At 33.3% G+C, this 72089-nt stretch overlaps 2 protein-coding genes and 2 long non-coding RNA genes across 4 annotated transcripts; 1 reads left to right on the forward strand and 3 right to left on the reverse strand.

Annotated features, from left to right (window-relative positions):
* Window positions 1-8881: 8881 nt before the first annotated feature.
* On the reverse strand, window positions 8882-9232 carry LOC128558246 (uncharacterized). Its single transcript, XM_053547139.1, has one exon. It carries the CDS (start codon window positions 9230-9232, stop codon window positions 8882-8884), a length of 351 nt encoding a protein of 116 aa, XP_053403114.1.
* A 2848-nt stretch (window positions 9233-12080) lies between these two features.
* On the reverse strand, window positions 12081-16265 carry LOC128558566 (uncharacterized). Its single transcript, XR_008371721.1, has 2 exons — window positions 15966-16265; window positions 12081-12770 (listed from the first exon to the last, which is right to left on the reverse strand). It is a non-coding gene; the product is annotated as an uncharacterized LOC128558566 (long non-coding RNA).
* A 9756-nt stretch (window positions 16266-26021) lies between these two features.
* LOC123554324 (uncharacterized) lies at window positions 26022-48457 on the forward strand. The gene is made up of 3 exons (XM_053548232.1): window positions 26022-26167; window positions 28747-28965; window positions 46768-48457. The coding sequence occupies exons 1-3, from the start codon at window positions 26141-26143 to the stop codon at window positions 47458-47460; spliced, it is 939 nt and encodes a 312-aa protein (XP_053404207.1). The 5' UTR covers window positions 26022-26140; the 3' UTR covers window positions 47461-48457.
* On the reverse strand, window positions 30323-33454 carry LOC128558567 (uncharacterized). Its single transcript, XR_008371723.1, has 3 exons — window positions 33367-33454; window positions 32040-32120; window positions 30323-30512 (listed from the first exon to the last, which is right to left on the reverse strand). It is a non-coding gene; the product is annotated as an uncharacterized LOC128558567 (long non-coding RNA).
* Window positions 48458-72089: the final 23632 nt, after the last annotated feature.

Genomic DNA, 72089 nt, shown 5'->3' on the forward strand with positions numbered 1-72089 from the left:
GTTTTCGTCTTTCTAACTGTTGCAGTGTGACGTTTGCACACATTAAAATTGATATGCAAATCACTCGTGTTTAGTGTAACATCTTAAGCCTTATATTAATAATGCTCGCCAGTATAATATCATATTATGTGAATATGTTCCGGCGTCTTGTCCGGGATAGCTTTGCAAATGTGACATCGTGGTTTGTGTTTCTTTTCTCTGATATCTAACTGTTAACTTTTATATATTATATATAAAGACTTTTTTGAAGGATCGAAGGAAGCGAAACAACAACATTAGCCATTTTAGTGTACATTTAGATATTTGTACAGGGTAAATATTATCAAAAACACTATCCAAACTGACAAAAGTTTATACATACACAAACCGATATAGAAGTGCAAAATCATATCCATGGATTTAAAGAACACAATAAACAGATCAAAAGCAAAATAACAGAAGCCACTTCCGAACTTATACAGAGTAAATGCATTAAAAGGATGGCATAACAGAATGCTTAAATACTTTTTTAAAAATATCTTCTTATGATACGGCCAAATTAAGCGGTTTGTAGTTTGGTGTTTCATCATTCAAGAATATCACTAACAACAGATAAGTCCAGCATACCAGTACTGATAAAAACGAAAGTTTGGTAAAGTATTTAATCTGATTTTCGAAATTTCAGACAGTGTTCTTATTTAATTGATTAATAAGTTTCAATCTAACGGCATTAATTAAAATATATCGACCTTATACACTCAGCTAATGTTGTCTGAACTCTTCCTTGAGATTTCACATGCTAGTACATCCTATCACTGACAAACATATACCTGTATGGCAAAAAAAAAAATGCAGTATATTATCGGTTTGGCATATAAGGTTATATATATTGTTAATTATATTTATCAACTGTTTTATTTATTTTATTTAAAAACAAATATTGTTTAATCATCAGCAAATGGAACCTACCGTCTTCAGAAATCCATGTCATCCTCGCAGTGAAACAAAAAGTAATATATATTGCGAGAATAATAATCAAGCTAATTTTTGCCCAATTTTCCATCAGCAACAAAGGAAACAACTGGTTTAAAATAACATGTTGGATCTGTCGCTGTTTATAGAATATCATATTAATATTACATTACACTACTGATTATCTGCACGATTAAGTGTGGGTTTAACGCCGTTCAGTTATGTAGGGCCGGCAGTTAACCTAACCAGTGTTCCTGGATTCTGTACCAGTACAAACCTGTTCTCCGCAAGTAACTGCCAACTTCCCCACATGACTCAGAGGTGGAGGACGAATGATTTCAGACACATTGTCTTTTATCAAATCGTCACGGAGAACATACGCCTCGCCCAGGGCTCGAACTCACGACTCCGAGATCCATAGATCTGCGCTCTCTCCCTATTGAGCTAAGCGGGTGGGCTTGCACGATTAAGTCGTCAGTGTGTCCTGGATTCCAATATATACCCTAACATTTGTCATTTAACTGCACAAGATATTCTAATCAAAGTAACTCTAATAATATTATTTACAGTTTCATTAAATGCAAATAGATCAGTATATGTTTAGAAACATCCACACTACTTACTGCAGGTCGAGACAAATATCTTTATAACAATGCAAATCCAATATAAATTATGTTTGATCCCAATTGAATCCTATGTTATCGCACTGGGATGCTAGACTCCCGCAAGGACAGGACTGTTTTGCAAGATCCGGAATACAAGTGGGAATTCCGTCTAGCTTATGAAGATCCAGATATGTAGCGGAATTACCGGTACCTTAACGGAATAATCTGAAAATAAATACCAAAACAGAGATTGTTATTAAGAAGCCAGAATATGCGAAGTCTAAAATTTCCATTTTTGAGCGTTGCATTTTGCAAAGTCGGGTTATGCTGGCTCGATATATTTGATAACAAAAGCCATGGTGCTTTGTGTAAAGTACAATTAGAGTTTAAATAAGAAAACATATTTCAGACATAATTATAGCAATGAATTTGAAGAGTAGAATTCAGAAACACTTGATATGAAATAACAAGCAAATCTCGTTTAAAGAGATATTTGATACTGATTTAAATGGTAAGTGTAAAATGTAAATTAAACACCAAATTAAATTTAGAGTAATAAAAAACTTAAACACTTGAAAGAAAAAAGGATAAACGGATGAACAATAACTTAAGGATAAAGTGTGAAGTAAATAGCTGAATCAATCAAATAATCAACATGTTTAGATAATGATAATGTTTAGATATGACGTGTATACATATATAGATGCAATTGTATTTTATGCAACATTACATCTTAACTAGTTGTTGCTAAAATCGTTTTGTTTCTCTGATGTATTTTTGAACGGCATTAAAAATTGTTATATTGGAATCGAGAGATAATGAAATATCACCGTTTAAGATAACATTAATAGAGGGGTTACAATGTTGGGAGATCGTAGTAAGTAGTTCAGGTCGGAGATCTTTGTATTTTGGATAAATTAGGAAACGGTGGTAAGAATTTTCTATTTCCCCGCAGTCACACAAAGGAGAGTCGATAATATTTTTCTCAAATAAATCAGAGGAAAGAGAGCTGCAGTGAGTGCGTAATCTTGTGTGAAGGATCTGCAGTTTACGGTCACCAGAAAAGAAGAAGCTGGGGACATTTGGTAGGTCGTTATTTAGCATTCGCTTGAATGATGCAACCGTTGGAGCATTTTGTGTCTGAAGTGGGAGCGCATTGAAATCTCTGATAACAGAAGGCAAAAATGATTTGTAATAAAAGTCAGTATGTCTGTGGATGTTTTGCGTGTCGTTTGCATTCCTGAGTGGATAGCGATGCTCACTGCCAAGATTGTTTTTCATTTTAAAGAAAAGAATAAGTCTGTGTTTGTATCGCCGTTTCTCCAAGGATTCTAAACCAACCTCTGTCATGAGTTTATCAATGGATACAAGTTTTGTTGTTCCAGTAATTATTCTTGCCGCTTCCTGTTGAGTTTCCTCAAGCTCTCGATTTTCATTTTGTGTACAGTTATCAAATAATACATCTCCATACTCTAGAATTGGTCTTATAAAAGATATATATATGACTTCAAGTGATTTTCTATCAAGCTGAAATTTTAGTTTTTTCATAATATTTATTCTTTTCCAAGCCTTACTTTTAATGTATTCTATGTGTGTGGACCACCGCAGATCATGCGAGAGATTGATACCCAAGTGTTTATGATTACAGACTTCGTTTATTGTATGCCTTGCATTCTGCTTGGCTGATGATTAATATTTCTGTGAGCTTTACGTGCTATCAGTAAGGATTCAGTTTTCGAAGGATTGAATTTTACCAACCATTTTTCTGCCCATGAAGTTATATTCTGCAGGTCCGAGTTTAAAATAGTTGAAGCAGTGATAGGATCTTCTACTACAATAAAAAGGTTAGTATCATCAGCGTAGAGCCTAATATTCGCTTGGATATCTAGTACTATATCGTTTATATATATAAGAAAAAGTAACGGCCCGAGAATTAACCCTTGTAGAACATCAGCTGTAATGAACTTTTCAGACGATTTACAACCAGGAAGAACAACTCTTTGTTTTCTATTATTAAGGTAAGAAGAGAACCAAGAAGAAACACGTCCGGAAATACCTACAGAATTCAGTTTGAAAATAAGTCCTTTGTGCCAGACACGATCGAAGGCCTTACTTAGGCTGTCACAAAATACAGCTCTGACCTCTTTACCGGAGTCAATAGCCTGCGCAAATAAGTTATAGATATATGTTAGTTGGTTGACAGTAGAGTCACCAGGAACAAAACCGGATTGCAAAGTTGTAAGAATATCATGTTCTCGAAGAAAATTGAAAGTCTGTTTGAATACAATTCTTTCCAATACTTTATTGACAGTACTGATAAGGGATATAGGGCGATAGTTACTAACTAATGAAGGGTCGCCAGATTTGAAAAGAGGAGAAACATTTGCTTCCTTCCATGTGTCCGGAACCTGAGAGATCTGAATTGAATAGTTGAGGAGAGAGCTGAGAGGACTACTCAGTTCATGTGAAAGTTCACGAAGTATACGATTGTTAATTCCGTCTGGACCAGCTGCTTTCCCTAAAGGAAGTGATTTTAGTACCAATTCCACCTCGCTGGGAGTAATAATAATGTCATCCAGAGTTTGGTCAGAAATATCAGGCAAATCAGGGAGAATGGGGGCTCGTCTTTCATCAGTTCGAGTCTGGGCAACGAAAAAGTTATTTAAGAGATTTCCCTTATCAGTGTCATTGAATATAATGTTATCGCCAGAGGAAAGTGGGTGTATAGAGACTGATGAAGGAGGTTTAATGAAGGATTTAAGACAGGTCGACCAACTCTTAGTGTTCCGATTTTCTTGTTTTAACTTTGCGACTAGGTTGAGTCTGGGCAACGGAAAAGTCATTTAAGAGATTTGCCTTATCAGTGTCATTGAATATAACGTTATCGCCAGAGGAAAGTGGGTGTATAGAGACTGATGAAGGAGGTTTAATGATCGATTTAAGACAGGTCGACCAACTCTTAGTGTTCCGATTTTCTTGTTTTAACTTTGCGGCTAGGTTGTCGTCAATGCGCTGTTTTTTTGCCTTGCGAATTTTAGAGGTAATTTGGTTTCTCAAATTTCGAAATTTTTCCCAGTGAAATGGTGAATTGGTGTGCTTTGCTTTTCGATAAAGACGTTTTCTTTTTCTAATAAGCAATCGCAATTCATTTTTAAACCAAGGTGGTTCATTTTCTCGTATTAGAACTTTTCTATTTGGAATACATTGTTTTGCTATGTTTGTAATTTCACTCGTTATATTGTTAGCATAAACATTAATATCATCATCTTTTTTAGATTCCCAGTCAGTTTCTGAGGCTAATTGTCTGAGAAGACCATAATTCCCCTTTTCAAAAATCCAAACGTGACGATAAAAACATAACCTCTTTGGCTTGTTTAAGTTGAATAAGCAATAGATAGGACAATGGTAACGTACATCTTGAGGAAGAAAAGGATCGCCAACACCACTAGAATGGATAAGGCGTTTGCTTGAGGTGAAAATGAGGTCGATTATCGAGGTAGATGACTCAGTAAAATGCGTAGGCGAACCTATAACCTGATGCAGAGACAGTTGAGAACATATATCATGAACTTTTCTCAAGGCAGCAGTATTCATTACGTTCAAGTTAAAGTCGCCCATAATTAAGATATTTTCAATCCCCGTATCAATAGCTAGAATCAACAATCAAGGCGTGATGAACAGGGTCAGTATTAGGTGGTCTGTAAAAAGTCCAAATAGAATATGTTTGTTGGAAAGTACAGTTTCACTCCAGATACATTCAGTACCATTAATTTCAAGATCATGACGCCTTTTATAATGAATATATTCTTTACATAAAGTATTACTCCACCGTAGTTGTCTGTGCGATCTTTTCTTTCGGGATTTGCAAACGAGTGAAGAATTAGATCAGAAGTTGGAATATGTGGGCCAAGCCATGTTTCCGAGAAAGAGAGGATGTTAAAATCCCTAGAGTTCGGTGTAGAGCGTGTCGAGTTTTGGAAACAAACTCTGAACGTTGTAGTGAACAAAAGAAAGGTTCCTAGAAAGATCAATATATTCACTATCAGATGAGACAGATGATGTAGGTGACGTACTACAGTTACTGGATACAGGTCCTGGGTTCTTGTGGACATCCCCTGACAGAAGGATGATAGCAGAAATGTTCCAGAATTGAACAAAGGCAAAAAGCAGTATGATTGAACAGACAAGACAGAGCGAAAAGATAACATTTAAATGTTGATTCTTACTAGGTGGATGTAAACGGCGGTGAACAGGTAAAGATATTGTTTTGAAAGTCAAGTCGTTGTCATAAATACACAGTCTAATGCAAACAGGGACATAGGTGATGTAGGTGGATATGAATAATAACATTTGTAAAATAAGAAATCTAAACATGAAGTGAATACGAAAAACTCTCATGTTGGCTGAGGAAGACTGCTTAATCAATCTCATGTTATAGTTGACAGTAGGCACAGGAATATGAAAATAACCAATATGAGAGAACATAATAGTTGCAAGTTACATGAAGAGATCCAGCAATGAATATGAAAATTGTGCGTGTTCATCCGTGAGAAAAAGCATAAAAGAGAAGAAATGAGTAGGATTAAATTGAGAAACATTGTTTCTTGCGAAGATTTGGAGGTGAAATAGGTGCCATCAAATTGGTGATGAACGAATAGTGATGATAAAGTAAATGAGATGTTTTGTGAGAACAAAAGGTTTTTTAGATGTGTTGCACATAGACTGATCAAATAAATACTCTGTTATATCTTTTATAGTTTACATAATTTATATTCTTGATGTGCGTTTAAATAATTTGTTTGGATCGCGCCATAAATCAGATATTTTAATGTTCTAGTAATATCATGAACATGTACAACAGCAAAATAATATGAGTTTCATTAAGTAGTATGTATGATTTTTAAATGCGTAGTATTTCAACATTTTACCAACGCAAATGTACGCTAATTAACTGTGCTGTGTATAACTTGAACGACGACTAAACAGGGTATTACACAACTATAGACTTATGCCTTTTAAATTAACCATATCATGCGTAAATCATACATTACTTCATTTTACAGTTAAAGGTGTTAATTTTAATTTGTACATTACTTATTGTAATTGTATGTGTTGTAAATGTATGGAATTAAGGTCAGACAGGCTATCAGAAATAACTTTGAATATTCAATGAGCATCACGTGCTTAGCACTTATGTACAGTATATATGATACGCGAACTAGATAATCTATAAAAGTGTGTATATCGGAAGTCTACTCACAATACTGCATGAAGATGATAGATAAGTAATAAACGCAATAAACATTTATGCATATCACTCATTCAATAGTGTTAAGTTTCTACTTTATATAAAAGTAAAATATGTACTGAAACAGTCAACAATAACAGTTAACAATTACGCGTATTTTGATCGACTTTTGAAAATAGACAAACAATTAATAGTGATATAATTATAAGAAACTTGATCAACATATAAATAAAAGTGTCTACAATACTGCCAAAAATGCAATTAAAGTTTCGATATCGCACAGACATCTTATTGTGATTGCAAATTCTGTAATAAGAACTATTTACAGCGAGCAAACAAAACTTTTCATACAAAACTGTACACAAGTAGTATATACATATTGAACACCATGCGTAAATTATTTTTAAGGTTTAGCAGTATATCACAAAACAACAGATTTTTTTTAGCAAATGAACAGCATCTTGACACACAACTTATCTGACCAGTACATGTTTTACTGTTCTGTCCCAAGGAGTTGGATACCTAAAATATTCTACATGAGTTGTCCCCCTTCAAATAAGAATGCCATTTGTAAAGAAATAAATGTAAACAATTGTCAAAACGATGTTTTACCTAGTTATGCAAAATTTAAACACTCGCACGATGTTGCAAATGCTTCAAAACGAAGACATGTAACAGCTTTTTAAAAATGGTGAGTTTTTAAAGGCGCTGGTCTGTCCAGAAGTGTGACCCTTTCATGTAGTCCCTTTCCGGAATTCAATACATATATGAATAAATTGACAATGGTTTTGTACAATTATATAAATGTTTTATATGCTGTTATATTTTCATGTAAAACAAAGCTTTCTTTTTATGATTTGATGACGTTTGAACTTTTTTCTCCGAAACATGGACCTATACCTTAAATGGCAAAGGCTTCATAAACCGATAAAAGTTTCGAAACGGATCAAAATATTGTGAATATTATTGTGAATTGAGGCTCAGTTGTACTAGACAGAATATCAGTATATACAAATATACCTAGCGCGATCTTTGTTTAAAAACGATCAGATTTATATTTTATAGTTTTATATGTCAGCTAAACATTTCAATGATATGACTAACTAGATATTGTAATTTATAAAACTATAGACAGGCGTCACTTAATATTAGATGTAGATGACTGACCGAAAGGTTCAAAGCCAAATAACGTTTATGCATAGCACTCATGCACTAGTGCTGTATTTCTACTGATTATAAAACAACAAAGCAGTAAACAGTCAGCATTTACAATTAAGCAAGAAATGGCCAATACTTCAAAATGGACAAACATGTGAAAACGATCGTATAAAGAACTCCATCAACAAATAGACGCATTGACTTCGAGACAATACTGTCAAAGGTATAATTTTTTTTTTTAAATATTCTAGAAAAGTAAAGTCTTGATGAGAACTAGTTACGAGTACGTTACTCTGCCTGAACACCTAAAATAAAAAATATTTTACGACGTGCAAACAAAATGAGTCATGATATCACTTAGACTTAAATGTGTGCATACTTTTATGATATGCAGTACTTTACAACGTATAGCGAAAACACAGGTAAATATGCGTCTACACCTTAAATGAAAATATTTTACAACATACAAACAAAACGAGTCTTGATATCACTCAGACTCAAATATGATACACTATGTGCATACTTTCTGCATACTGTTTATAATATGCAGTATTTTCGAACGTATAGCAAAAACACTGGTAGTTATGCGTATACACCTAAAATGAAAATATTTTACTACGTACAAACAAAACTAGTCTTGATATCACTCAGACTCAAATATGTTACACTATGTGCATACTTTTTATAATAAGCACTAATTTACAACGTGCAAGCAAAAACACAGGTTAATATCTATCAATCAAGACCATTATGCAAAACTTTACACAGGTAGATTATATATATATATATATATATATATCAAATAAAGCTCTAAGCGTATCAATCAATTATAACGGTCATGGTTTTGACCCAAAATTTAATGTTCCATTACACATTGTGACTACGGTATGTACTTAAAAAGTTTCAACAACACTAACTTTTAGCAATGTTCAAAATTTGCAAGATCATCACTGCTTGTTACACGGTGAATGTTTTCATAATTGTCCTTCACTAGCACTACACCATCTGATGTCCAGCAACTGTTGAGTTTCTTACGTTTGACCAAAACTCGTGCAGTGTAAAAGGCGAAGCTGCGCTGTCTCGTAAGATCCTCGTTTATATAGGTTCCAGTTATACCATTGGTTTTTAGTGAAGCCCTTGCCGAGTACATATGCAGCCTGGCTCGGTACGAGATAAATTTAACGATAATAGGTCTTGGACCTCCAGTTTGATTGGGTTTGCCCACACGGTGACTCCGGTCAATTTCAGACAGGTCCATAGTAACATTCATTTTTTACAGGTGTCCAGGATTATTTTATCAGTATTTTCGTTTTTTGTTATCCCTCTATTTGATAGCATGTCCTGGAATTGGGTAGTATTGTTCGTGTATGCATAATTAATCATTGACTGTATAGTACTTAATAGATGATCAGAGATTTATAAATAACTTGCAATTAGCCGCCTTAGATTAGTTGAATTGAAATCTGATTTATAACGGACTTTATTTGGGCTTAAACAATTTTAAAAACTGATATTTCAGAAAATAATCATCAGAATAAAATCATAAAGATCTACATTATTAATTTATTATTTTTCGTGTATAGCCCTATATGTCACAATTCTGCTTAAATGTTGAACAATTGAAGCCATTGTAAGCGACACTATTAATGATTAGAAATTTTTATTAATTTTGATCCTTTTGAGGTATCCGATCCACAAAAAGAAGTAACACTTCGATGCTTGGTGACCCCATAGTTTTTTATTGGGATCATTTGAAACAGCTGTGTCTGCTGAACACGAAATAATAAATAAGATTACAATAAATAATATCTAAGAATAATTGTAGTCATGTTTTTGACTGCGAAATGATAATGCTTGCATACCTAGCGGAGATAGTATGCATTTGTCCGAACAATCACCATGGATAGATATCCGGTCTTTTCATACGGAAAAAAACATTGTCTAAAATAGCATGAAGTTTTGTGACGTCACAGTACTGGCATTATTATGACGTAATCATGTTAAAACTGTATAAATACTATTTTTCAGCGCGATTTATTTTGAACGTGTTTGGTTAGAAAAATGATTGAACATGTCTGTCTGTATCTTAGACAGCTGTTTTCCCAACCTTGTGACAGTTTGTATATAAAATTAAAATAAACTCTCGGTGTTTTTTAAATCCACACACTTTCCCTCGGGTAGGAACCTGTACGAAATTTTACGCACGTCAGTGGCACGGATTAGAGACGGAAAATGCTCAATTTTTCCAGGCGGAATCCAGACGGAATTCAGTTTTTAAGGTAACCAAATAAAACAGAGATTCCTCACGTCATTGGTCAGGAAAATTGGCACGGAATATTTAAATTAGCAGGAAAAAATTCCTTGCGGATTCCGTGCGGAGCAGCTTTACGTACGTCATTGGGCAGGAAAATGGGCACGGAATATTTAAATTAGCAGGAAAAAAATTACGTGCGGAGCAGCTTTACGCACGTCATTGGGCAGGAAAATAGGCACGGAATATGTAAATGAGACGGAAATCAAAACAAAATTCCGTTTGGATTCCGTGCGGAAGTATTTTACACACGTCATTTTTCTAGACAATTGGCATGGCCCATATGCTTATTGGACCGACAGTAGGGCCTGACCGTGGCCAAGTAGTTAGGTTGCTGGCTTCAAATCACTTGCCTCTCATCGATGTAGGTTCCAGCCTCACTCAGGGCGTATAATTCTTTATATAATATGCTGTTTATAATATATTCTAACAGGGCCAGCGAATAACCTACATAAAGGTAGAGCAAAATCTATCTCGAGTTATTTAAAAAATAATTTATAGCAAAGCAGTGCTTTATCACTATTTGTACACGATGGGTGGTTATACGTCGGGCGCAATAATTTCACGAGGGCGTAACTATAAATTATTTCGATTCTTAGATATGTTCTTTATAATTGTAAAATTTATATCAAATATGATGGAACTGTTTCATCGCACAAGCATGGCGCCAATAGTAGGTATTTGTTAAAATACGCCAGGACCGGAAACGGTAATACTTCTTGCGGCAGAATTCAGTTCGAGCAAAAATTATTGTGAACTATTCAGCAAAGCGAATAATTAATTCAGTATGTGTATAAATTAAAACATTTGTGCAATATGACATTTCGTTTAAAACATGTTATTAAGTAAAATATTTCATGAAATTTGAAAGCGCTATTTCTTGATGCTTACATGGCGCTAAATATCACGTTGACGTGACGTCAGCATAACATTGTTGTGATGATTAAAGCATTGTTAGCCATATTAGAATCTGCAATAAACCACTCGCGTACAATGACGTCTTCCGATCCAGGTGTGTAGCACGGTCGAAAAAAATAGTTACCTTTTTTTCTAGGACTGTTGATACTAGAATATCGTGTTAGAATTGAAATAACAAGTTCCCAAGTGTGATTTATCTTACAACAACCCTAGTTTTTTGTCCTTATGCGAAACAATATATCACTCAGGCCTACGGCCTTCCTGATATATTTTTATGCATAAGAACTCAAAACACCTGTTATTCTACGATAAAACACACTTGAGAACTTATTATTTCTTAATTAAACATTGCTTTTATAATATTATACATTAATTAGCTCAGATCTCGGATCATCTCCGCAAATGATGCGGAATATTGAGGATTATTGAGTCAAGGAAATCCGTAACAAAATCCAGAATGTGGAAAAAAACTGCGGATATTGGGAGAAAAGCAGGTATTCGAAAAGTTCCCCAATCAATGTGGAATGCAGAGTATTGAACCACCGAATGCGGAAATAATGCGGAAACTGGGAGAAGATCAGAACTGGAAAAGTTACGCAATTAAATGCAGAGTATTGAGCCACCGAATGCGGGGAAAATGCGGAAATTGAGAGAAAATCGTGTATCAGAAAAGTTCTGCAATCAATGGCGAATGCTGAGTATTGAGCTGAGGAAATCTGCAGCAATTAATCAGAATGTGAAGAAACTGCGGGAAATTAAGAGAATTTTCATTTCCAAATACGACAAGCTTTAATTAGAATGAAAGTTTGATGACGGACATTGGGTGGTCACAATAGCTTGCCAAAAACATTTCGCACTAATATGAGCTTATACAATATCATATTCAGAATCTTTAAAATTATGTTTTTTATTCAATTTTAGTTAAATATATTTTCACGCACAAGCTCATACAGTGACGCATATTAATGCCTGAAATTTAGTTATTTAAAATATTTAAAACATTTAATGAATTAAAAATAGGCACAGTTATGCAAGTGGAAATTAATCTGATGATAAATACAGTAGTCTAAATTTAATTTATCTGAAACACAAGATTATTCTAAGCAAAAGTTCCAGCTGTATACACTATCAAACTCGGCAAATGCATTCATGCTGCTTTGTAGAACAAAATTCACATCCTTTTAATGTCAGAACAATGTGAATGCCTCCAATAATTAAGTTGTTGTTATTCGTAAAAATGGTTGAATAACTGTTAACATAATTAATAGATGATCGACAAATTGAACTGAAGTACTAAAAGGTTCAATTTATTTTCACTTTTTAATTATGATGAAGATGATACCGGTACTTCCGATGATTCACAGTGACCGTTAATTGTCAGATTTATCTTCTTGCATCATGGCAATAGGTTGCATTTCCACTACTGTCCATGAACAGGCTCAATCAAACCGTACAATTTCGATTTTGTCCTGTGGATTTTCCATTTTTCTATTTAAAAATGTCATTGACAACAAGTTTTCTATTGATCTTTGCTGGATTTATGTCGATATGTGGGAATATATCCAGCACTGTGAGTTATCTGAAAAACAAATAAAATTTACAAAATCAAAAGTGTAAAATATTCCTTAAAAAGCATTTTAACAAACAGAATAAGCCTGAAATTGCAGTTACAGATAAGATCATGTTCAAGGTAAATTTAAACTAAATTTCAGTTCAAGACTGGGGAAAATACTTGTAGGGGCTAAAGCCTGTATTCAGATTTCAGAGGCAAATTCATCAGTAAACAAGTAAACAGGAAATTAACAAATAAAAAAGACTTAATTTATCATATTTTGATTTTTTTTTTCAAAAAATACGTTTGAAAATGGGGGACGAAATGACCAGTTTGAAATCACCAAGCGGGACGAAATGACCAAATCGGGGACGAGTTGACTGTAAATCGTTTGTTGTGGGCCTACTTTGCAAATGCGTGGCTCTGGGGCTCTGTTTTTTTTTCCAAGAAGTCTACCCTTACTTATATTCTTTTGCTTCCGGAATTAAGTCGCAGGATTTCTCAACGATTGAATTGTTTGGTCAGCGTGGTATGCTACTACAGAACCACAATTTGGCACAACATAGTCACAGAAAAACATCTCACAAATTTTAAAGATGGCGCAAAAACTGCAACAGCTTTGAAAACCAATAGAAATACTCGAATCATTTGACCCTCGGTCTTACAATAACCAATCAAATATGCCAATACAAAATGGTCTCCTGCGATGGCCAACTTTTGAATAATGCGACAGGTAACCAGCAACTTCCCGTAAAAGCTGATTGGCTGAGGTATCTTCGGTAAACAAACATGGCGGCGCATGAGATCTAATAGCAATCGGGAGACTGTACTTTCTCAATATTTAGGCGTTTTCAATTAAAACTGGCAGTAACATATATGAAGTTTCATTTTAAATGGTATAGTTTTACTGGTCTTGATTGTATTTATATGTGAAGTTGACGCAAGTCCGAAAAAAATACACGTAAATGTTGTCTTACGATTCATTCGTCCCCATTCAGCTCGTTCCCAATTTTACAATTGGTCCGACTCTCCATGTAGAAATTTACACATACTGCCTTTTAAACATTGTATTTTATACAATGTGTACATTAGTTAAAAACAAATACATTGGCCATTTTATTGACTATCCTAGCTTTTCTACATGATCATTGTTTGTAATTCAATGGTCATTTATATTCTATTTCATTTTTAGCATTAAAGCTAAGTCATACTCACCAAAGCATTGGCATATCACACGTACGTCTGCTTTTTGAAAAAAAAAAAGAACTTATGAGATTTATAATTAGATGTGCCCCAACATTTACTCCAAATGTGTTTGATATATCTTGTAATATCTAATTGATTTACAAAAAAAAAATGATCTGAAGAAATGTCAGATTGTATGCTTTATTAGATTTTTTTAAGCGAAAACAAATCCTAAGTCAGACTTTTTTTAGGGGCCTCCGTGGCCGAGTGGTTACGATCGCTGACTTCAAATCACTTGACCCTCATCGATGTGGGTTCGAGCCACACTCGCGGCGTTGAATTCTTCATATGAGGAAGCCATAGCTGGCTTACGGAAGGTCGGTGGTTCTACCCAGGTGCCCGCTCGTGATGAAATAATGCACGGAGGGGCACCAGGGGTCTTTCTCCGCCATTAAAGCTGGAAGGTCACCATATGACCTATCATGATGTGTCGGTCCGACGTTAAATCCAATAAAAAAAATTCTGTAAGTTAGAAAATTTCAAAGTCGAACTTTCGCCTTTTACAGCTCTGTTTGTCTTACATTAATTTGTTGCGCCTGATATTTTAAAGATTATGCCTGGTTTTCTTGCGATTTACGCCCGTAAGTAAAATAGAATTACCAGTCCTGCACCTTTACGCCTGGTTCTTGTCAAATAACAACCCATTACCGTCACGGCCTGGTTTATGCTTCAAAACCAAGTGTAGTACGTCTCATTATTTCATAAGGGCACTGGGACTGGTTTAAAACATGATTAGTTGGAGAAAAAAATGTATCTTGGAGTAAAATCAATAGAAATATGCCTCTTCTTTGGAGCCTTTCACACAGCACCCATTTGATAAAAAAAGTACAATTGCAACAACATCTACACCACACATCAACAGAAAGAATACGCATTAGAAAAAAACTAGCCTTAAATTACAAGGTATATCTAAATTTGTAGAGATATCTGTGATATCTAAACAAAGAAAAATACTCAAGTGACTATTTTTTAAATCTTGCTAGCCAGACTTTACAATAATTTTACACAAATGGTCCATGTGTGACTTTCTACCAAGATTGTTCAAAACATTTTCATTAGTTAGCAAACAACATTTTTTTTTTAATTTCTGAAAGAAAACTAATGAAACTCTTTTCATTCCTAATTAAAGAGGTCCGCCAACATTTACTCCAAAAATATCTTGTAATATTTAATTTATCTAAAAGAAAAACCAGAAAAAGTCAAATTTACCAAGTTTTTTCAAAGTATAATGTCCCTATCTTATGAAATAGTCAAGGTCAGAATTTCCGCAACTGAGAAATGTAGTGTCATTATTCTGCATGTTTTCCGTAAAAACAAAAATCTTTTTCTGCAGAATGAAGATTTCAGCAATTTTTCCGCATTTTCTCCATTTGAAATGCAGTGCGGAAATCTGAGCTAAGTGCGATCAAATATAGGCTAAAACTTTACTAGATTTCAAAGTAATGTTTTTCATTATTCCTTTGTATCCATACTTCGTTTTACTCTTGTTTTGGGGCTTGTAGGAGTGTAAAAATTTCTAAGTGGAAAAAGTCCGTGTTGTAAAAATTACTAAGTGCCAAAATTCCGTCTACAAAATTTGACTAAATCGAAAAAGTCCGTGTCTTCCAAAATGACGTGTGGGTTGCAGCAGGAAAATAATGAGAGTTCACACGGAAAACTAAATTTATCCGCACGGAAAAATGAAAGTCTCCGTACGGACTCCAGAAAAAATCCGTGTCCGTGTCAATTTCACACGGACTATTGCAATTCCTACTCAATTCCTGCCCAATGACGTGCCTTTTCCAGGCGGATTCATTTAGGTAAACGTATAGTATTGGAAACATTGGCTTTTGGTGGATAAAGTTGTTACGTCAAAGGGTAACAATTGCTTGTTACTTATAATACTTAAGGTAACAGAAAAACAAACCAGCAGCTATAAACAATAACAGAATTTCATTTATAAAAGTAACAATTCAGATACCTTAAAATGTAACTTACTGCAAAGGCCAATATAAATATGCAAAAAAAGTCCAATTCCTGTCCTGGTCAAACTTAAATCCTAAGAGCTATAACTCCAAATTATTCACAAATCCAAAGTGAATTCAGTATGTCCAAATGATATAAATCCTCTTCAAACAATATTTTAAATCCACAATGTTAATGTAAATCCTTCAAATGTTAAATGTCCGAACTGGTAATATTTTGAAAATAAGAAATACAGGTAAATTTTTAATAACATCTTTAACTGTAGATTCTACCCTGTCCTCAGACAGCTTGCTATTTAAAGTATCATGGAAGATTCCAGAACTTTCAAGTTTCACCAACAATAAAAAGAATATTCTGGATAAAACCAAGAACAATCCAGACTTTAAAAATAATTGTAACTCCCTGTTTATCAGTATTGTGGAAGAACATTCTAGAACACCATAGAATATAAACAACTTAGTTTATACATAATTTATTTTAGGTCGATTGTGAAGCAAGTTCTACAACTTATATTAGTCACTCTCGACACCTCATTCCTGATAGAATTCATCACCACGAGGGTATGAGAGAAGAGAAGCCAGTTTCCCTTTTAATGCTGACCGTCTTGAGCAAGGGAGCTATTGGTACCACATTTTTTACGTCTTTGGTATGACGCGGCCGGGGATCGAACCCACGACCTCCCGCACTCGAAGCTGATGCTCTATCACTAGGATACCGAGGCGGTTAAACAACTTATTGACATGTCTCAAAACTATGTCTGTATTGTGGAAAAACATTCTGAAATACCATAGAGTATAAACAAGTGATTGATATGTTGTCTCAAAACTAGGTCAGTAAACAAAAAGTAAAGCCGAAAGGGGATAATATAAATATAACAAAGTAAAAAAAAAACAGAAATATGATCAAATATACATTTCGTTGAGTGTAGCTTTTTTATTGTCACCTTTGAAATTACACATAGCGAACAATGAATGTTTGGATACGGTTATTACATCACGAGATATGATATTCAATAGTTTCAATGGGAAAATTCTATTTAAAAAAATATTTGGTGGCCTTCATCACATTGTGTATTAGCATATTGCTGGGCATATCAATAGTATCGTTTAGTTCATCAGAGATAAAATCGTCATGATTATGTTGCAAATTCGTTTTGCATTTAGCCTCGGATTTTCTGTAGCTGTCCTTGCCTTGCACTTTGCATTCTTCTTGCATTGTCTAGTGCATGTATTCTTATCACGATAGGTTCGGAATCACAGCGTTGTCTATTTTGTTTTCTATGCCTTTTAGCTAGAAACTGTCATGCTACATTTCATGATACTTATAATTCGTACAATATGTCTTGATTTTTTATCAATTTTCCGTAATTATATTACATTGATAAAGTCATGGCCTTATGGACTATGCTATTTCGACAATGCAAAATTCGTATGTAAAACTGAGATTGTCGTAACAACGCGAGAAATGCACGGGGATCAAAAAGAAACTAATAATTATAAGAAAATGTATCTCCGAATAAATTATAAAGTATCAATGACACTCAAAAACATGTCCCAACAGTGCACTAGAAGAAAATGCATAGAAATTTTCGGGGTAAGTATTTGGTACCGTAAGTCTCTCATATATATACAATATATATATTCTTCAATCAAGGATATGTCTGCGTAAATGAGCTGAGCGTTAGCTTTCTAAGAAAACGCCGTTAAACTATGTTACACGAATCACACGTGCACCGCTCTTTTACAAAACTGTGTCCGCCATGTTTTCTTCAGTGAACGAAATAAAAGGAGTATTTTACCTTATATTTCCTTATTGTAGAGTACGATTGACTTTCTAATCTAAATAAAACATCACTTTTTTATAACATCCCACTGTCCGATCTTTCTGATCACTTAACGATCACTCACAATTACAAAATAAAACCAACGTGTCATCAAAATTATCACTTTACACGGCTTCATGGACATCACGGCCTACTAACATTAAATTTGTAATCATGCGCCAACCAAACAAATGATGAAAGATCGGTACTTTTTCAAAGACATGTTTTATTTCCTGTAATTTTCTGATATTCTAACCTTCAAACAACCGAATTGTATGCACAGAAATAACGAAACATTTATGCAATATAGCTTTTAGTATAAAGTTTGGATCTATCTTTTTCCAGCCCAACAACAGACATGTGTATGTCACAAACCCGGTCTGTCCTCGAAATCAGTGTCAAAGGTTACTAGAACATAAATACAATAAATAAACAACCGCTTACTATGTTCTTGTAAGTCCTGTAAGATGAAACGGCTCGTGTTTATACATTCATATATTCCGTATCGGGAACATTGACAATCACAAGTCGATCCTTACCACGAACATGAAAACAGTTACTTTTATGCCTTTGTTTACATTTCAAAAGTAACTATTCACATATACGTTCAAGAACGTAAATTTCGTGCTTTCCGACCCACATGGTGTGTAAACTTCTGTATTTAAAAGTATGGTGTATTCGGCAAACCATTTGTAACTTCCGACGTGGTAAATGTCATTGTCAGTTATGTTTACGAAATTTAATTGAATATTTATGTTTTATACTTGCAAAAGAAAAACTTGATGGTCATGGCCGCTGGCTTCGAATTCCTCGCCCATCACCGACGTGGGATCAAAAACCCACTTGAGGTGTGAAACTTTTCACGTAAGGAAGCCATCCAACTGAAGTTAGTGTCTCGATCTAGGTACTAGTCTGAGCCTCAAAAAATGTCTGGAGGGACCCCTGGAGCCTTTCACCACCAACAAAACCTGGGAAAAGTTCATTGTGTCGTTTCGGTGTTACTCACAATCAAACAAAATAAACATTGTTCCCGTTTTTGTTTGTTTGTTTTATATAAATGAATATGCAAAAAGGGTTTGTTTGTTTCAGTGTAACGTCAAAATATAATATTACAATTATATATCAACAGTGAACGCCACATGCATTATTTGTTCACGAGGGGTTATGCTTTAATCTTACAGGTAAAACAAATATATTCCTATTGTATAAAGGGTAAAGGTAAATATATATGTATATGTGTGTGTACTCGTGGAATTAAATGTTAAGTGTAAAAAGTATTTATTCACAGTTCAAATCATCCATGCTAAATAATACGTACGATATGTTTGCTTTCTCACTGTCTAACATGTTCGAAATGATTTATTCGATTTTTATCATAGAGTTCTAGTTTATTTTTCACCTTAAATTAAAGCAAACGTGTTCAATATAATTTTAAACAAACTCTGAAGTTTAGTAGGTTGTAGCATTCTCTAGGTCAATGGTATTTTTATTACCTTCTGTAGTCAGTCATTATCTATTGTAAAAAAACTCTTTTTAACCAAAGTGGAAAAATTCAGGTACTTGAAAATGCAGCTTTCTAAAGTTAGAATTCTCGATGTCATTTGTCAGACATACCTTGTAAATAAATAATATTATTACAAAATTAATACTGCTATTTCTTTTGATGCACTTTGCGGACTTATGATAAAGTTATTTATGTGTATCTGTTCACAACGAAGCACTGACCCTGAGGACTATGTATGGGAAAATATAAGAGTGAACTAAGTGTTGACTGAAAAAGGGCAATATTTATTTTGCCGAACAATACCTTAACAAATCTATATTTTCACATATCTGGGCGAAAAATACCGCTTAACAAATATATATTTTCACATATCTGGGCGAAAAATACCGCTTAACAAATATATATTTTCACATATCTGGGCGAAAAATACCGCCATTGCAAAACAATACATTAAAAAAATATATATATTTTCACATGTCTGGGCAGAAAATACCGCCGAAAAATACCTTAACGAATTTATATTTTCACATATCTGGGCGAAACATACCGTCCTTAACAAATAGATATGTTCTCATATCTGAATGGAGTTACAGTCCAATACCATAACAAATATATATATTCACATATTAGGGCGGATATAACCGCCGAAAGCATATCAAGAAATGTAGATGAATTTGCATATTAAGAGAAATCTTTCAAAATTAGAAAATTGTCACTTGAAAGAGGAGGCGGAATGGCATGTGGTGGTAAGATAACCAGAAATTAGCCAAAATAAAATTAAAGAAAGAAGCGTGCTATTCACTCTTGAATGCTGACGAAGAAGGAAGATGCCGTTTCCGATTGGTTCAACGGTATAAAAGGAATTCATTGATTGCCTTTTACCGTAGTATATAAATTAACATATTTCAGAATAGGACCGATTTGCTCCAAATGTACAACAATGACATAAATAATTTTATCTACCTATAAAATTCATATATATACGAGCAGTACAATTCCTGTAAATGAGCACTACGTAAGCGCTCAGGCCCCTCTCGCACATCATACCTATAGTTCGGACTTCTTTAATGTGTAAAGGCAAGTGCACAAAAATGACAAATTTTGCCAACACCTGGTAAATTGTAATGTGTTTTTTAGAAAAGTAATAAACGGAAATAGAAAAATAGCTCTCAGCTCATTTACACGGATAGTTTAGCTTTATTATGTATGTTATAGTTTTTCGCAGTTATGCACGATGACATAGAATACTTACCCTGAAAATTGTGACACGAACATACTGATAACTTTTCCCACTTTACTTTTTAAATTAAAGTAAGAGTTCAGCACTTCATGGTTTTGATGTATTGTCACATTGGAATAACGTTTGTTTTACAGTAACTTCGAAATTAATCAGAAATAATATCATGTATCCCACCCACCTAATTCATAATTTCAAAATAGCATAGGCCTTATATCTTATTCAATCAGCATTTGTCATTTCTTGTCAATAGTCAGAAGCGACAGAATACTCTTACTGACATTTGGTTTAAATCTAAGATACTTCTCATCATGGCAAAAAAAACGACCCTAAAGAGTGAGAGTGGATCTGTCGCTTGTTATATATTCGTGTCCTACTGGTAAAATAAACTGTTTTGGCCGCCCTTTGGCCAAATCAATAAGGTATGCATTTCATCTCGCCTTACATCGATCATTTTGGATTAAATTTATCATTTAGGCGGAAGTAGTTTTTAAACGACGAAACGATGAGTTAACAGCACTGTTATCAAACGTTTGCTCTCATTTTAAACGACAGAACTAGCAGGTTTCAGCTAGGACGGCCATTCATTAAAACTTGCTATAAGTTTACGTTAACATATACCACATGATCATGAAAGCTCAAGTAACAAAAAATCAGGTGTACGACATAGTTCTATCACGATCCGCTTACTGTTCTTAATATTTCACATTTTACAATTTTTACAATTAAGAAAATGAATTTTCATTCAATATAAATTCATTTAACATAACTATATAAGATTATTGAGAACCAAAACCATGTCTTGCATAGTTAAATAATCAATGTACGTGTTTTACGTGATTTTAGGAAATGCTTGCGACTCCATCTTCTTAATTTTATGCAATTAAGGGTATTTATTATACTGAAAATAGAAAAAAAGTTCTGAGAATTGAGAAAATGATGGTATAATATCGCTTTTTCAGCTAGCATTTTTAGACCTTTTTAAATTCTATGACAGTATGTCTTCCAAGAGGGAATTAAATTACTTATAAAAATAGATGGGAAAACAAGAGCCAAAACTTTATATTGAATAAATACAAATATCTCTCACTTTGTGTACTGATTTTTTATACGCCCGTTTTGGAAAAAATGACGTATTATGTGATTGTGTGTGCATCTGTCTGTCTGTCTGTCTTTCTGTCCGTCCGTGCCCGCGAAATGATGGTTAAGTGACTGCATAACGGTACTTTCTCTTTGATGTCATTCATTCCGTTCTGTTTATGGGACTATTTTTCTTTTTATGTGACTGTTAGAACAAAAGAGAGAACAATGGGGGAGTCACATAAAGACCGTTTCGTTAGAACGTCCGTCCATCTGTCCGTCATAATTCGTGTCAGGAGCATACATTTATAACCATTAAAGATATTGACATCAAACTTGGCATATTAGTAGATTATCAATGAAGTGATGTGTGCAGAGAGTTTGAAACGGCTCTGTAGATCAATGGTCAAGTTCACAAATAGAGCTAAAAGGTAAAAAATGCCCATCATATTATGTGTCCGGAGCATAACTAAATAACGATGCAAGGTATTGACTTCAAACTTGGTTTGTATGTATGTGGCGATAAAACAATGTGCAGAGCATGAAAACGGACCTTTAGATCAAAGTTCAAGGTCACAAATTGAGCTCAAATGTCAAATTTGTCTGTCATATTTCGTATCCAGAGCATAACTTAACTTTTCAAGGTATTGACTTCAAACTTGACATGTAGGTAGGTGGTGATGTAACAATGTGCAGAGTGCATGAACCAGGGTAGTAGGTATAAGGTCAAAGTCACAGCAAGATCAAATCTGCCCATCATATTTCATGTCCAGGGCATAACTTAAAATATATTATTTATTAGGCAGATCCCTTTTTTGTTCACTTACATCTTCTTCTATTGAATTGCTTCCCTTTTATGTTACTTTAAATGACTTATTTTGTAACTGTTATTGGCCGTAGGGAAAAAACCGGGACAACTTGGATGTTACCTCCAATTTTTAGGTGTATTTTGACATATCTGTACCTGGTAAGGGTTTTGTTGTGGACATAGAAATTCAACAATCAAGTTCTTTAAATTTTGCTCCCAGTCTCTGATATAATCCTTCGGGCGTATATTGCCTCGCCTCGCTTGGTGGAGTTCTTGTTTCATTTGATGCACAGACAAATATATTTTCAGCTACTTGTGAAATAATATGAAACAAGTTGCTCAGAGAGAAAGTGAAGATATCCTTTTAAACAATATTTAGCGGGATATGCATCAAACTAAATTAATTGCTTTCTGTAATTACACACTAGTAACATGTTTTAAAATAACTGAAAAGGGCAGACATTTTCGAATAGTTGCAGTTTTCCGACAGGAAGTATTTAAAAAAATTACGTGATGTTTGTCGTGCATTCTGCACGCTCAAGAAACAAAAACAAGTTTGTACCTGGATATTTATAAGGTAACTGCCTATCAATGTAGTTACGCAATTCAATAAAATTGAATGCTAAATTGTTAACCTAGTCAACCTTGTCAATCTTTTTACCTATCGACCTGTCAATCCTGTCGACCCTGTCAATTAGTCTGTTGACCGTGTCGACCAATCAACCCATTGGTAACCCAGAAGCCATGTTGGATTATAGATAGAATCTCAAATTATCAATGACAGAAGCACATAAAATAATATTTGAAAACTGATTTCTAATGTCCTTCAACTAACCAAAAAATAATTAAAAAGTTTTATTTATATCAATAATTTGAGTTCTGACGTTTGCTTTATATTTGTGTTCTCAAAGAATGACTACTGTTGTCTTAGGCAAGTACTACCATTACAGACAGAAGCACACTAAATGCTGCTTTTCTTTATTCTATACAAAACTAAGAAACTTCCAATATGCAGCACGCACCAGGAAAAATTTATAATGTTTGTAACTTACATTTTTGTGACGAATATTATCAGTGCTGAATAGAAGTCAGAGTAAAAGTGTAAAGCATGTTTGCTACAAGAAAAGTATCTTTAGTTAAATAAACATGGTACTACGTCAGCTATACCATGTGACCAAAAATTGTGATTGTGGGGTACATATGACCTTATCGTCCATGACACATTCTGAAATGCTATTATTTCATGACGCATTTTCTACCCTGATACATAGATGCGTCATGTATAATTTCAACAAAGTTGCAATGAATGCATGGGAAAGTAGCTCTATCGAGGTAAAACGGAATAAATGAGAACTACCTGAATCCACCATTATGCGACGACTATTGCGATCACCCGTCTTTCCCAGCTTCAGGTGGTGGGTAGAATTCGGGTGACACAACTACTATCGCCCGGGTTATATGAGTTATACTCGAGTAATACCCGGGGTGACACGGGTTAGCTCGAGTATGTATGCCGAACGCGCCCAATATAAAGTAGCCCTCCCAGATCTTTTGTCACAGCTTAACGCACGCAAGCACATGGATATATATAGAATAGACACAAACACTTTACACATATACCTTTACAAAACGTAAAAAAACGATCTAGACTGATAAGAAGCATCTGCAAATTGCATAAGTACATCTGACATTAGACAAACGATTATTTCATTACGTGATTATTTATCAGCAATCTATTTTTAGATCATGCACATTGATTTTATCAATCTCTAATCTACATTATCAATTATTCAATGCACGAGTTAATACCGTATATAGTAGTCGCAACTTGACCTCGATGGTTGACATTTGGCTGATTATTTAGGGTAGCCGTTTATATTTATATTGAATTAGTTTGTATACATTGCAGTATCAAAGTATATATACTTACATTTGTCTGTAATAGTTTTGTTTAAACCAATTTTCGTACGCATAAAATATGTATAAAAATAATTATATAAGAAAGAGTAGTGGCGAGGTATAGTTACAGGGAAAATACAAATAATATAAAAAAAAAACTATTGCACACCTTAAGAATTTTAATCTCAAGGCAAAGTATTATAAACAGAGAAACTGAACAGAACAGAGATATGCTATTGTGAGTGTTGCAGTTTGAGACTTGAATGACAATAGACAGGTCTTACAAATACGATCACCGAGCATTGAATATCCGATTATGAGGAGCCGTAAATATTCAATGAATAGAAATTTCTCGTCTATTAAACATTATGGGCTGAACATTTTCCAAGTGTTACTTGATCCCAGAATCTGAAAAGTCGATTAATATTAATCCAGTCTGATTTTTCACTCTGAAAGAAGTCGTACCAGTTCATCTCTAACAACAATACCAGACTGTCTGTTCTCATTATATTTCAAAAGTAGCAACCATTCTTTATTATTGTTTCGGCTCGGAAGCTTTAGAACTGTTAGCTTATAGGTAACGTTCTCCATCATTTTCAGTTACCCGATAAAGCGTTCGGACTACAATTGTTGCTTGTGTCACTTATATTATTAGGTGAACTCGGGTGATCTAGTCAGAGTTACACGGGTTTGTATGCCGAATGCGCCCATTGCGGTCTAAACAATAACCGGTCTAAACATCTGCCACATGATGTTAAAGTCAGGTTTTTTTTAAGACAGAATATTGCATATGCGTTAAAAGGAACTTTTGTTATGCTAAATCTTGTTTTAGTTCAAGTCGAAGTTTTAATTATCCTAAGAGTTTTAATGCTTGAGTCTAACAAGACTGTCGCGTTATCATTATCTAACCATCGCCTTCCGGTGCACATATCCATTTTCAATAAAACAAGTATTTCGTTGTAGGCATAGCCTCTATTAAAATGAGATTGTATAAACTCGTCCATTTGTACTGCTGTACTGGAAGATCTTCTAATTTTGAGCATGCGCATGTGCACCTGAAGGCGATGGTGCGATAATGATAACGCGACAGCATGATGGTGATAACGCAATAGTGCGATGGTGATAACGCGACAGTACGATGATGATAACGCGACAATACGATGGTGATAGCGCGAAAGTACGATGGTGATAACGCGATAGTACGATACTACGATAACGTGATATTACGATGGTGATAACGCGACAGTACGATGGTGAAAACGCGATAGTATATCGCATTATCATCATCGTACTATCGTATTATCGCGTTTTCGTTATCGTAGTATCGCGTTATCATCATCGTGTTGTCGCATTTTCGTTATCGTAGTTTCGTGATTTCGCGTTTTCACCGTCGTACTATCGAGTATCACGTTTCAGATCAACACATTCAAAGGCGATGGCCCTAACGGAATTCCGTAGAAACATGTGTGAAGGTTTGTAGAGGCATGATGTCTAAAAAGTATCATTCGACTGTTCAACGGATTTCAGCAAACTATTTATTGTCCCGGTTCCAGTGATATATAGGTAACCTAGTATTGAAATCACTGAAAAGAACATACTTTTTTGATTGTTTTGAATATAATGAATATAATACATGTAGTATTTCACATTCCCACGTGATATTTGTTTTATTATTGCACAATATTTTGCAAGCTTATCATACATTATGTGCGATAAAACCAAGGTAAACATTGTACCTGATATTTATACGATCTGACTGTCACGTATACCGCAAGGGAAAAATAAATACTGATATTTCGTTTTAATATCCTTATTCATATTCTTCCGTTTTTAAGCAATGGATACTACAATGGACACCGCAATGGTAAGAATATAATTTTTCTCTCTTTTTTTGTTTGTTTTATTATAGAAAAAAATCTTTTACAATCCAGCCGAATTCAACTTTTTTATGCAAGATTAATAGTCTAGCCATGAACCCAACCTATATTTGTGTTGTCGTTTATGCATCATCAGGATAGAGTTAAAGTATCGCCATTTACAATGCAAACCCCCTTCGCACTTTTCCGTCCATCTAGTATTTGAGGTCACTGACTTTAAATTACTTGCTCCTCATTTCTGTTGGTTCGAACCTTAACCTGGTCACATGTGATGAAGTCATCCAACTAGGTGCTTCTACATAAGAGCCCGCCCATGCCGGAAAAATTCAGGGGTGGCAATTGGGTTATCCTTCCAGGCGAAAAGTTTTATCTAAGTGGTTTCGTTACGACTTTGTACATAACTGCTTTGGGTCTTAATATCAGAGGTTTTTTTTGTTAAAGATATATCATGCCGAAATTTAATATTTGAGAATATGAGAAATTACCATACGGTATTAAAATAAACATGTTTGTGTGTACGAATGGTAATTGGTGTCAGGTCTAATGCTACACTTCATGTTTTCCGGATATTAAAACCGTAGTACCCACCTATATCAACTTGTAGAATGATGCGTACTTCAAAGAAGAAAACAAGTAGCAATTTTTTTCAAAGTTTTAAAATCCGTTGAATTATCCGAAAGTGCGGTCACGTTATGCAGTCTTTTTCAAGAATTCAAGGCATTTACTAATACCAGTAAATCGCTTTATAGAGAAATATACATGTTTTATATTATGTTCAGCTTCCAAGTAAAAAAACTCGTTCTTTCTATGATTAGGTGGTGTTTAGATTTTGTTTTAAACATGGCCCTAATTAATTACACTTGTCCTAGTTCAAAGAATTAAACAAGCTTTTTACAACAATGTTGAATTTCTATTTCAGTTATCATTATAGTAAAGGCACGGTGGTATCTTTAGGACATGCCATTATTTTTTTTCTAGATTAAATTATCTCGTGCGCACGACATCTTATTCGTGCGCATGAATTTTATCTCGAGCGCACGACACCTTATCTGGTGCGCACAAAATTATAACGAGATAAGATGTCGTGCGCTCGGGATATGATGTCATGCGCACGAGATAAGATGTCGAGCGCTCGAGATAAGCTGTCATGCGCACGAGATAAGATGTCAAGCGCTAGATATAAGATGTCGAGCTCACTAGATAAGATGTTGTGCGCTGGAGATAAGATGTAGTGCGCACGAGAAAAGATGTCTTGCGCACGGGATAAGATGTCGAGCGCCCGAGATATGGTGTCGTACGTTCGAGATAAGATGTCGCGCGCTCGGGATAAGATGTCTTTTTCTCGAGATAAGATGTCGTGCGCACGACATCATTTATTTAAAAAAAGATTGGCATGTCATAAACATACCATCATAGTTTATTCTGATTTTACTTAAGTTTTCTCGTAGCCAGATGATTGCAAACAAGTGTGTGTAGTTCATGTTTTATAATTTTATTCCAAGTGATTTTGTGCGCTAGAACACGCATATATTTGTACAATTTATAACTGTATATTTTTTAATGTTCAAATATTTTCTTAAAAGCTGACTCATTGGCTCTAGCAGCCAAAGCACCTAATCCACGGAATCTACTGATATATTGGGTGTTATTGTGTATTTACGTTATTAGATCATAACAAACTTATCTACTGATTAACAAGCTTATCTAGCAGGTCAGTCTTTGTTATTATATTAAGTATTCGTTGTTTGGCAGTGGATATTTATCAGAAATCTGTCAGAGGAATTTTTGTCAGAAGTTTTAAGAAACGATGAGGCCCATCTCAAAGGGGTCAACAAAAGCTGTATAACTATATCCGAGCTGCGGTGCAGTAACGCCATATAATGGTGTACGACCGTTGGCTTGTCTCATAGGGTAGTGCAATTGTTCACGCAAATTTCACAGACTTTTGTTTGAGACTTTTTCAAGTTTTGGTTTTTTTCCAAATCTATTCTACAGCTTTTTAGGATTTTTATTTCTGACGATGCTTCCTACCCAGGTATACACAGCAGTCAAAATAGGTATTATGGTAGCAATTGAGCCCATACCAACCACATCTTAATTTGTCAGGGAGAAATGTACTTCTTTCGTGCTGTCTACGAGGACAGTTTCTATTCGACAGAACAGAATTATTATTATGTTGCAATAGTTGACTTTAATTAATATTTAAATGGCTACTCCAGGTAATACTTTGAAGCGACGCTGAAATAAGTAATTGGAATGTTTCTAATTGGCCCCAAAATTTGATTTAATCAAGTATTTTAGTTTTGGTACTATGTTAATGCAGTTTTACAGTACTTATTACAGTATTTGATTGGAATAATTCGCAGGCAATGTCTGTTAGAGAGTTTAAGTACATCGACTCAAAACAATTGTTAGAGCGTTTTATTACATTGCATACAACCAATGGGGCTAAAGGTTGATTTTAGTACTACTTTTGGTAAGTTGAATGAGGCATGGACATTTTTAAGTGTCCAATATATATGTGAAATTTATCATACCTATATAATAAGGAAAATCAATTTTTCAGAGTACTAAAAGGAAAGCAACGGCCATCACATCAACAAGAAAACCTGAACGGAACGCAAAAGCTAAGAAACAGAAAAGCGATACTACAAAATATCAGGAAACACACAAGTCAAATAACTCTGGACACAAACATGTAGTTGTGTCAAATGATCAAGATGTACAACATCAGCAAATAAACTTAGTGGATCCTCAACAAAATGACTCCGATACAAAATGCTCGGTACGTGCTTTCTATACAAAAAGGCCTAAAAATAGTCAAAATAAAGAATAACACTAATTTAGCGTATCTAGAAATATGTTTTGAACGTCGTGGTGAGAAGAACGCTAGCAAATTTTCAGATCACTGATGACGTCATATATCTGAGAAATACTGTCTACAGTTAGAAACAAGTAATTGTTGTTATAAAATCAATAAATAAACAATATCCACAATGGATATTTTTTTTAAATTTTCATGGACATATATAATTTTTAGAGAGAATACCCTCTATTATATAATCCATTTTGTAACATTTACTTCGTGCTGATGGTGTTTTGCAAACATTTGACGTCATGCCAGTGTTGCTTAAACAGTTTTAAAAATAAGCTAAAGACCTTAGTCAAGTGGTTTCCATACAGTCTTGCGTTATCTTAACAACATCACTTTGAAGTACTATCATTGAATGATAAGAAACCAGTGTTTTATCCGATTTGCCTTGACCCTACGGATTTGTAAAATGACTAGCTCTGTACTGATCGGTGTTCAGACGTATTTTCGAAAGATGAAATTTAATTCAACATTTCAAAAATGATTTAATCAAAAGATAAAGTACATTTTAAGTATTGATAAATTAATAAACTGTAATGTTGTACCGCTTTCAGAACTACTTTGATGCGTTGGACCCCGTAGTTTGTTAAAACTGTTTCGAGCATAGGCTGACATGCATATCAGTCGTTTGTAAAATGGACATTCTTGAAGTATTGTTAACCTTTAATACCCATCGATTAATAATGTTGTTAGCCATTAAGGTAGTTCTGAACGTTTGGTCGATTATTTTTCTACAATGTAGAATTTGATTAAACTCTGATTTTTCAAAACTTCAGAATATACCTAGAAAATTCAGGGTTGTCTGTTTGATTTTTTGTTAGACTAATTTGACAAATTAGGACCTCATGCAATTTTTTACAGTCGGGCCTATGGGAAAATCATAACTTTCTAAACATTTTCGCAAATAGAAATATTTCTACAATGTAGATTTTGATGAAATTTATGAGCTTTAATATGGTGAGATAGAATGTATATGTCCGTGTGATAATTTTTGAGATATTTGACCATGATTAAAGTAAACCAAATATCTAACAGATCTTTTAAAATTATTTCACATATCATATGTTTGAATATCATATTTTGACTTTAGAAATATATTCACAGTGCTATTTTAATGAACTAACTCGCAAATTGTCATTAATTCATAAAATGATTTTCATTTCCGTACGCCGAATCCAGGCTTTATTCTACGTTTTCTGGATAAATGACGTTACGCCATCACATCAATTAATCTAACTTTAAACTGAAAACCTCCTAGAAAATGTGATTCTATAAAGTGCACACTTGAAGATAATCTGCTGAATATAATCATCATATATGAAAGTCCTCTTTAATCAAATTTCACACACTGAATAACAAATTCATCTTCTTTGGCCATGTATAAAGGCCTGGCATATGGTATGAACTCCACTGGACAGCATGATGTGCCAAAAAAGCAACTTCAAAAGCTGATGTCTGACCTAAAATAGATAGAAAAATATTTTATCATGATGTCACTTAATTGCAGTATCAAATGACAAATATATTGCATACTGAAATAGCTAAATTTGGTTTTTTCATAAACATTTTCCTTTTAAAATCATTCTTTTTAACAAGTCTGCTTTTTGCTTAATATTATGCTACTTTATATGAAGGTCACACTGACATTCAACATTTTAATGTAGCCAAAAAAAAACAACCAAGAAAACAAAAAAACAGAACAAAAACAAGAAAACAAAAACAAACAAAAAAAAACAAGAAAACACATGATATAACTCATGGTAGTGTTAGTTCTTGTGCTCAATTCTTTTAAATAAAAAAAAGGACCATAATTCAAGATAATTTCAACTAAGAATTACCTAATTTGGTTTTTGGTAGGTTTGATGACAAGATCTTATATAAATGCTCATTTTCTACCAAAATCTGATCAAACTAGCTTATTTTTATCAATATCTGGACAATTTTAGCCTACATTTTCTTATAGGTCAACTAGCATAAATCTATTCCCTATATATTTATAATATTTATAATCCCAACTAAACAGGATCCTGTCCAAACCAATTTGATAAGGATCCATAAAACACCTGTGGACTTGACATGTAGTCCATGCCAGAGGATCATAAATTTTAGAGATATGTACATATATAATTGGTTATTTCCTGTGTTTTGCATTTTATTGATTGAATTTCAGAATATACACATTTTTTAGTTGATGATATACTAATTGTAATTTCTCAGTCAGGTTGAGTAATGTCCAAACCAATTAAAATTTAACTCTTACAGAAAAACTTTACCTGTATCTAATAAAAATAATTAAAATGTATTTAAAACAGAATAAGAGAAGTGGCAAGTACTTTTTATTCAATTATTATGATTAATCTAAGTAACAAAATAAAACCAGAAAAAAATTATCACTGCTGGATTTTATTAGAAATTAATGAAGCGCTCCATTGCGTTTTAATTAAATATGATTGTCATAAAACTTGATTCATCATAAAATGAAAGTACTATTGTATCTTATCACTATTAAGCCCTAATTTAATAATGTTTTCTAAACTTGTTGTAAAGGTAAGAAATGGTTTGCTGTAAAGATGAAAATTATCACATGCAATCTGTGTACTGCACAGTAGCTTAATAGTAGCTTATTATGATAAAACAGAAGTTAGTATATCAATAGTCCAGCCTTGTATATTGGCCCTTACTGCAATGCATTGCAGAGATAATTATCATTATGGATAATGTTAATCAAATTTCTAAATAAAAACAGGGCATCACTCTGAAAATATTGCTGACAGTGTCCCTTGTCAAACATGTGCATACAGTATCTTTAAAAGCTAAAAGATATTTAACTTAAGAAATAAACCTGAACCAATGCTTATGCCAGGTTGAGTAGTCGAGCTAAACATTGTGTATGATGGATAATCCACCTATACAGCTCACAGCTCCATTAGGATGAGAAAAAAAGGCAAAACAAAATATTGATATAAAACATTACAAATAACACTGACCTTGAAAAGTTCTCTATCCAATAAGAAGTACTTCCACTGATGCAAGTGTTAGCATGAAGTTCTTCTATTTCATTGTCTTAACTGGAAGTATATTTTTAGATTACTTTTAAGAAAAAATCTATAGTGCAAAGATGATATAAATCACAGAGGTGAAAAAAAATCAATAACATGTTATAAAAGCAAATAAAGGACTCAGTTTCTACATACACTGTACCTACATTTTGGTAAGTATTCCAAGTTCAAAGACAAAGGTTTCAATATTCATAAAAGTTCTCCAGATTTCCTTACAAGAGAAATTTTGCAGTATCAAAAATATTTTATGTCAATCTTGAAGCATACATAATATAATGAAAACACTTTAACTGCTTTTACAAACATTAAGTATTTTACTCTCTAAATTTTAACATTAGAATGATTTTAAAGTCTAAGAACTTTGATGAATATGGGCAAAGTTTTTTTTTTCCAAATCCTACTGTCACAATTTTCCTTTTAACATATCTGTAATACTTACACTACAAATTATCATGTCTATATAATGCACTAATGGCATGTTTGACAGTAAACACACTGATATCTGTAGACTAGCTCCTAGATTATGATATATTTAAAAAAAATATATATATTTCTAAAATTGTGAATATAGCTAGTCTACATCCTGTGATTAAATTAAAGTAATTTCTCTAAAATAAAATCACTAAATTAAACTGGCATCTGTCACTATTACATTAAAGTAAGACACAATGACAAAGGTTGACTTTTTTTTGACTAATTCTTAATGATCAGTCTAGTGGCTAGTCTATGGGATTTCAGCGCTTTTCATCCTTATATAACAGAGGCCTATAAAAGGCCTCTAACCAATCCAAAAATATGCTATTTTTCCCCAACTGTGGCAGAAACATTTCCCAAAATGCAAGGTAAGATTTCCCTAAATCATGCAACAGATGGTTAAGATTTTGTTTACATTTTAGTATTTCCAGAGGAAATATTTGTCTGGTATTAATTTTTTGTCACATTATAGCTTAACAGCACACAGAACCACATGTGACACATTACCAGTCTAATATGCTATGGTACATGACCTGGATTTTAGTCTGTGTTTCAGGGGAGATAAATTTAATTCGTCTTTCAGTGTTTACTCTCGGTTGATTGTTTTTCCCAAAGTGGACAATTATCGCGCATAAATTTCCCAGTTTGAAAGGCCAAGGCCTCTTCCCAATTTCTTGATGAAAAGTCCTGGATTTGTAACTTATATAGTATACATTACAAATACTTTTATAAAGAACCATTCACCATGTCCATATAGATCTGTAAGAATGTCCATCCTTACCTAAATCATTGAACTGTGGTGATAGCCTGTCCTGCTGCAAATATTGGTTTCTTTCTCCATTAAATAAAAGATGATCATCATGATCAAGTTCATCAACCATTGACTTTCAAGTACCAATCTGAAATATGCATTTATATGTGTTGATAATATAGGTTTGTTACAGTGGAGGGATCAACTATGAGAAAATATCTGAAATGCAGACAACAATTTTATTTTATGAAAAAAAAATCACTACTTGGAATATACTATTTCTAGTTAATATTAATTTAACTCAGTATCAATAAATGGGAAAGTATAAATGGTCATTTTCTTAGTTATATAAAGTTCCACTGTAGATAACATAATGTATAATGAAGAAACATTTTTTTTAGTTAGCATCAATTTTGTAGTAACTGTATATACATTTAAACTCCTGAGTAAAATGATCTGGAACACATGCTTTATTTAATAAAAATGTATTAGTAATACATGAGAGCCCTTCTGAAAAAAAAATGTTAACATAGAAAATGTAATACTTTGGACTGGTGAATATTAAGTTATGACACCCCCCCCCCCCCCCAATGATTTCTGAACAAAAAGGAATAAGCTGAACAATAATGGTAGACAGTTAAACCGTTATATATCACAGGCAAAATACACATAGGAAAATGTGTGTAAAATTGTTTTAAAACTGGCCCTGCTGTTTCTGACCAGAACATTTTTAAAGTTTTCAATATTACAAATATGGATAAAGTGACAATTACCCCTGACACCCATGATTATAACAAAAAAAAAATAATGTGTACGGTCTTTATAGAAGGTCACAAAAGGCCCATTTGTGTGAAATTATTTCAAAACTGGAACAGCAGTTTCATATATATACATATCAGGAAAACCATGCCCTCTGGCACCCATGTGTTCATGCTCAGATGAGCTTAAAATGCATTTAATGTAAGAACATTTTTAATAATGTTTGAAGAAAAAAAAACAGTGAAATTGGACATGCATATAGAATAAGTAAGAAGAAAGGAAATTTGAATAAGTAAGAAGAAAGGGAATTTGCCTATTAACACAGAACATTCTGCTTTTTAATTTCAATATACCACCAAATAGTTTTGCATAAAAAAGGAGTTTTGCATATCTTTTTAAAATGTGTTTATTTTATAAATCTTTTTTTTAATTTAGTATAGTTACTTAGACATGCAGATGTGCAGAATAATAAAATGAGGGTTCCAAGAGACAAAACAGAAAGAAATTCATCATGTTCATCATATTTTCCAATTTGCAATCACATTTCAATAACATTTCAGTTACAGAATTAGGTATAATTATACTTGCTATCAGAAGTCTAAAAGTGAAGAGACTTAAACTGCATAAAAAAGTTTGATTAGTGTTTAAGAGATTTGAACCTGTTTGAAGATAACCATAGACTTAAAGTAACTTTTACATATTTTGTTATCTTAAAAGAATAATGATGCACACATTGTTATAGTAGTAATAGTAGCATGGTATAGTTCAATCTTTCACCTTCATTTTGGTGTGAGCGGGCACTGTGAGTGTGGCCAACTGGTTAAGGCCTCTGGCTTCAAATCACTTGCCCCTCATCAATGTAGGTTTGAGTTGACTAGAGGCGTAATTTACAGATTTTTCAATATATATGTTTACATATATTATGTACAAAACTTGCTGTAATGAGATTTTTTTCTCTGGGTTTAATGAATTGTTAATTATTACTTACTGTAACAGTAAAACAGAATTAAGTTAGCTCTGTGTAGTTAACTGTTCTTGTAAAAGGGGCGCTAAAAAGCTCTACGGAGCTTATGTTAATTGTTTCACAAAGCAAATGTAAATAAAAATTACCTTTACCTATTCCAGCTTGGTCAAAAAAATTCGAAATTCAGATTGTTCTATATTTGGGTGGTTTTCAAAATAATGAAGCAAAAGTGAGACATAGGGGTTGAAAATTCAAACCTATGTCTTATGGTGGTCACCTATTTATTATCAAATTTCAAGGAAATAACTTTGGGAAAGTGTTGAGAAAAACCTATCAGAAAATATTTCAGCCTTTAATTTGAAAGTTCAGTGAATTTCAATTGCAGTATGATGGGTGATAAATGTTGCAGTGTTTTATGATAAGGAAATATATTAACAGTTATATTTTCAACATATATGATAAGTAATAGGTGTAATGTGTATGGTTTGAAACTTATTCAATCAAATGTTTGTGGTTTTTAAAATCTACCTTTCTGCACAAATCTGACATGAAAATAAAATTTTACCTAGAAAAGTTGTTACTTAATGAAAATTAATTAACATATTATTATAAAACCTTTTTTTTTTTCTCAAATTTTGAATGTTTAAAACATGCCAAATTTCAAGAATGTCCAGTAATCTTAATTTCTAAAATTTTCAACTCAAAATTGAGTTATATTGCAGATGCACAGGGGACACATACTGAAAACCAGTATAATATTAATTCATTATTAGTTAAATGTTCATAAAAAGACAACTGGTGATCAACTTAGGACAAATCCTGTCAAACAATTTGTTTATTCTGCAAAATAAGTAAAAAACTGAAAATTTTCACAACAAACACATGCTAATTCAACAGCATGTGTTACTTTAAATGAAAAATAAGTGACTTTAAACATAACTAACACATTGAAATCATTTATTCTATAATTATGCACTGCTTATTGAGAGTAGAAAATGACAAAATGCCATGCATGGTAAAATGAAACAGTAAAATTCATACATACATTTATGTTACTAAAAAGATGCACAGGGGACAAACTGCAGCAAAATATATATTCATAGAATATGTTCATAGTAAGTAAAAAATTTTCAGCTACGCAGTATTCACTTGTGAACATTTACATATGTGGGTAAACTTAAAAGCTTGAGAAGCAAAAACTTGATGTTTCCACTTTTTAACTTGAAAACTGGTTACTTCTGAAAAAATGCAAACAGTGAATATTCAATTGTCCAGGGGTTCTTATATAATGGTAAATTAAATGAATGTCAAAAAAGGGTGCACAGGGGACATCACTTTTGGCTTTGTGAATGTTAAACAGTCCTTTATATGTGAAGTTGAAAGCTGCTTTTTTTTATCCACTGTAACTCCCTTTCAAGGAAAATAAAGTAAAATCTCATTTTATTTAAAAATAAAGTAAAAAAAAATCTGACACTTAACAACTAAAAAGTTGCAAAGGGGGCATTTTTGGGTGTATAGACATTCATCAAATGTCTAAGAAAGTTGATCTATTAAACAAAAAAATCATACTGTGTCTTCACAGCTGAAAGGATACAGATCTTAGAAAAACATTAGGACTTTAGAAAACTAATGGGGTTATGAAACTGTAGTGTTCCACATTTAAATTTTGTACTTTTTCACTATATTTTTGTGAAGAGGGTTCCATCACAAGATGTGAAATACTGATGAGAGTAAGGTGTTGGTAATGAAAAAAAAAGTATTTTGCTTTAAATGTGCAGAGTTTAAGCTTACTGGAACCACTCTCGAGTCCGCTTCCTGGAATAACTAGTACTAGTGTCATATGAGAAGTCCTGACCCCACTGGGGCTCGAACCCACGACCCCTGGATTGAGCTGAGCCAACAACTTATCCACTAGACCAGCACTCCCCTTACATACTACATAATTTAACATAAATCAATGAGGAACTCGTGCGGACGCATTGGTCGATAGGGCTAATACACTGTCCTACGGAGGTAAAGGCCCCAGGTCCGATTCCTGGCTACTCCCATTGCGGTGTGACCTTGGGTAAGGCACTTTATCACGATTGCCTCAGTCGACCAAGCTGTAAATGGGTACTCGCAAATTGCTGGGGGTAAGGTATAACTGGTTTTAACAGAATTTAAAGGGTCAGCAGCGATGAAAATTTTATCAGAAACCGATTCCAATATTTTGGTCTTTCTAGTGTTTAACACAAGTGAGGACATTGCCCATATATCATATAAAAAATCTCAATTATATCTCCTCTGTTCCATATGGATCCCGTTTTAAATTTTTGGATTACATTCCAACTGAATATCTAATTACGGATCACTTTTTTCGAATTTCATTATTTGAAAACAGCTAATAAATCACAATTACAGCTGCTTAGTAGACCTAGATCTATATTGTAAAATTATGTCACTCTGGCCAGTCTTTGGCTGAAGATTAAGTCTTAAGAGCATCCGCACTAGATGTTATTAAACTGGTTGTATGTAATCTACTAGATCCATATTATATGTGGAAACAGATAAATAAGATAAACAAGTGAATGTCAATCAAAAAGATTTAGAATCTACAATATTTTATTTCAAAAGTGCAGATCTACTTACTTTCGATTTCGCAAGCTCCGCCATCTTGTCTCTTCAGGCGGCGAATGATAAAATTAAAACGTGCGAATCATGCTTTTCTCCAAAGGTGTAATTACACTGATAACAGGTATTTGCCCATGGGTATGTCAAGCAAGTTATTAGAGTCTTCAATTAACAAGAAGTTTTACTGAAGAATAATAGGACAGTTTTGAAATAAGCAACTCATTATTTGCTCATCGCGGCCATGTTTTTCGTAGATTTTTAGACAAAAAGGTCATATTCAGAGCGTGCAAATCTTATTATTTTGAGTAGCTATTCACAAACAACAGTCCCAGGCACAATACTTAACACCTCTAGCAAGTTTTTAGGCCAATCTGATTCGTGAAAAAGATAAGTGATTGTGTTCTGCAAGTTTTTTTCAGAAGCACCATAAAAGCCGGTAAAATACGTCAAATTGGGCATATTCAAATCAATATATTTAAATTTCAGGAATATAAAATCAAAATCAAAATATGTAAGTTACAAAAGCTATCTTTGAGAATTTAATATGCAAAATTTTGCAAATATTGGACAAAGAATAATCATGTGGGTAGGTTTTGAAAAACATATATAAACCGTGGACCTGGTCACGACCGTGTGATAATCACGCTACACCGGTTTATCAAACGTGCAGAACTACATAAGTCGTTTCATTCAATTTGTCATTAGTTTAAGTGAAGCAGTGTGCATGATTTTCATAAAAAAGAAAAATGTTGACAGTCTTAATACTTTAATTTCAAGAACTTGATGAAACACATAGAAACTTTTTCACGAGTGTCTTTCTTTCTAAACTGAATTTATCAAACGAGATAATATGCGAGCGAGGCTCGTTATGAGCATTTTATCAATGAGTTTGTGTTTCCTTCCCGTTCTTATAAGTGAATCTTTGCTGTAATATATCCAGCAAGTAAAGCGGTATATTTAAAACGTCTATAAAGTTATCCTTTGGAAGCAAAGAGTAATATACATGATAGCAGACTTGTTTTGGTTCCGTCTGTCCGTGAGAGATAATGAAATGTATAACACCACTCACTTTCTTCTTCTTGTTACTATCAAAGGTACATCTATTAATTTTTGAGACTAGAATACGTTCAAAAATTTGAACGAGTATCTTTAATAAATGTGAATTTCAATATTATGTATGTATACAACAAAATGTCAAGTTAAATGCCTTCAAGGATGTAAATATGCCTTAAAATTCTTTAAGAATATAGTATTTACAGACTTTTTGGAACTCTTAAATTATAATTAAATTTTGTATTCATGTTTTAATTGTAGAATTTCCGATTGTGATGATGCTAGGTGCATGAGTGTGGTTGTGCATAAATTAAATAAAATTATCCAGCTTGATGCTGTGTGATTTATTGATACAGTGAAAAGAGCGCTGGTTATAAGGGCTGCAAACCTACACACATACTGACCATATAAAGAACAGGTAGCGCAAGCTTTTCATAGATTTTTAAGGGCAATCTATACTTTAGCATTTATATTTGTCAGATGTCTCAGTCACTGTCCTAGCACATATATCCCGACTAGTGTTCATTTCTAGATGATTTACTTAAATTGGTACTTTTTCCAGCAGTATCGGTCTAGACTGTATGCTACGGAGGTAAATATGACACCTGCCGTGGGCTCGGCTGGAAATAAGTTGTTCCATCCATTCCAGGTGAGAACTTTCGCCGACTACCCACGTTAAACAAGAAACTTTACCCTTACCTTTTATATGAGACTACTTTATCAAAGGAAAGGAAATATTTCTATAGTTCTGCCTGTAGCGCCATAATAGTATGGGAATTTAATGAAATTGCATAATTCAAGGTTTGGAATGAAGCAGGTGGAAAACTGGAACCATAACTATTCTGAATAATTTCAAAATCATCTCCCTTTGTGAACTTAAATTTTCACTTTTCTCTCCGGACAAAATCTTTTCAGCCATTGAGTGGAATTAAATGAAACTTCATAATTTACATGATACAGTGTAGCTAAGAGGACTAAAGGATTTTTTTTCGAAATCTCACACAATATTTCTTGTGCATTCTTATTGTAGTATATTTGCACGCCAATCATAAATTATATGTTATCAAACCAAATTTGCACCTGGATATTTATAGGCTCTGTTTGTATGTGTTACGTAATAAGTAACAAAGAAAACATAAAATCGAGACTTATATGTCAACAAACCTTTCTATTATTAGATCTTAATTCCCATGTGTTTAATTCCGATTTTATATGATAAACCAACCGTCATGGATTTAACTTGCGAAATACTGAAATGTAATTCCATGAATATGTGTTTAATATCAGCAACTGTTACGAGCACAACTTCGTAGGGAATTAATGGGTTTCGATGTGAGTTCCCGTTAAACAAATAATAATTTATGTTTTACTGCGAATTTATCAATATTTACTGAGAATTCACGGCTCCATCCGATGGGATGTTAAATGCTCGGTGATCGTTTATAAAAGACCAGTTCTCCGCCATTCAAGTCTCACACCAGAATATCACTGATCTGTTCGGTTTCTCTTAAATGTATAATACTTAAAGTTAATGTGTGCAATATTCTATATATTAATTGTGACCTATAGCATTTCGGACGAAGAAACAACTAATTGTCTGAAATATTTCACATGATTTGTTTTGCATTTTTATCGCACTGCGCGCTCTGCAAAAATTATATATGTACTATAAAATCAAGGTAAAATTTGTACCTGCTATTTATACGATCTGTTTGTAACGTATTCTGCAGGGAGAAAAATTAATAAGCATTGTCATTTGATACTTCGTCTTAATATTCTTATTTCTTCATATTTTAAGCAATGGATACCGGAATGGTAAGAATATAACATTTCTTTTTTTATTAAAATAAGCTTTCACAACGTTGCCGAACTTGAATTAAGCAAGATTGAAAGTCTAGCTGCGAACCCAATCCATATTTGTGTAATTGTATATGCGTCATTAAGATAAAAGTAAAGAATCGCCAATTACAATGCATTTACAATGCAAAGCCTCTATTTAGGTTGGAGACGAACAAGAGCATCTCAGAAATCTCCAGTGCCTGAACCGGGATTCGAACCCCGGTCCTCTGGATTGATAGTCAAGCGTGTTACCACTAGACCACCGGCCCACCTAAGCCTTATTAGGTCGTCATGTGTGAAACGTATCCAACTTGCTGTTGTTCTACATTAGAGCCCGTCCATTCCTGAAATATATGAGGACCTATAACTGGGTTATTTCTGTACACCAGCAAAACTCGAAATTGCCCTAACGACTAAATTGTGTCGTTGTGACTTAAATCATAACTGCTGTGTTAGTATCAAAACCTCCGCGTTAAAGATATATTACGCCACAAATATTAATAGTTAACTCACAGTATTAATGTAAACATCACTACTGGATGCACATACTATTAAACATGGTTTAAAACCCTGTAAAAAATCCATTAAAATAGGAAAAACCGTTAATTACCCCATTAATTCTTGCATTACTTTATTTAACAGGTTTCACAATATTAATGGGTTACATGTTAAAATACCATTAAAACACCCATTTTTGACCACGAATCATGCCATTAAAATTTAATTTGGTAGCTAAAAAAGTTAATGGCTTTGAAAAAATAGTGAAATTCTGTATATTTTGAATTTAATTTAACAGAATTATTCATGGCCCTTAAATTTTTTTAATGCCCATTAAATGTTCAGGTTCTGTACGATTTCATTTAAGAGTAAACTTAATGGCCCTTAACAGCAATGTGATGCCCATTAAGTCCTTCATTCTGTAAGATGTGATTCGTATATTTTCTTTTTTGGGTTTTTGGCTTGCACTCCCATTGAATGCTTATAATTCCAGTCCAATATTGTTCTATGTTCTAAAATGGACTTTATTCACCATAAATACATATTGCGCACACATCATCTATAATATATCATGATGTTATATTTAGTTGCATTAAACTTATTTCCCCTTGATGCAGTTACGCCTTTTTTTCAAATGTTTGCCATATTGTGTTCCTAAAAAAATCGGATTTATTTCAATGAAAGTCGGATAAAACATATTAATTTATTTGATAACATTAATCTACATTATTTTGAAATACTGTTGAAAAACGGCGTTAAACCCAAAACAAACAAACAAACATTATTTTGGTAAGGGTAAATATGTTTTGATGCATGCCACTTTTCTGTAACAGGGCCACAGGGACATAATGGAATTGCATCAAAACGAAGAACATATAACAGTTCTTCGAAGGTGGTGCATTCTTAAAGGTGTTGAACTGTCCCATAGTGTGGTCCCATTAGGCAGTCGTTTCACGAAAATCAAGGCATTCACCAGTTTAACGATCGTTTTTAGCAAGATATAGTTACATAATTTATATGGTGTTCCGTTTTCATGTGCAACAACTATTTCGTTCTATAATTTGATGGTGTTCGGATTTTTTTTAAACATGGACCTAATTATGTACATTTGTCCTAGTTTCTACTTCATAGACGTAAATTACCTTTTACAAGTTTGAATCTCAACCTCAGTTATCATTGTGCCAAACAGTTTATTGTGATTTTACTTAAATTTTCTCGTAGCAAGATGATTGCAAACCAGTGTGTGTAGTCCATGTTTTATCATTTCATTCCAAATGTTTGTTTGCACTATAACACGCATATATTTGAACAATTTATAAAAAGGATTATTGTAAATTTCTTAATCTTCAAATATTTTCTGGAAAAGCATGACTCATTGACTCTAGCAGAAGAAACACCTCATCCACGACATTTACTTGTTTAATGGGTTTTATCCAGTATTTACATTAGTAGATGATAACAAACTTATTATTCAGCAAACGAGTCTATGTTAAGTATTCGTTCTTTGACAGATAGTAATTTTTTATCAGAAATATATCCTCTTAACGGCCAAAATATAAGTGATAAAGTGACATTCCAAAAACAATAACTGAAAATATAGAAAGTTTTGTTTCAGTAAATGCCTAGCCCAATCTTTTTTAAATTTTTATCCTTGTAATATGGAAGTGCGAAAGTGCTCGGTATTTGGTTTCATACAAATGGCCTGAAAATAATAAACATGAAGTTTTTTCAATATTTTGATAAATAAATAACCCTAATAAATTGTGTATCTAGAAACATATGTTTGTACCTTGTGGTGAAAAGTATATTTCTTTATTTTCCTCCAATGATGAAGAACATATGAATCATACAATACCATTAAATACAAATAAGACAACACAACAGTATATACGAAATATATGTATATGAACAACAAATACAGTTGAGATACAAAATGTCCATAATTACATGCAGATAAAGGTCTGTAATTATAAAAATTTCGTTAGCAAATTAAAGTTTTCTTAATCACTCAGTTTATGAAAATGAGCATACATGAATGAAAAAAAAATCTTGTAGAATGGAAAAGACATAAAAAGTATATAATTAAAAGACATAAGTATAAAACTAAGGTCCCTCTAATACTAAAACGATATTAATATATAAATCTATTTTGATGTAAGCAACAATGAGCAATCCATCTCAGTCGAAAATATATACAAAAGCCCTAATCAAAACGAAAGCATTAAGACTATTACAATGTACAAGTACCTTGCTGTTATTACTATCATTGTTTATTTGCTGATATATTATGAATACAACTAAGTACATGTAATTGCTGATCTCACATAGAAATGAAAAATATTTTACAGCCAGTTCATCAGATGTGCACACTTTACAAAAGCTTAAAAACTATACACCCTGGCCTCGTTGCTCAAACAAAATGATGTGAACCACAAAACATTTCAATTATTTGTAAGTCAGGAGAACATGTACATAGTGTTTGAAAGTTTTTTAGCTCGACTATTCATAGAATAGTAGAGCTATTGGACTCGCCCATGCGTCGGCGTCCGCGTCTGCGTCGGCGTCCGCGTCGGCGTCCGCGTCCCGATTTGGTTAAGTTTTTGTATGTAAGCTGGTATCTCAGCAACCACTCGTGGGAATGGATTGAAACTTCACACACTTTTTCACTGTGATAAACTGACTTACATTGCACAGGTTCCATAACTCTGTTATGCTTTTTTACAAAATTATGCCCCTTTTTTGACTTAGAAATTTTTGGTTAAGGTTTTGTATGTAAGCTGGTATCTCAGTAACCACTTGTGGGAATGGATTGAAACTTCACACACTTATTTACTGTGATAAACTGACTTACATTGCACAGGTTCCATAACTCTATTTTGCTTTTTTACAAAATTATGCCCCTTTTTCGACTTAGAATTTTTTGGTTAAGGTTTTGTATGTAAGCTGGTATCTCAGTACTCACTTATGGGAATGGATTGAAACTTCACACTCTTGTTCACTGTCATGATCTGACATGCACAAAGCAGGTCCCATAACTTTATTTTGCTTTTTTTTACAAAATTATGCCCCTTTTTCAACATAGAAATTTTTGGTTAAGTTTTTGTATGTAAGCTGGTATCTCAGTATCCACTAATGGGAAAGGATTGAAACTTCACACACTAGTTCACTGTCATGATATGACATGCAGTGCAAAGGGTCAATAACTCAACTTCGCATTTTACAAAATTATGCCTCTTTTTCAACTTAGGAGTTTTGGGTTAAATTCTTATATGTAAGCTGGTATCTCAGTACCCACTAATTGAAATGAATTGAAACTTCATACACTTGTCCACTGTCATGAGCTGATAAGCACTATGCAGGTTCCATAACCCTATTTTACTTTTTTACTAAATTATGCCCCTTTTTCGACTTTTGTATTCATTCAAGCGACAAGGCTGTTGAATAGTCGAGTGTTGCTGTCCTCAGACAGCTCTTGTTTTATACCCAATGACATGATTTTGGAGAGTGTAACCCGTAACCTCATCTCTTCATTTGAAGGACAAAACAACAAAATATGTTTACTCAAGTCAATCGTTACTTGCTTACACTTCGTGCAGTGCGTTTCATATTTTCTAGGAAAAATCGGCACACTAAAATGAATGTGGATGTGCACTCAGTCTGCAGATATCTATAACTACGTCTAAAACACCACAGGTTACAGGGTTCAAAGAATTAATTTACTAGCATAAACTGATTCAGATTTCCATAAAAAAGATACGGTTTTAAATTTCCAGTCAAACTCTATTGTTAATTTCTATTGTTAATTTGACATTCCTTTTCCAGCTACTTAGATTAGGAAATATCCCTGTGTAGTAAAAATTTAGAATGTAATTTGTTAGATTATATTTTCCCAAAATCATGTAGATATCTAGTATAAATCCCTTTGATTTCCTCGGTGGTAGCATGAATGATGTTAATCGGTGTACGAGGACGTCTTTAACTTGGAAAGTACAGTATACCGCTAAAAACAAAGTTTATTGTTATAAAATTAAGAAATAAACAATATCCACTATTGATAATCTTTTAACGTTTAACATAGACATGTAAATGAAAGTATACCCTCTATTATATAATACACTTTGTAAGTGTAATGCGTGCGGATGGCATTTTGCGAACATTAGATGTCATGACAGTGTTGACTGAACAGTGTTTGCAACAAGCTAAGACCTTACTTAAATGATTTCTATACACTTCGAAAGAAACAGTATTGCGTTAACAAAAGCTCTTTGAAGTGCTATCTTCATTGAATGATAAGAAGAGTGTTTTATTCAAAATCCAACAGATTTGTACAATGTATAGCTCAAAAGTATTTTAAATTTCATCTTTAAAAAATTAAATTAGTCAGTGTCAATAAACTGTACTTTTGTACGCTTTCAGATCAATGTCCATGCATCAGACCCCGTAGCTTGGTAGTGTTTAAAATATTTTAGCATAATCATAGGCTGACATGCATCGCAATTGTTTGTTCAACGGTATTGTTAACACTTAATTATAAATTGATTTAAGCTGTTATGCGCCGAAAGTCGTTTGATCCTATTTATCATTAACTGGAGCAACGTGCATATCTTTCATAAAAAGGAAAATGTTGACAGTCTAAATGCTTGAATTTTAATTTCTTCTTACTGTGACGATTTGGATGCGCAATTTTCATGCTTATCTGATCTGCATATGCCCGGTCAGGATAACACATGAAGAAAAGTACTATAGAAAAGACGTATTCTACTTTTCTACTTTGATTTTAACTTTGTTTTGCCACGGACCACACACTTGAGTTTGGTCTGATTCTTGATCAATTGACTTGTCATATGTTTCCGCTACTTCACACGACGAACTTATATGGTGACTGTCACAGCAAGATTAAGTTCGCCAAAACAAGTTCTTTCTGTTTCCCCGAAAAATCAAACAAGCAAATTGTAATAAATATCATATTACCATATTAAACATACTATCGAAGTTATATTTCCACTTTAAATAAGAAAGAGATATCTAAAAAATAAGTTTAACATTAGTCGCTAATAGAAAATGCATCCACCAATCCATTGCGAAAATTTATTCAAGCCATCAACCTAGCAAAATCCAAGCTACAAATATGGATATTGACCGCGGCTGTGTACAATAAAACGTGTCTTGTAGACCCATCGTCGGTAAGACATTCGATATTATATATGAAAACATGAATATTCTATACTGGCTTTCGTCACTGTAATTGAAAAGATACCTTTTGTTATTTAATCGTAAGTTAAATCAAACTTAAAAAATGATAATTAAACACCATTTTTGAAAAACGAAACATAAAAATAAATAATGATGTTTTGTTTTCAAAAAAGGGTGATTTGAAATATTTTAAATATAATTTTTTGATGTTAAGTTTGATTTAACTAATGATTGTATTTATAAAAGGTATCTACTCATTAATAAGGATAGTTTGTTTTCAAAAACAGAGTTTAATAGTGATAAAATATTAAACAGATTTTGTAATGCATCTTTAATCATTGACCTAAGTCTTCAAGCATTCAATGAAAATAGATTTAAATGATCCACTCAATGAATGCCAGTAATGTAAACATCTGATTCAAATTAATGTACAGTTGATATCCATTCCGAGATATCGGTGAGCAAGTATTTCAATATTCTTTACGACTTGTATCTTTTATGTATCTTTTATTTAGCTCCGAGACGGTATCGTCGACTTGAATGTTGGTGGGAAATTGATGACGACATTTGTGAGTACCCTGACAAAGGAACCTAAAAGTGATACGCTGGCAAAGGGACCTAAAAGTAAGCTAGCAGTCATGTTTAGTCGACCTGAAGACATCCCGAAGGACAAAGACGGTCGCTGTTTTATAGACTGCGATGGTGAAGTATTTACATACATTTTAAACTTCCTCCGATCTGACACCTTACCACCACAGGAAAGAGCTTTAGAAGTGTATGATCTCGCTTCGGAGTTCAAACTTCAGTCATTGGTTGAACAGTTAGAACACTTCTATGCCATACAATACCGAAGCAAAATTGCCAAAATAAAAGAACATTGGAAAGGAAATGGGAACACTAAGTTTGAGCAACTGAAACAAGAGATTGTCGATAACATGCACTGCAGTCCCAGAAGAGATATTACAATATACGAGACTAGTGAGTCAGGCGGCTGCGACTTTTGCCCAATAAGTCCTGCCCATGTGTTTCTTCTGCCCGCTTCCAATATGTTTGAAAGGGGGAGGGCTGATGAGCGGAGGGCGTTACTTATATATGATTTGTGTGCACTTGGATTTGCAAAATCCATAGTTACTAAGAAAATAGATCGTAGATGCGACAATTGTAACGTCTTGTTTGAAGGCTTTGAGATCGTTCTCGTCGCACAATAATTGTAAATATAAAGCAAGGAAGACTTTCATGCACTTACGAACAAAACAATGACCAATTTTATATTGTTTTATAATGTTAAGCGGTACATGCTGATTATTGTTAATTTCGTTTTACTCTCGGAGGTACAATTTACGAGTTACAATTAAGAGACTGGAAAATGTTAAAAAGTATGTGAACAAACATTCGTTGAACATCTCTACATGTAAATTTCGACATTATGTATGAGTACAATATAAGGTCAATTTCAAAGAGCCATTTACTGATGCAAAAGCTACATTTACAGTACATTTTTGCATGTATATGAGAAAGGCTTGAGTGATTATAACAGTGCTTAAAGCCTTTATGTACTGATATGGTACTCTTACTGATATCGGAAGCACACTGTCAGACGACTTACTCAGCAACGTGTTAGGAACCGTGCGAAACTAGAAAGAAACAATACCAAAATTTATTTCAGGAAATTTTCGCTATGCAACCCTAAACAAAGCCTAACATATATAACATCCAAACACTGTATGACGATTTGTAGCTTTATTAATGTTCCTTAATGTTAAATCCACATCAAACACTTTGTATGAACATTGACAGCCGACAACACTTGTGAAAGTAATTCCCACTGTAATCCTTAACAAATGGATATTCATTAGAATCCAGTTTTCTTGTATTAATCCTTAATAAAACTTTCATTTTAATAAAACTTTTATTTTAATAAGATTATTGCAAAGGATTTTAGCTCCGAATATGACTTTTTTAATAAGAAATTAAATATAGATACTTTTTGTAGGAAAAGATCTGGTATTTGTGTTTTTAATAATGATGTTTTAACTAAATAATTATGTAAATTTAATGGTTATTGATTGTCAGTGGTATGAATCTATTGTAAGTCATTTGTAATTCTGTAAAAGAATGAAAGTTTCCTTATATTGACGCTATAGTATATAATATTATGTTTAATACTGATATTTGTAATTGGTTGAAACTCTAATAAACATTAGATATAGCTAAGTAGACTTAAATGCATTTCATTTTTTGATAAGTGTCCTGCGACGTTTCCGGCAAACGCCGTCTAAGAACGAATTATTGACCTGGACTAACCCATGCCACGTGACATAAGTTTGTAAATCAGATTACTTGATAACGCGTTATAGGTTACAACACACCAAAAAGCTGTTTTTCTTTATTCTATATAAAATTGACATATTTCAAATACCTGCAGCACACATCGGGACACATTTTAAATGTCTGTAACTTACATTTACTTGAAGAATATTGTCAGTGCTGAATAATCAAAAGAAATGTTGGGATGATATTTGATGCAAGAAAAATATTTTCAGTCAAACACACAAACTGTAAAATCAGCTAAAAATGAGACCCAAAGCGTAGTGTTGTTGTATGGTCTAAGTTTCCATGACAAATTGTGTCATGTTATCAGTTCAATATGAAAATGCTACCTACAGGTCAAGCATAGATCTGAGTGTGATTTTAGCAAATCAATTGCAAAGAAATAAGAAATACAGAGCAAAAAACTGAGGACTATTTGTATCCGCCATTATGCGATTACCATTTTCATTCGCGCTATTTCCTATTTTGTGTCTGTATGCCTATAGATAATTTATTTAAATGAAAAATTTATGCAACGCTCTGCCTGATTGGACGAGAGTGTCTATTTTTTTCACTCTACGTTTCGCTCAGTATATTTAGCAAGAATATTGATATATATCTTAAAATGAGTAAGAAAATTTAATAAATATTATAAAAACCTGTTCAAATACCAACAGATATAAATTTACAGAGAGAGCTGAATGAGGTCTGCGTATCCCATGAATAAGGGTGTGATTATCCGATTAATTAAAGTCTCCAAGGCATATAAGTGTCTTCCGGACCACTGTTGTAAATATTCGTCGTTACGGTAGAAAAACGAAACAAAATTGTACCCATTCGAAACCTTTGTGAAAAATTAAAAGAGAACCATTTAAATTATTAAAGTGTCGTGTTAAGTTTTGCTGTTTGCAAAATGTTAGATAGAGTATCACAAATGAAATCCTCATAATCTTCTTGTCTCATTACAATTCGCCGAATTTCTATTTAAAGGTATTTCTTGTTTTCAAAATGGATTGAGGTATTAAAATGAAATTAAATTATGTGACTACATTTATTCAAGTTTGCTGCCCGTTTGATATGTTATTAACAATTGATCCTTTAACCTTTAGCCTGTTGGCGGCAAGTGATTTTGCATTTGCGACCAGTGCAGCCTAAGACCAGCTTGTACCAAGTTGATCATGGTCTGCACTGTTTGCTGTTCAGAAGGTTAATTTTCAGTGAACACCCATTTGAGTAAGAAATGGTATTAACCAAACAGAATGATGGACCAGTCCATTTTAGAAATTAAAGTGTAAAGGTTAAAATAGTTGTAATATCTTAAACATTTAATAAATGTATTGGAAAAAAACTAAGTATTGCGCTAAAAGAATATTTGCATGAGCACGAAGAATTTGATGTAGCCTTTTTGCTGTTTAGCAGCTAAACATTTGATTAATATACGAAGTACACTTAATTGCTAAGGGTAAAATAGATATTAATCTACCCTGGTGACAAAGGTGTACTACATCCTCAATACATTATATTTCAAATATTTTGTAAATAGAAACCAGTACACTTCATACTTATTGCTGGCTTGTATTATTATGTACAAGTTTTCTTCTTACCTGTAACGGTATGTATTTATAATCATAAACGAATCATCATTACAGTTCGCCCAACTTCCTCTGCCAATGGGAATTGCTCCGTTTCATTCAAATCTGGCCATTATATTTCACATACAGTTGTCACATCAGCTGTACGTATTAAATCTAATGGCGAACTGTAAGACAGTTATAAGCTGAATACAGAAACAACGCTCGCTCGAAATTAATATCTTAAAACTGTTGTATTCAACTTACAACCTATACTTGTAAATTCCATTGTTGTATAGGTTGGTGGTCTTTTTTACCATAATAAAGATAATAATTTTATTGCATGTATCTTTTATAATATCTGTTTGTGATTTTTTTTACATCAAATCAGAGTTTTTTCTATAAAGGATAGCTGCCTTTGGTGTTCGTTGTTCATGTAAAGAGAGAAAATTCCCACTTGTCAAAGCAATATTAATCGCTGTATGCATATGGAATATCGGTGGCGAGAAGTCTGTGATAGCCAAAATGAAAATAGCAGTTACTTTCCTTGTAATAATGATGTTTAGTAATAAATTAAATCTCTCCTATTTGATTGGTTTGAAACTGGTTTACAAATAGGAAAGTGGTTATATCTGTACTTTTTCTTTACTAATGTTGTATTCAGCTAATAACGACTTCATTCTAATTACATGGAAGCGCTTCCCTGTTTCAGGGGCTTGTAATTAATATATGTGTACTTATTGAGAGACGATGGACAAAAATTTTGTCTGGTGATTTCCATTCGTCGTGTTTGGTCACTAGCCAAGCGTACTTTTTTCAAACCATACAACGTTAGGAACTTATAATTCATTGTCATGGATTTAAGGAAATTAAGCTGATATCTAGCATTTCTTCTCTGATATTTGAAATTATATATTGTATGTATACAAAGAAAATGCATGCGTTTGCCTGTCATACTAAACATGCTTATTTCCAAGAGATTGAACGTTGTCTTCGTCCATATGTCGGGAGATTCTGCATTATGCTTTTAGGAAACCAAGATATGGCACGAAACGTGTAAGAAACTATTTTACATGCAAATTTATAGGTAAGCCTTCATGTCCTTTCAAGTGTGTTTGATTAAGCGTGTTTAGACAGCAGTACGCTTACGTTTCGCCACGGAATACGCATGTATAAAATATGTGTTCACAGCATGTAATCTCCATGTCAGCACACGTTTAGTGAACTGTTAAAACAACCCTTGAAAACAAGTATCATCTTTCTATCTATGATCATAATTTATAATGTCAACACTAAAAGTCAAATAATTTCTCTTCAATTTTTATGTGTAAGTGTAAAACCGAAAAAAAATATGCAGGCATTACAGATCTAAAGTCATCGAGCAAAGTATAATAGTCTGTTTTTTCACTATTCATGATAATTATAAAAGTTTGCCAGAGCAAGACCGGCTCTGAACCAAAAACAATGAGCTTGAGCCTCTTTTTCCGGTGTCCTTGTATTACTTCACATCAACAGACTCAATTCATGTCTCCTTTTTTACTTTTCAAAGGTAAATTTATAGATTTTATTAAAGAAGAGGGCCATTTACCTATTTAGTGTACGTATGCCTTTTGGATCTCAAACATATACTGTGCTGAATCGGTCATAATTTCCCTAGTTTGTACACAAACATATTAGGGCACCAATCTTTTTATACTAAAAAAAATACTTAAATAATACAAATGTCTGGACTGTTTTGTATATGCTGAACATCGCGTATTTGTACAACTTAATGTTTGAGGTTTACTAAGCTGTTGTTACACATTATTACACATCGTTTACCTTGGGTATGTACTTATCAACAATGCCTGCGCTTTGAACAAATTTTGACATTTTAACAATTTTCCAACCTGCAGTTTCTTTTTTGTATAATTGCATGTGACAACGAAACGATTTTCGCCGCCATTGGCGGTCCGGTGCAAAATAAATAAGGTAAGTATTTCATCTTACTTTAAGTGATTTCGAATTAAATTAAGCATTTGAGGCGGGAGAAGTAGAGGGTGATAAGGACATTTCCTGTCTAGATGACTCTTTGATACTCGTTTAAGTGATTCAACAAGAGCGGATGCAAAAGGGGCGCATTATTCTAATTACAGTTTCGGCTCGCTTCGATCGAAAACCTTTATATCAGTAGCATTTATAATTCATGAAGTGTTAGGGCCGGCCGACAGGAAAACTAAAAACAAAAGCTGTCAACTTGTTAGAATGCTTTTTAAGGATATTTATAAATGAAAGCGTGACATTTGGCCATATTTCAGACTCAGACTACGTCAAATATACGTCGGATTGTACATTTGAGGTAGATTTGCCAAATATTTTCCTAGTGGAAAATTTGCCCTCTAATCCTGGATCCGCCCATGATCGAAATAAAATGGAACTCTGCTTGAGCAAATGGTATACTGGAAGCAAAGAGGTGAAAAGAACGACCTTATCTATACATTATATTTCGAATTATTCAATATATGTGGTAGCATTAGTCTAAAATAATGAAGGAAGTATTACAAATTAAATCTCGAGTGATATTTTATCTTTCATGTCAATCACTGTTTATCTGCACGTTCCTAAAAAGAGATGCATTTGGATATTTATACGACCAGTTTTGGAAAAACAAATGTATTCAATATCCATTAATCTTCATATTTCATGCAATGCTAACCACAGCGGTAAGAGCATTAAGTTTCTTTCATGAATTTATCATAAAATAATATAATGTTATTAATCAAGCAGTTTCTTATTGGCCTTGTTATTTGTCCAAGGGTTGTCGTATTGGCCCGAGGACAAATAACTAGGCCAATATGAAATTGCTTGATTAATGATAAATTAAATATTATTATTATTTCGACTGTTGGCGGTAACAGTATAAGAACTCTGTGAGTTACCTTATCGCAGCTATGCACGTTCAGGTGAAAAAGCTTGACAAGTTGTTTAGACTTATTTAAGAAATTATAATCATTTTAGCCGGTAAAACAGAATGAGTTGTATGTAGGTACTTGAGAATAATTTTGAGAGATATTTTTGATAAGACATGATCAAGAGTAACTAGAACTTACCTTATTTTTGAATTCCTATTTATTTTATTTAGTGAGTTATCTTAGCATTTGAACTGTGATAAAAACTTCTTTAAGTCATTTTCTTTCAGGCTGCAGGCAACGAGACACAAAATTGTACACATATGTGTTTATCAAGATAATAGAACCAACCAAGCACAAATTATACACTCCCATTCTCGATATCGACATTATAGGATAAATCCCGTTTTCCGGTATTAACCACTAATAATAGCCCGTTGCCGGTTTTACGGTGAGGGGGCATCGGCCATTACGCTAAATGGCGGTAGTGTTTAGATTATCCTTTTTTCAAGTTTCAAACAAAGAAAATGAATAAAAAAATATTGCAAATTATCATTAAACATTGTTGTAATTAAGATGTAGCAAAAATATCCTCAAAGTTTGCTTTATTTTTGAAATTTTATCTTTTATTCTACACTGCCGCTTCCGTAGCTCGATACCGAAGGTTTGAAATATTATTCGCATTTTTTAAGGTAAACAGGTTATTTTTGCAAAAACAAATTGTTGCCGAGGTCTTAGAATAGTATTTCCATTGTGAGAAAGTAAGAACTTTCCTAAATCCTTACCTTCTGGCAAAAATAATCGCTAATATTGTACACGGTCTTTATATCGGTTAGTCTCGCCAGCCCCCTGACCCTAATTACGGAAATACCGGAAAACGGGATTTATCCTATAATGCCGATATGGTCAATGCCTCGTTTAATTCTTATCCGAAATTGTTTGCAGTTCACAACTGACACTCTTGTTCGCCAATTTATTCATCCACTGTCCAGCATTTGAATCGCTATTTATCATTGCACAAATAGTCCCCACTATCAAAATGTCTGTTAAAGATAAGCCTCAACCTTTTAATTAATCTGAGTTTCCGTATTTTCACATTATTGTCCTTCACAACTGCCAGAATTTCTGACAGGAAACACTTGCATTTTACACAATACCGAATAAGCGAAAGTATCGTTGTAATCTATGAAGACGTACATCCCTCTCAATCATACTTGGTTATTACATGAACATGCAAGATGATTTTTTGTCAAAATTAAAAAAGAATGTAATCTATAACTCTGATGTAAAACAAAATGGCGTCATTTAAAAATCTAACGAAAGTGACTTCTCCGTATTGGTCCTCTCCTTTGAACCAATCAAAATGCTTGAATTCCGTATTGGCCATGTTTTTCTCGTATTGGCCCTGTTTTTCTCATATCGGCTCAGTTATGCTTTGTATTAGCTCTGTCTGTTTCATATGATGTTTGCAATTGATCTTATACAGTGTGTAATATCGTAAAGTTGAAAAAGAATCTTGCCTAATTACATCATTATCATATAATATTTACATCTAGCCATGTACTAACACTTGTCATTACAAGTACCTGGAATATGAATCTTAGTATTATCAAAGGTACGTTAATGTATGTACGGTACGCGCACCTGCTGCATCAGGCCCTCGTTTACACCGGTTTTACACTACTTTGAGCTCTGGTAACCTTTTTTTCTAGTTATTTAGACCATATTCTACAAAACTGGAGCCTGTTTACGCATTTCGTGCGAAGAAAAAGCTATTTCACAAGAGTCCTTGAATTTGCGATGATCGTACGAAATTGCGACTTTAAGACAATATTTGTAAAGTTAAAATAGCTGTCGCCTGGATTTCACATAAATAGCAATACAAAAATGCTTAATATGTTTCGCCATGATTCCTTTAATTATTTCAAAATAAGTCATTTTAGTTGAAGAATGGAAATATTTGATCATATTTATTCGTATAAATGTTCTCACATGGCAACCCATTTTTTTCGAAGGATGTGATACCTGTTCGTAAGATAGTTCTGCACGTTCAGGGAGAAAGAGACATTTCAAGCTTATTTTAAGAGACAATTTGGAATATTTCAATGTGTCAAGTATAATACTTTATCGTTAGGAAGAGAGTACCTTTGCCGTTTCAATATGCGTAGTTACGCGTTGTCCTTATTTCTTAAAGTCATTTTCATTTCCGAAGTCCAGTCGTTTTTCTGTGTAATCAGGATAAATGACTTTATCCAATTACACCAGGTTTATCAAACGTGCCGGGCTACCTTAATAATATTTATAAAAATAATAAATTATCTGTTTAAAGGGGGTAAAAGTCATTAAGTTTCATACATAACATATAAATCCTATTTTCAATGAGGCCTTCAAACAAACACAATACCATTTACACATGAAAAATGCCACAGTTATTCCATAGAGCAGACTTGTAAATGAAGATAAACGCATGTTGACAATGTGAATCTCTAAATAGTATAAATCAAAAGAAAATTTCTAAGTAAATATTTAAATGAATTTACTGTACTAGCATTTCTAATTAAGTAAGGTATATCTTTCCAAATTTCTACAGCCATAAAAGAAACGAACGTTAAAGAAAATTAGTTTTAGGTCGAAGGTGCTGTAGATCAAAATTAGTTTTAGAACGAAGGCTACACGGCATAATCACAATAAAGTGCACACGTATCATAAAACTATGCCATTTTATGAAGCGGTAGGAAATGAAAATCATTTATAATTTTTATACTCTACAATGTCTTATGCATCAGAGCACGTAGTTGGAATAGCACAAATGTATCCACAAAGTATCAAAATTTTGACTTGTTTACACCTACTACCACCAGGGGCCGTGTCCTACACACTTATATCATCAGAAGGCAATTGAGTATTTTATTCGTTTATTTCATAACAAACGATGGTAACATTGATACTGGATTTTGTATATGCATAATTGAGATCAAATCAACAGTCAGGTATTAAACAAAATGTGTTTAAAATAAAAAAATAACTGAGCAAATTTCATGTACCTGTACTTACGGACCAAGCTAAAATAATGTTACAATAACGTAAATTGTTTAAACATCATGTTCGTATGAAATTCATATGAACAATATTTCATGTGTACATTTTATAGTTCTGAAAATTTACTTATATGGTGCAAGTCCACGGCTACCTATTGAAGTAACTTTAATATTTGCCAGTTGCCATTCTGGCATATATTTCATAAAGTCGCACGGTTGATTTGAACAACATTCATGGCAGTAACAACTTTGCGATTTGGTGTACAGCTTATTTATAGCACCAATTGACCTAACGCAGTGAATCTTCAGTATAACAAAAACTGTTTTGATATTTTTAAATTTTTGTCAACGGTTTTCTGGTCAATGAACATAAACTGTCTGCGTGATAAGCTACTTTGCGTGCTTGTTGTTTTCTGAGTAAAGTCTACACTTAACCTGCTATTACAGAATTTCATTAGGTCTTCTGCAAATGAAATCATTGCCTTGCTACCAATGAAAGCTTGGTAACAGGCGCATTTCACAGTCGCCCCAAGTCCATCACATACAGATTTACCATGACTTGTTTCATCAAAATTAAATATTCTTATTGTTATAATTAGTTGCTCACTTTTGAGCAAGTAGATGTTAATGAAATGGCTATCTAACACCTGACTTGAGAACCGTTGTTTGTACTTTCTCGTTAATAACTGTTTAATGCTTTTATGCATGGTGTTTTCGAACAACAATTTTTTTTATGTGTTGATTATTTTTTGCTTTTATAATTAGTAACTGCAATTTATTGTGTATATTTCTTAGTAATGTATGAACGATATTTATGTTTTTATAATTACATTTCTGCCTACAATATTCGATTTTCAGTATTTTGAATAAAACGTTTTTTTTTAAATAATATTGATTAGGTAACAACCTTTTAAATGTCTATTCCATGCTACATTTTACCAAAATGAAAATTATGACATTGTATGATGAAATGGGTAACTTACTGAAACATCTAATTTTGAGGGGCACAGGGCCGTGTGTTACACAAACTACTTTGAATCGCTTCATTACAGCTATACAAAATCAGAAAGTTAAAAGTTATGTACCCTATCTTATCATTCAAAGACATATTTACACTGGTAAGATATAAATACTTAAACTTTACTGGAAGCAGGAAATCTTCATAGGGGTTGTGTCCTACACGATGTTTGTGGACAGCCCAACTGCTGATTTTAACACTAAATGTTTCAATTAAATGTGTCTATAGACCTTAAAAACCATTAAAAACGTTTACATTGAGAGAACGTTTTGTATACGTATCACACAATATGCCTTAAGCGCTGTAATTTTTTATTCTGTTACTTCCCAGGTTTTTCCATATTCTGGTATTCCTGTGACAGTAATCAGATGACATGTCATGCGTGTAAATCTTAGACCAAACAACCCTTTCTTAGTTTTGGACATTAACACATCTTTTAATTAATACGTGAAATGTATGTGTATATCTTTTCATCTGATTTTAGGTAAATGTGTTGAAGAAAAGAAAATAGTTTTGAATTTACATTTATTCAGAAGGCTGCAAAAATGTTCTGAATAAATTCAAAATATCCGCCTTTTGTTTCGTACCAGCAAACAAAAGAAAAGGTATCTATTTCCAATGTATATACCATGTTGTTGGACCCGACCACATATACCATGTTGTTGGCCCCGACCACATATACCATGTTGTTGGCCCCGACCACGTCAAGATTGCCAATGTAAGCATATACAACATTATTTTTTGATAACGGGTTTAATTTATCTTTTTCGATTGTTATTTAAGCATTTACCTCCATTCTGTATTTTAATTAACTTCAATAAATAAATAAAGTCGCATGTTTTCTCTGTTTCCATACTGAATAATAAGTAGTGAGCATATCAGGTCTGAAATTACGCAGATCTCGTGCTCTGTAGTGAAATCAAATTTAGCTTTTATTATGGTATTGCGTTTGCAATAACACTTTTTACGCAATTTAATGAACAAACTTGAAAACGAAGTTTCATTTTTCACTGTCAAGGAGGCTAGTCATTTCAACTCCTGAGGGAATTGATGCGGAACCTGGAATTAGTCTTTTGGCACAAAGATTTTTTGTTTATATAAATATTTTCCTCAGAACTTGAAGGCCAGAAATATACAGAAGATACTTTTTTCAAAATATTATTTGTTACGCATTTGTTATTTAAAAACTAGTTAACATTATAAAGATAGTCTTGCATTGGGTTGTTTGCTTAAGAACATGAAAAAGCTAAATACGAGTCTTGTGGCATAAGCAAAATGGTTCAACCTACCTACATACATACATACATACACATTTTGCTTATTATATATGATAGTGGTTAGAATTTCCGTCATGCTGCTTTGTATGGCAGGCGTACATGCATACATATATGTATGTATGTATAACTGATGCGTAACAATTTGGGTAACCAGGGACATGGTTGGGGTGGAGGGGGGCGAGATTACAATGTATGAAAGGCGGAACCTATCCTGCAGAAGCGGGTACAGGGTCCCTCTCCCCTATATAGTTCATATGTGAAGGAATTTTTAGGTAACAATCTTCTAGTAAATGAGGTTTCAACAACATTGTTTCCTTATATCATTTTTAAAATCGCTTAGGACATAAAAGTTTGTTTTAACCATGATGCACCTATTAATATGCTCAAGGATGTAAATACACCTCTAAAAATGTTGTGGCAGCACTTTATCTCTTGATTAAATACTTGACTGTTAAGTATTCAATTGAGAGATAAAGTGCTGCCACAACCTGTTTGTTCAATTATTCAGTTGAGTGATAAAGTGCTGCCACATCCTGCTTGTTCATAATCTTTTATTTCTTAACATTAAAAAAAACTTGCAAAGACAGCAAATTAATACCAAAACAGTCTTACATAATTGACAAAACTTTGTTTGCATATTCAATTTTCGAGAGTTATGTTAACAATTCTTAATTTTTATTATTTTAATTTTCTTCCGTTTAATTTCGATTTCATATAAACCGTCATAGAGTAAATTAGTCCCCTACTGGTTGAAAACTAGTTTCGGGGACTATATGAATGCATTTTTCCGTCCGTCCGTCCGCAATTTCGCGTCCGGTCAATAACTCTGTCATCCATCAAGGGATTTTAAAACAACTTGGTACAAATGTTTTCGATGATGAGGCGACGTGTCATGCGCATAACCCATACCCCTAGCTTAAAGATCAAGGTCATACTTGGAGATCAAATGTCACCAGGGCTTTTTTTCCTGTCCGATCTGTAACTGGATAATCCTTGAAGGGATTTTAATACTGCTTGGTACAAATGTTCCCCATAATAATATAATATGTCATGCTTACCTTTCAGACCCCTGGCTATAGGTTCAAGGTCACACTTAGCGGTCAAAAATCAACTGGGATTTTTTCCTGTCCGATCTGTAACTTAATAATCAATGAAGGGATTTTAATATTTTTTCGCACAAATGTACCCCATAATAAGATAATTTGTCATGCATAACTTTCCGACCCCTAGCTACAGGGTCAAGGTCACACTTAGAGGTCAAAGATCAACTGGGATTTTTGCCTGTCCGATCTGTAACTCAATAATCAAAGAAGGGATTTTAATATTTTTGGCACAAATTTACCTCATAATAAGATAATTTATCATCCATAACTTTCAGATCCCTAGTTTAAAGGTCAAGGTCACACTTGGCAGTCAAATGTTAACATGACATAGGGTCTGTTTTATGTCCGGTCCAAAACTCTGCCATCCATCAAGGGATTACAATATTACTTTGCACAAGTATTCCCCATAATCAGATGACATGTCATGCGTGAAACCCGGACCTCAAGCTCAAAGGTCACTGTCACACTTTGAGATCAAAGGTCAATAGGGTTTTGTTCCTGTCCGCTCCATAAGTTTGTCATGCAAAATAGGATTTATATATTAGTTGGCACCAATACTCACCTGGATGAGACGACATGTCGTAGGCAAAATTCGAGCCACTAGCTCAAAGATCAATGTCACAGTTGTAGGTCAAAGGTCCAGAGTATTTTTCCTGTCCTGTCTAAAACTCAACGATTCATGAAGGGATTTTTAATATTACTTGGCACAAATGGTCCGCATAATTAGACGATGATTCTTGCGCAGCACTCAGACCCATATCTCAAAGGTCAGGGTCACACTTAGAAGTCAAAGGTCAATATGTGTTTTTCCTGTCTGGTCAATAACTCTGTCATCCATTAAGAAATGTTCATATTATTTGACACAAATGTTCCCCATAATGACACAACGTGTCTTGCGCAACACTTATATCCCTAACTTATAGCTTAAGGTCACAGTTAAAAGTCAATAGGGGTTTTCCTGTTTGATCCTTAACTCTGTCATCCATTACGGCATTTTAATATTACTTGACATATTGTTTATACATCATTGGCAGATATCTGATCATTATGATATACTGTATTAGAGAAAATAAGTTAACTTTGTATTTCATGGCAATAGTTCATTCTCTTGTTTGCTAAGTAATTCCATGAATGTTGAGATTATCATTAGCAACCTCTATGGGCATAACCTCGTGATGAATTTGCGTGTTTCGGCGTGAGTTCCCGTTATACAATCAATATTCATTAATATTTACTGGGAATTCACTGCTCCATATGAAGGGATGTAATATTACATATTAGAAACTTTAGTTAAAGTCAAAGTGTTAATTTTCCTACGAATTTAAAGGCTCATAATGCTTTTGTTTACAATGTGGCTGCCACATATTTTGTTATGGGCATAAAATATACCTATTTCTTGTTAAATCCTATTTTCAATTACTGTTTTCTCATAGATTTGCCAAAGGTTTGAATATAATTAATGAACACAGTAGAAAGCATAATCTAATCCATTGTAAATGATAACCCCATTTTAAGGGTCTAAATGCATAGGTTCATGTGTAACATTGAAACATAAAATTTAAAGCCTTATGGAATTTGAATGACTGAGTCTTACCATACTATGTGTTCCGAGGAACACGTGTGAAGGGGTTTCCAGAAGAAGTCTTGATCCGAGTTGCATGCAATAGTTCAACAAAGGTTAGCCATAAATTGATTTTTCCCAGGTCCAGTTTTTATATAGGTAACTTGGTATGAAAATTACTGAAAAGAACAGACGTAATGTTAATACGAGACGTATTGCACAATTTCACGTGATATTTGTTTTGAAAATTATCGCACTATATTTTGCATTATCTGCATTAATGTTGTGCTATAAAACCCAGGTAATCTTTCTACCTGGTATTTATACGATCTGACTGTCACGTATACCGGTAGGGAAAAATAAATACTGATATTGCGTTTTAATATCTTTTTATTTCCTATTTCAAGCAGTGGATACTACAATGGATACCGCGATGGTAAGAATATAATTTTTCTTTTTTTTTTGTTTTATTATAATAGAAAAAATCTTTCACAACCCAGCCGAATTTAACTATTTTATGCAAGATTAACAGTCTATCCATGAACCCGTCATTTATTCTGTTGTCGTTCATGTGTGATGAAGATAAAAGTAAACTATTACCATTTAAAATGCGAAGCCTCTTTGCACTGTTCCTTCCATCTAGAAGTTGTGGGCGCCGGCTTCTATTCGCTTGCTTTTCATTTCTGTGGGTTCGAACCTTGACCGATAGTCGTTATGTGCTGAAGCCATCCAACTGGGTTACAGGAAGTCGATGCTTCTACATAAGAGTCCGTTCGTGCCTGAAAAAATTCAGGGATGGAATATTGGGCTATTCTTCCACCCGAATAGCTCTGTCTAGGTGGTTTCGTTGATACTTTGTACATAACTGCTTTGGATGTTGATATCAGAGTTTTGCCTTAAAGGTATATCATACCAAAATTTAATATTTGAAAATATGAACAGTTACCACACGGTATAAATATAAACATAAAATAAACATGTTTATGTGTATGAATTTTGTAATTGGTGTCGTAAATACTACACTTAATGTATTTCGGATAAGGCATATAAAGCCGTAGTACCCACATATATCAACTTGTGGAAAGATTCGTAAGCAAGAATTTCCCATATATCTCTCTCCAGATCAATGGCTAGGTTGACGTAAACAAATTAGCAGCCATTCAAAACGTTTATAATAATTCAAATATGTAATACGTTTGAAGTGTTTATGAAAAAGATCTTTATTTTACATTATACATTTATTACTACTAACATACAGAAAATATAGTAATTAACATGCATTGATCATATATGTGCAAAAAGAAATAATCAGTAAAACAATAAAACAGATCTGTGGTACATTTTACTAAATTACTCAAGTAACTTAATCAACCATAGCTAATTAATCGAACACAATTTTGCTAAAAATTGGCTTTAATCACTACTGGATGCACATGCCATTAAAAGAGTCATGGAATTGGCCTCAATTGTTTCAAACGTTTTTAACAGAGTTTTAACAGGTTACCATTGAAATTCACCCATTACTTCTTACTATTTAATGGGATATTCATGACCGTAGTTTTAATGCCATATATTAAAAAGCCATGAAATAAGTACATTAAAACCCTGGTTAAATATACCTTGTTAAAATGATTTTGATGACCATGAAAAGCTGCTTAAAATAAACCATTAAAATAAGTTTTTTAATACACTGTTAACGGCCGTTAATTATTAAAAATAGATTAATGGTCTCTTTAGATGTGTCCGATTCAATTTATATGAGTTTGTAATATTTTCACGGTATATCAAATTAATGGCCATGAAAATTTGCCATCAGAATTAGACATCTTAAGATAATCAACTTCATATTGATATTTGCCGTATTGATTTAAACTACGTATTTCTACACACGTAAAAGTATCTATACATATGTACTGTTATGTAATATGCTAGAAGTATATTTGATTCTTCTTTTTTCTCTCATTATTTTGTAATGTTAACACATGTAACAGCCTCGTATAAATATTTGTCATACTGTATCATCATTATGTCATATATTCATATGAAATTTGAAAATAAATGGATATTGTATTGTTTTGTGTTGTACTGAGAAGGGATTACAGGTACCGGTTTAAAAGATCAAGTGACCATGTTGGTAGTTTTAACTATTCAATATTTTTATATTGACAAACATTCTGACCAAGTTTTTATTGGTACAGACGTTAGGCGTCAGGTGTATTCAAAAAACAACTGTTGATGACAATGTCAGCGCACAATGAGCGATCACAATTTAGCTCACTTTCAGTACTTTGTGCTCAGGTGCATGCACTTAATAGCAGCTAATAGCGAATGTTTGAGGGATTGCATCACAAGTAGCTCCCCCCAATCAAGCGTACCACACTCTTTGAGTCATTGAAACGAAGAAGCCATTGATCTGCCCATGCCCCACATGAATTTCAGACAGACTGTAAATCTTCACAATCATGTGTACTGTTCACTTCTCTATAAACCTTAGTTTCTACTCGAGGATTGGAAAATTTGAAAATATAAACTGGTCTGAACACATTTTATAATGTAAATTCCTTACCCCACCCACTATCTTATACAAATGCTAATTATTTGGACAGGAAAAACAAAAACAGAAAAAGTGGCATACATCAGTACGTATTTACCCTTTACCAAAATAATGTTAAATGATGTTATCAAAGAAATTAATATGTTTTCATCCGACTTTCATTGAAATAAATCCGATTTTTTGTAAGAACACAATTTGGCAAAGATTTGAAAAAAAATGGCTTAACTGCATCAAGGGGAAATACCTTTACTGCAACTAAATATAACATCATGATATATTATAGACGATGTGTGTGTAATATGTACTTATTGTGATTAAAGTCCATTTTAGAACAATATGGGACTGGAATTATAAGCATTCAATGAAACGAGTGCAAGCCAAAAACAAATAAAAATTAAATATTGTTCGTGCTTCTGAAAATATACGAATCACATTTTACAGAATGAAGGATTTAATGGGCATCAAAGTGCAGTTAAGGGTTATTAAGTGTACTCTTAAATGAAATAGTACATAACCTGAACATTTAATGGGCATTAAATTAAATTTAAGGGTCATGAATAATCCTGTTAAAATCAAAATATACAGAATTTTACTATTTTTTCAAAGCCATTAACTTTTTAGCTACCAAACTAAATTTTTAAAGGCATGATTCATGGTCGAAAATAGGTGTTTTAATGGTACTTTAACATGTAACCCATTAATATTGTGAAACCTACGTGATGCTAGAATTAATGGGGTAAATTAACAGTTTTTCCTATTTTAATGGATATTTTACAGGGTTTTAAACCATGTTTAATGGTATGTGCATCCAGTAGTGAATGTTACTGTTACTGTACCAGCATGTAAATAAGAAATGGACAAATCGTTCGATCAATTTTTTTTTTGAATTTCTAAATGTAATGGTAGCAGTTTTTAAAAAGGCATTACGACAGATTTCATTATCAGATTTTATTATTTCGCCCTTTTATACCCCCACCAAACATGTTTGAGGGGGTTATATAGGAGAATTGTCGCGTCGCGTCCAGTCCCGTCGCGTCCCGAAATCTATTATCTCAGTTATTACCAAATGGATTTGATTCAAACTTAAAATACATGTTCCACCTTATCACCCACATCATGTGACACAAGGTGCATAACTCTGACACCAAGTTTTCATGAATTATGTCACCTTTTACTTAGAATTTAAGGTTCATTTTGTTGTATTTTCACTATATCTCAGTTATTACTTAAGAGATTTGATTCAAACTTAAAATAGATGTTCCACCTCATCACCCACATCATGTGACACAAGGTGCATAACTCTGACACCAATTTTTAGATTAGTTATGCCCCTTTTTACTTAGAATTTAAGGTTGATTTTGATGTATTTTCACTATATCTCAGTTACTACTGAATGGATTTGATTCAAACTTAAAATAGATGTTCCACCTCATCACCCACATCATGTGCCCACATCATATGACACAAGGTGCATAACTCTGACACCAAGTTTTCATGAATTATTTCCCCTTTTACTTAGAATTTAAGGTTAATTTTGTTGTATTTTCACTATATCTCAGTTACTACTGAATGGATTTGATTCAAACTTAAAATAGATGTTCCACCTCATCACCCACATCATGTGACACAAGGTGCATAACTCTGACACCAATTTTTCATGAATTATGCCCCTTTTTACTTAGAATTTAAGGTTGATTTTTATGTATTTTCACTATATCTCAGTTACTACTGAATGGATTTGATTCAAACTTAAAATAGATGTTCCACCTCATCAACCACATCATGTGCCCACATCATATGACACAAGGTGCATAACTCTGACACCAAGTTTTCATGAATTATTTCCCCTTTTACTTAGAATTTAAGGTTAATTTTGTTGTATTTTCACTATATCTCAGTTATTACTTAATGGATTTGATTCAAACTTAAAATAGTTGTTCCACCTCACCACCCAGATTATGTGACATAGGGTGCTTAACTCTGACATAAATTTTTTATGAATTATGTCCCCTTTTACTTTAAATTTAAGGTTGATTTTTATGTATTTTCACTATATCTCAGTTATTACAAAATGGATTGATTCAAACTTAAAATAGATGTTCCACCTCATCACCCACATCATGTGACACAAGGTGCATAACTCTGACACAAATTTGTCATGAATTATGCCCCTTTTTACTTAGAATTTAAGGTTAATTTTGATGTATTTTCACTATATCTCAGTTACCACTGAATGGATTTGATTCAAACTTAAAATAGATGTTCCACCTCATCACCCACATCATGTGACACAAGGTGCATAACTCTGACACCAAGTTTTCATGAATTGTGTCACCTTTTACTTAGAATTTAAGGTTCATTTTGTTGTATTTTCACTATATCTCAGTTATTACTTAAGAGATTTGATTCAAACTTAAAATAGATGTTCCACCTCATCACCCACATCATGTGACACAAGGTGCATAACTCTGACACCAATTTTTAGATTAATTATGCCCCTTTTTACTTAGAATTTAAGGTTGATTTTGATGTATTTTCACAATATCTCAGTTACTACTGAATGGATTTGATTCAAACTTAAAATAGATGTTCCACCTCATCACCCACATCATGTGACACAAGGTGCATAACTCTGACACCAATTTTTCATGAATTATGCCCCTTTTTACTTAGAATTTAAGGTTGATTTTGATGTATTTTCACTATATCTCAGTTACTACTGAATGGATTTGATTCAAACTTAAAATAGTTGTTCCACCTCACCACCCGGATTATGTGACATAGGGTGCTTAACTCTGACATAAATTTTTTATGAATTATGTCCCCTTTTACTTTAAATTTAAGGTTGATTTTTATGTATTTTCACTATATCTCAGTTATTACAAAATGGATTGATTCAAACTTAAAATAGATGTTCCACCTCATCACCCACATCATGTGACACAAGGTGCATAACTCTGACACCAATTTTTCATGAATTATGCCCCTTTTTACTTAGAATTTAAGGTTAATTTTGATGTATTTTCACTATATCTCAGTTACTACTGAATGGATTTGATTCAAACTTAAAATAGATGTTCCACCTCATCACCCACATCATGTGACACAAGGTGCATAACTCTGACACCAATTTGTCTTGAATTGTGTCCCCTTTTACCTAGAATTTAGGATTAATTTTGATGTATTTTCACTACCGGTATATCTCATTCTGATTGGCTTAGAGCCAAAGGGAAGTAACCTTTTTTTAACTTTTGTACTGAGTTTCGTCCCCTTAAATTCCAGGAATTAGTCTATTTTTAGAAATCTTATTCTTAGATTTTTAATATTTTAGGTATTTTTCTAACTTTTTTATTATAAGTCCTATGTGAAAAGTAAATACATTTTTCTGTGGTAACACGGGTCGGTAAGACTTTTTTTGTATTCACGTTTAGTGTATCTCTAATATTAGAGATTTTTTATATTTACTAGTATTACTATACTAGTATTATACTAGTATTACTTATATGTGGAAGCCCAGGATGAAGTACTCAAAAGACTAAGTATTTTTAAGATTTCTTATGGTTGCCATTCTTCTATGACAAGACCGTATGGTGGGGGTATGAGTCACTCCTGTGACAGTTCTAGTTATGAAACTGTATCAATCCAGGAAATAATAATACTGCTATTAATTTTGCATATCTTCAGAAAAGGACAATTTTACACAGTTGACAGAATTTAGTGAATAAAGTTATAAATCAGCTCTATCTGATGAATCATTGAAAATAACATTTCTTCTATTCAACTACAGATGTAACTGTTTACTGTATCTATAAAAACAAGTTTGCAAGTCATATTAACAAATTGTGTAAGATGCTTCAAAAATATATAAACACAATTTGAGCCTAAGAGATATTTGGTATGACATGCACCAATAATCTGCCTGTCCAATGCATGTTGTCCGAGCGACAGAATTCCTAAACTATTTTCAGCAAGCTGTCCCCTTTTAAAAAAGAATGTCATTTGTCAAGAAATAGTACATGAAAACTACGTTGAACTTAATTATGTGGAATTTCAGCACAGGTACATTAACTTCAGGCTACATCTTATGGGGTATATATTTCTCAATTAATTCGGTTTGCCAGAGCGTGTAGTCATGTAAAGCATTTCAATGAACGTAATCAATATATTACAAGTAAACTTCTTCAGCAAGGCTACCGTTATTACAAATTGCGTAAATATTTTGCTAAATTTTACTATCGTAATTGTGATTTAGTTTTAAAATTCAATAGTAATTTAAAGACACTTCTGCGAGAAGGTATTTCTAAACCCGTTTCTTATGGGGATGTGGTTTACAAACTTCGTAAGATATTGGGTCATGGTAATTTTCCAAATGTATTTGGTAAAATTATAAAACGTTTTATAAAAAGAGGTTACGACCCAACTGTTTTGAGACATACCGCATGTTTAGTGTTCAACCCGTTTACAGTTGGACACTACGCTTCCCTCTTTGATTGTGTCTGACGGAAGAGGGGGAGGACTCTATGATGAGCAGTTTTTAAATCCTACCAGGACTGTTCTGATATCTGTCTTCTGGCCTGTTTCGTCGGGCCCTTAAGGGTGTTTCTCTTGTTGCTCTGTCTTCTGAAAAGGCATCGAGTACATACGTTTTTGGTTCTAAAGGTTTGCTTTTTATATATTTATACACGAGCATTTTTGTGTTTTACATGCCATGCCTTTTTGTTTTCATTACGTGTGTTAGAGATTCACCTGGAAGGGATTACTTTTATTTACACTGTCCCGTGTCTTTGGAACATGCTGGGGGTAAGAGTGAGGTTGGGTGCGCACCATAAACCGGTTTAAGCTCCCCAGTGGTGTTTTTGCCACTGACCGTTCCAAGGCGGTGCCCCACTGTGTTCCTTTGTTTGTTCGTTTTGTCCTATTGTGTTGGCTTTGTGTGTGTGCGCGTGTATGTGTGTGTGTGTTTGTGGTGTACGCGTGCTGTGGGTTTCGTTTTGGGGAGGCTGCGTTTTTGGTACGTGGCATTCCCTGTTTGATATTTGTCTTTGTTTTTTACTAAAATGTGTTCTATACACCTCAGAAGAAACAGTCTTGCGTTACTTTGAAGTGTTGTCTTCATTGAATGATAAAATACGAGTGTTATATTCGATGGGCCTTGACCTTACGGATTTATAGAATGTACTGTACTGTAGCTCTGTACTGATCGGCGGTCAGAAGTACCTTCGAAAGATGAAATTGTGTTCAACATTTTAAAAGACAATCTTATCAAAAGATGAGATACATTTTAAGTATCAATAAACTGTACTTTAGTACCGCATCCAAATCAACGTTAATGCATCGGACCCCGTAATTTGCTAAAATATTTTTGAGCATAGGCTGACATGCAGATCAATCTTTTGTAAAATGAACATTCTTAAAGTATTGTAAACTTTTAAGAACTCATCAATTTAAAGTGTTGAAAGCCATTAAGTCGTTTATTCTATTTGTCATTAATTTCAGTGAAGCAATGTGCATGATTTTCATTATACAAAATGGTAACAGTCTTAATACTTGAATTTTAAGAACTTGAGTAAACACATAGAAATTTGTACACGAGTGTCTTGTTATACTGAATTTATTAAACGAGATAAAATACGAGCGAGGATCTTGACGAGCATTTTATCATTTTATTCAATGAGTTTAATAAACTTAATGTGTTTCTTTTCCGTTCTTAGGAGTAAATCATTGTTGTAAAATTTCTAGCAAGTAAACTGATACAAGTGTATTGAAAAGTTCTATAAAGTTATCCGTTTGAAGCAAAGAGTAAGATAAAAGATAACAGAGCGGATATCTCTTGTTATTACAATCATTAGTTAAATCAAACCAAAAAATCGAAAATGATATCTAACAAGAGCTGTCCGTAAGACAGCCAGTGCTCGACTATTCGAATCGTTGTCCCAGAAGTAGGAATATTACCCTAAATGTTAAAATATTTATAGAGTTTCAATCCAGTTTCTCCATTAGTATTGGAGTTAGTAACTTGCATGCAATACTTTAACCAGAACTTTTAAGTTCAAAAGGGGACATGATTTGGCCAAAATGCATGTAAGATGTATGGGACTTGATGCAATCAACTAGTTTTATAACACCGAAGACACACGTGAAGTTACAATTTGATATCTGCATTTGTTTTTGCAGATAGTAACTTGCACGCATAACTTTAACGAGAATTTTCTAAGTCCAATAGAAGCATAATTTGCCCAAAATACATGTCAGAGATATGAGACTTGACCCAGTGAGGTTGGTAATTGATCTAGAAAAATAAAACATTAATTTCAAATCCATGTGCCTTTAAATATAGCCATATGTACTTGCATACAAAACTTTAACCAAGGTTTGATGCCGATGCCAACGCCAGGGTAAGCACAATAGGTAGAGAATACATAAATGTTCGTCAACTGTAAAATGTAGGGACATCAATTAATTGTCTAGTCGCTGTCCGCGAAATAGATACATAGGATTTTACATATTTACATTTTCGTTTGGTTTAACTCATCTTCTGCATCAGTTATTTTCGAGCAGCACTTATTTTCGATATACGTCAACTGAATAAATATACAAGTAAACAAAGAATGAATGTTAAGTGCAAAATGTTTTTAACAAATTGATGTTACCAGAAACGTTCACAGTTAGTTTGTATATTTAGCCAAGTTACTTGTATTGGGGAAGATTTCTGAATAAAAGTCAATAGTATATATATTATAGTGACCTTAAGTGTAATACACATACATGTTTTATATTATAACAGATTTACATAGAGCCTTTTTCCATGATAAACACATTCCAAGGCGCATTACATAACGCAAAGGCAGCCTCTCACGGCGCATCTTAAATTACGGACAGAAATGAAAGCTTTGAATGAAAATAGATTGATGTAACTAGATACATTCACCATTAGTTTGTATATTTAACAGATTTGTAATATATCTTTAATTCTCGACCTATGTCTTCAAGCCTTTAATGAATACCAGTGATGTAAACGAGATAGGGCATAAAATTGGCCCAATCTGGTGACACACTTTGCATTTGTTACAAGAATAACATTAAGTAACAAGATGTAACATTAAGTAACATGTAAAGACGTTTAAATAGTGTTCAGTAGCATGCAGATAGTCGCCTACAAAAAGACGCCTCTTTTCAAACACACGTAACATAAGTAACATCCAATAAAATAGCTATTTATATCTTATTTTCGTAACATTTTGGTATTTTTTTCAAAGTAAGTAAGGAGTAATGTACATAAATCAGCAAGATTTGTTTTCGCTTAATTCGTCTGCTGCAATGATGGAATCCCACAGGCCACTGCTTTTGGAACTGTCGTAGAAGATTGACCACTAATTCTTAGACATTGTCAGGAAGTCACACTTACTTAATCTCTGTACGTATTTTGTTAATATTATCAAAATATGCATAAAGGCACTCTTTTGAAATCTATTTCGGCAAATGACCGTAGCAAGCATAGTTATTCAAGCTATCCGTATGACACGCGGCATTTTCTTAGCTAGATATCGAACAAGTATCATTTCGTAAAATAGTTTTAGATACTTACTTTAAATGGAAAAAAGATCATTCTCAAATGAGAAAGAATATGTGAAATTAACTGTGTTTATAATAATATATATGTATAACAGATAAGAATTTAACTTTGTATAATATGCACATTTATACCTTTTGTTACTATACATGTGAACCGCGCCAAGCAGAAATATGTCTTAACGTACATTATGACGAAATCGAGAAACGACGTCACAAGTTGCAGGTGCGATTTCCAAATGGCGACGCCCATGCTTTGACATGTTTACAATTTAATATTTGACATGGATACGTTTGAGGTATGTTTCAGTCTATAATATTACATGTTGATAATGTTGTAACATATATCTGAAAATTTATTCAGTATTATAAGCAGTTTTATTATGAAAATATGAGAAATCCCTTACTATAAAAAGTGGTGAAGGTCAAGTTTGTCGTCACTGTCGAATCGATTGTTGTGATGTCATCAAGCTATATTTTGCATTGAATGAAATAATGAAACAGAATCTAGATCTACATGTAACAATTTTGAAACGACATTTGTTCTCGTAAATTATTAATTACAGTATTGCAATTTTCGATTCAATTGTATGCGAATGTTTCTGGCAATGTTTGTAGATTTAGATCTATTTTGTCCAATTTTTATTATTTATTTATTTATTTAAGTCAAGAAGCTTGCACTGTCGGCTACATCACATTTCTTTTTGTACATAAACATATATGTAAAAATATCTCCGCCGATGACATCATTGTACAATTTTTAAAGATGGTATGTGTTAGTTTCATAGGGGTAATTATTTATACAATAAATGCAAGCAGTAAAATTGTCTTGGACGGAATGGCGCAGTGCTAGCGTACCCGATTTGCAATCTTAAGACTCGCGTTCGAGTCTGTTTCACGTCGTGTTTTTTTTTTTTTTTTTAACTATTCATTTTATTTATTATTCAA

Source organism: Mercenaria mercenaria, chromosome 7, assembly GCF_021730395.1.
Source record: "Mercenaria mercenaria strain notata chromosome 7, MADL_Memer_1, whole genome shotgun sequence".
Classification (NCBI taxonomy): domain Eukaryota; kingdom Metazoa; phylum Mollusca; class Bivalvia; order Venerida; family Veneridae; genus Mercenaria; species Mercenaria mercenaria.

Bases quoted from the DNA above. Each gene is read 5' to 3' on its own strand.
- LOC128558246 (XM_053547139.1), bottom strand. From the start codon at position 9,232: ATGAATGTTACTATGGACCTGTCTGAAATTGACCGGAGTCACCGTGTG.
- LOC123554324 (XM_053548232.1), top strand. From the start codon at position 26,141: ATGGATACTACAATGGACACCGCAATG. The intron at 26,168-28,746 runs GTAAGAATATAA...TCAATTTTTCAG, and splicing joins CTACAATGGACACCGCAATG to AGTACTAAAAGGAAAGCAAC. The intron at 28,966-46,767 runs GTACGTGCTTTC...TCTTTTATTTAG, and splicing joins ACTCCGATACAAAATGCTCG to CTCCGAGACGGTATCGTCGA.